Below are 72,089 nucleotides of genomic sequence, written 5' to 3'. Positions count from 1 at the left end.
CTTTTTCGGTTTATGGTGTGTTTAGTTGTCTCTGAGGGAATCTAATTGCTTCATAATTATGCAGTAATTTCCGATAGGCAGAAGCATCTGATATGAGTGAAAGTCATCATTCCATCCTGAGAGTTTACCGCTCACTAATTCTATCTTGATTTGTTTCGCAGCAGTTGCAGCACATCTAAAGAATCTCCTAAGAGTCTATGATTCACCCGCAATCTGATTTTTCTTATAATCTTATGGAGCGAGTAGCCACTTAAATTGCACCATGTCAGTTTAAATTTGCAGTAATGCCACCATGGCTGTGGTTTGGCCCTGTGAGATGGAAATGAAGTGAATGCTTCAGCTGCTGGTTTCCTGACCTTACTGAGCAACTGTATGTCTCATTAAGCACTGAAGCATAGCTGACGGCTGATGGTTCCCATTCTACATTTTTTTTTTTTTTACTAGGCTTTGTTCAAGGGCTTTAGACTCAATGTTGGAGCTCTCTGAAACAATAGACCACTTGTAGCTGTTCGCTAAATAACTTTTTTCTTTCTTATTCACCAAGCAGGACTATATTATACAATCATGAAATATAACATGTCTTCATAAATGACATACACCGTCGCATGGACTGGTTTGGTTAGATCCAGATGGTGGCGGACCTCTGTTGAGTGTAATGGTAAATAGATCAAAGTTAGCCTTAAACACAAGAACAGGACGCCGTGATTAAACTCGATAGCCACAAAGCCATAAAGAGTGAGAGGTCATTATTGTTAATGAATGTTTCAGACATACTATTCACTGTATTCCCACATCATCCATATTGGTAATGACATCATGCCTGGAATGCCAGAGTCGGAGAATATGGAAAGAAAATGTCGACCTTTGGTATATAGTGATATATTTAAAAAACACTGCCATGAATCTAAGTTGGTCCGAACCTGATCCTGAGTTACTGTCTATGTCACCACCACATGTTCACCATGTGGGTTTTCTCTGGGTGCCCCAGTTTTCTTACAGCTCCCCAGACAAAAAATGTCAGCAGGTAGACCAACTACTGTAACTCAACCGCCTATAGGTGTGTGTTCTCAGCACTCACTAAGTATTACTGAGATTGGCCCCAGATCTAAAACATCCCTGGCCAGAATAATAAAGATAAATGAATAAAAATACCCAGCAGTAATTAGACAAAGAGCACAATAAATGAGATGTAGTAACTGGGTGGAATGTTACCTGTACAGTACATTATGATGTTCAATGTAAGAACTTGCACACTTAAAGTTTTTATGCAGTTAGTTAGATTCAGTCCTAAAGATAATCCTTATACTGCGGTTTATAACATAGCTGAAGCTTTCCACATCAGAGTTAATTTGGCTTGTAGTGTCAAAGTAGCAACAAAATGGTTTACCCCACGTAGATATGTTAAGCTACCAATTTAATGAGCCTACTGCGCATTTTTCTAAAACATCAAGATCAAATGTACAAGCATGTATACTTACTAAAATTTACTAACAGATTTTAAAAATGACTTTTTTACATGAGTTTAATATAGCAAAAGGTGTCAGTTTTAAGCATTAGTCCTACTGTACTAAACAACTTTACCTACACATGGCACGCCTGAGTTACCAGTAACCCTGACCTGTTCTGCTCTCTGGACCTGCCTGATCTATCTTGAAGAGCTTCTTTATAAAGTATTTATCACTTGGAGGCCCCATATGGTCAGCTTATGAATACGCTGCCTGGCCAAAAAAAAAAAACATCTAATTTTGATTGCAACACACATGTGGTGGCCAGTTCATGTGTGAAAACCTTTTGCTTCCAGAAACACTCAACAATTTCAGGGAATAAATCAGGGAATAAAAAACTACATTGATGGTGCCCTTGTCATTCAGGTCATTGCCACATAATGTTGCCCAGCCTAGACCTGACCCACTGAAGAACCCCCAGATCAAATACTTCCTCCAGAGGCCTGTACAGACTTTTTTGGACAGAACAACATGTGACAGCAGAGGATAATTCCACTTGATGCAAAAGCATGATGATGACTTTGGACTGCACTGATACAAACCATTGGAATACAAACTGCTGGCTACTTCACAATGGCTTTTGACTGCATCTGCTCCAATGGTTTTAGGACATCATCTGCCAAGAACAGTTTCGTGACCAAGGTAACATCAACACTGTGGATTTTGTGCTAACTAAAACACATTTTCTTTTATACAGTTTTATAAGTAGGACATTTGTGTGCCATATGGTCAAATGTGCAATTGTATAAAAGGAAATGTGTTTGATGTTACCTTGCTTACTGTACATATCTGTTATAGAATGGATTTATTTGTGATTGCACTATCTGCTGTTGCACCCAAATAATCACCGGAATGTTTTCCTTTTTGATTTTGGTTCCTCTCAAGGTAACTTCCTCATGCGATCTTAGCTTAGAGTTTTAGCTTGTCACCATTACATCATACTCCAGGATTCCTGAAGGACTTTTATGACTTCAATTTTTGCCAAGTTTCTTGCTATCATTTTCAGCCTAGTTCCTGTATCTTTGTAGATATTTTTTCTTGTTTCCACACAATGCCACACTGCTGATGCTGAATGCTGAGTGGTTGGAAAAGACAAGAGGGGAAATGAGGTTGCTGCTGAGGTTGTTACATAAACAACCAATTTTTTTTATTGTATTTTTAGGCACTTTACAGGCTGATTTAGTAAAATAATAGTTTCCATTTCATTAATTCAACCTTTATTACTAAATTTAATTTAGTGTAAAGGAATAAAGGTTGGCTCAAGACTTTTACACAATGCTGTATATTGGACAGACTCTGACCTTGAAATCTGCACAGTCACTTGCACAGTCACAGTAGATTCGGTTTTGAGCACTACAGTGTGTCATTTAAATTTTTTTTATTTTATTTTTAGTTTATTAAAAATATGACTGAGTTTCTTAAAACAATGACTTAATCCCTGCAGCAATGTTTGTTTCGCATTAAATATTTACAGAGAACATTGAAACGGAGCTGCAATTAAGTCACTAAAATAACACACACTCATTACACACTTTGTTTGTGTTGTATTTCGAAAGCATGTTTTTAAAGCATCTCACAACCCTTAATTTCTATGTGTCAAGCTCAGTTCAGTTTACCCTGAGACCCTCTGATTATCTTTGAGATTAGAATTTACAAACTATTAAGGGGAATTAGCACATGCACAGATAAATCCCATTTACATAAAGACATTAACAATTGTTTCTTTACCCTTAACACACCCACTGATAATGCACAATTTAGTTTTCCTAAATCATATTTCTGGTTGTAACATCACAAACAAAATGTGTTCAAGAGTTCTGAGTCAAATCCAGTGTTCTCCCAGACTCAGACACACCACATAGATATTTTTGTTCTGACATATGTGTTGCTTTGTCATTCTTACAACCCCTTTAGGTACCTGACTATGTAGAAAAGTGATTATACAGGACAGGTGGGAATTTATGCTAGTTAATAAGCCACATAACATCCATCTGTACAAGTGATGGGGCTCTAGCGTGATATAATAGCCAGATAACTCAAATCGCTAGAGTTGTGTACACTAGGTTCCTCTAAACCATTTTGCCATATGTACCTCTTTCTCATCTGTATTCATCATCACGCTAATGCCTATATACTGTACATAAACACACTTTACTGATTATTTTTTTATAAAGCATGCTAGAAGCACTTTATCAAACTAATACATGAACCAATATATACTGTATAATCTTGATTCATTCTGTAATTGTTATATATTGTTTTATAATACCTTATTAAAACAAAGGGTTTCCATGATGGTTCTTATATAAAGGATTCTATTTTAATGTCTACTAAGAAGATTCCTTCAAAGGGATCAAGACAATTTTCCTCTCAAAAACAGTTTTTGGTTATCTGAACGTCTCCTAAATTCCGTAAATCTTTGGAGAATATGGTGCAACAAGATTATACAGGTAAATTTATTTTAAAAAGTAGTTTACTATGGTATATTATTTTCATATAATGGTTTATACTATTATACAGTATACTACATGGCAGACCTCAGTCCAGAGCACCACTGTAAGGTAACAAGGGTTGTTAGAGCAAACGTAAAATACCTGAACGGAGAGCCTGGTATGATATAGCAACCAGAGTCCTTTTACAATCATTTACAGCTCAGCCATGTGCAAATGAGGATTCACAAAAAAGAAGAATTAATTTGTGAAAATAGTTTTTTGCATTCCATTTCCAAATACAAGGAAATATACATGTGAACCAACGATCAAAGTGTTCTCGTGTTTAATGTCGTTACTAAAAATTCCCAATAAATATTATTGAAATGCTATTTTAAATTTGTATTGCTTATTTATATAGACTTAGAATTACTGCATACAGATATGAATTCTAACACAAACATGAAATTCGGATCTCAGTTTGAAGAACATTTTATTGACCAGACCCTCAAAAATACATTTTAATTCAGTACCTCTGATTTACACAATATCCAAATACTCTTTACTACTACTCTTACTAACAAGGTGTGACATTTTTTTTACAACTTAATATACTGTACCCCTACCTGTTCAGACATTAGTTCATTTCATTATAATAAGGACTTTTTGAAAACCAAAACACCACATACTGTATATACACCACAATAAGGTCTTCTGTCAAAAAAATAAACAACCACTGCTTTTCATTCATTCATTTATCTTCTGCAATCACTCCATCCAGATCAAAATCAGAGTGGAACTGTAGTCTGTCTGAGGAGCACTAGGCATTAAGTAAGAGTATATCGGTCCATCCAAAAGTACCATGTATACAGTACATACACAGTCACAAGGAAGAAATTTAGTATAGCCAATCCACCAATGTGCTTTTTTTAGGAAACTGAAACACCCAAGGGAAAGCCACACAGACAGTGTAAGAAAATGAAAACTGACATGCATACAGTAGCCCAAGGTCAGACTCAAGCCTGGGACCTTGAAGCTGGAAGGTTGTAAAGTTACATACTGTGCCATCATGCCAGCAGCATTATCTCTCCGTCAGCAAAAAACACAATATGTGTAATTATAGTACACACACAATATGGAATCTATTGATGATAAAGGTATTTTTTTCATGTTCTTTCTCAGTTGCATTGGTTTCTGGTGTCTAGGTTCGGGTTTATTTTGAAGAGGCGCTTTCTAAATAAAATATATTATTATTAGTAGCAGTACTGTAGTAGTCGTAGTCATAGTAGTAGTATTGAATACATTTTGGTTGGTTTTTAGTCATATTAGTTTTATCTCAGATTTAAAAATAAAACTGCAAACAAAAAGTACAACATAACAAAGGGAAAAAAACTTGATCATTACAGTAAATAGAAGTGTATTAATAATATAATAACTTACCACAATAATGTACTATTGTCATGTCAGTGCCATATTCAGTGCTGAATTCTGCTTCCCAGGACACCTAGCAGCCTGCAAACATGCCTGCCACTCAACCTAACGCACACACACTGAGTCACCTGAATTCTAATACACACCTGCTTTCAATCATCCCCACACTCACATTATATAAATAGACAATGGGCATTCAGCCTGAAGTGTATTCTTTCCTGATTTACCTCTCTTGTTTACCTTGCTATTCTGGTGTTAAATTTGTTTTGCTACCTTGATTCATAATTTCTGGTTTTGTTTATTGTGTGTGGTTTGCTAATTCCCTGAATATTTCTCTCTTTCTGACGTTGGGTTTACTTCATTTAATTGTTTTCCAGTTTTAAATAAATTTCACTTGCACATTTGCACACTTCAGCTGTCTTCCAATTACATTTTGTCCCAGATTCTTTCTTTTAGGCTCAAACCTTCTGTCTTCTGTTATCTATTTTACATTCAGATTCATATATATTTAATTTGAATGTGAATCCATTTTAAAACTTAGCTTGTAGAGTATGCTGTTGAAATGTTAAGGCAGTAAGTTTTGCAGCAGAAGACGAGGCGCCTCTGAGAAGTAGTGGTTAGCACTGTAGCCTCGTACCTCCAGGGCTGAGGGTTTGAGTCCTGTCTTCAGATCTGTATACATGGGGTTTGCATTTTTATCTCCATGCTCTGGATACTCAGGTTTCCTTGATGTTTCCAAGTCTCGAGTTCTTTGATGGATTGGTACCCTGTCTTTTTTTATAACACTTTGTGCCCCAAGATAAGATGTTGGATTATGGAATGGAAGGTCCCAGGTTCAAGCCCAACCCGTGCCAAGTTGCCCCTGCTGGACCCTTGAGCAAGGCCCTTAACTCCCAACTCCTCAGATGTATAATGACATAAAATGTAAGTTATTCTGGATAAGGGTGTTGGCTAAATGCCATAAATATAGTGTTTTTAATGTGTAAAAAGCAGCCTTTGCGAGGAATTGTTGAAACAAGTGCCTGCAAAGTAAGTAATTAAATATATTTAAGAACGAAGCAGGCTCCTACGATCTTCTCTAAATGCTTTGGACTGTTAACAGTTTAATGTTCTCAATTGTATTTTTCCCCGTTGTGTGATTCTGTACAGTACTGTATAAGACCTTAAATGTTCCCCAAAAGAAAAGAATACTGTATATTAAAGCAAGGTGAGCAGACTGAAACATGGCTAAACATTTTATAAGAGACCTTATAGCTTGACACTGGAAAAAAAAAAAAAGCTTAATGTCATACTGTATGTATTAACGACTAAATTTGGACAAACCAACAAAACAATTTAACCTGCCAAAACTTCACGAAGTTCAGTTTCCCGTCTCCTTCTGGTCCAGTTCAGGTTAATGGCACCATATTCTAAGCTTAAGTCTAATTATATACGACAGATTGCAAACACTTATGTGCCACTCTGCTCCCACTTTCTAATGACCTGTCACTTCATGAAGTCATATTCCAGCATGGTCCAAGGTCTGCTAATGTGCACAGCTATTTTCGTTTCAGTGATTCAGTGAGGGAGGCAGAAAGTCTTTATGCAAGCGGCTGACAGTTTCAGTTCTGTGGTCACATACATGCAATGATAGAAGTTCAAAATTATCCCACATGGACTCTTCATGACAACTGGAATTTTCTGCCAAATGGTTCAAGACTTGGTATGTGGTCTGAGGTCATCATGGTAAAACTACAAAGAGTAACATTTGGCAGCAAGCAAGCACTTAAAAATGGGCATGAAGTTACTCCATTGTTAAGTAACCAGTCCCCCCCCCACAAAGTTTTATTAAAGATACAGTAAGTGCAAAGAACTATAGAAAAGCATTCTATTAAAAAGAGGGTTCTAAGGAGCTTTGTATAATCAAGGGTACTGCAGGTACTAAACAAGTTTCTCATTGTAATATCTCCAGAAATAGTAAGTGCATAAAGTTAGATAAGTTTAGAAAAGTGTCTTAGTGGTATCACTATTAGATTACACCTCCAGGGTTGGGGGTTCGATTATTTCCTCTGCTTGGAGTGCATGAAGTTTGCATGTTCTTTAGGTGCTTTCGTGTTTCCTCTGAATGTTTTGGTTTCCTCCGTACCAAATACTGTACATGGCGTGTACTGAAGGATGACTTGTGTCTCCAAATTACCTGTAGTGTCTAAATAGGTGTGTGTTTGCTCATGCCCTTAAATAGGTTGGCACCTCTTTTAGGGTGTTCCCCACCTTGTACTGTTTTTTTCCCTGGTATTGCCTCCAGGTCTCCTGTAACTCCACACAGGATATTATACATGATGGGGGTTCAGATCCCTCAAAATATACAGTAAAAATATATTTACTGAATTACATAAATAAATAATGAAAAAATTTGGAAGCATTATGTTTGAGCAATACTATTAAAGCATTGCAAGTCTAGAGGGATGTGTATAGTCTGCATCTATTTTGTCCTTCAAGCCTAATTTAATTTATGTTGATGGATAAACTGCTCTATTAAAGATAGCAACAGGGTTTGGGCTGGACTCCAGTCCAGGATATTCCAAGCCATTTCAAGTAATTGACTATTATGTCCTCTCTCTATATTGACCATTACTGTTCTGTTGAAATCCAAACCACTTTCCTGCACTCAAAATCCTTGTTCAAGGTTAAAAACAAATGAATATGTTCTGCTTACAGAATCAATCTGTGTGTGTGCAGAAAATTTAATTGCATAAACCGAAGCATTCTTTAAATTTAGTTTTAATCTTAAAAGATTGTTTGTTGTTTATTGTATTGTGTTTGTTGTCAGAACTGTATTTGCATCAGTCTCATGAATTAAAAAATAAAGTAAAACATCAGCAGGGGTCACACTTTAAAATTTTTATACAAAAATAACACTAAGGCTGGTTCAGCTTGCTTGCCGTTGTATCATAGTTGGTTATTGTATCATTCTGCCAACTACCATTTGGCAGTCATCGCTTTAATCTTTTTAGGATGGCACTCATTTGGAAAGGCAGCCCTGTTATTAACTCCATAGTGCTGAAAAAGCCAATTTTTAATATGCTTTGTCAGCAGAACATTAAGCATAGCTGCTGATTGCAATCCTTTCATGTCATTAATATACACTTCCACGGCCAAGTTTCTGTTCTCCTCTGGCACACTGCGGGCTTTTCTTAATAAGAATTCCTAATAAGAAATATTAAGAGATGGCTGAGTCATTTTAATCTGTAAACCAAGGTAAGGACATAGGTCACTGCTTGCTTTAATCAGTCCTCATCAGAGGAATGTTCGGAAAAGGTGTGATCGATTTCTTTACCATGTTCTCCAGCTGCTTTTTGGACAACCACTCTGCAGGTCACCAATAGAGATTTCAGCATTCATGTGTGTGTGTGTGTGTGTGTGTCAGTGTGTATGTACGTGCATGTTGGACATTCTTTTAACCCCTCAGGGTCGAGAAAAAACTCCCTTAAGTTGAGAGCTTGATATTTGTGTGTGCACTGATGCATGAGTGAACGCAAACACACCTGGATTCACTGTCAGACGTGCACACACTCACACATAATGCACATGCGCACATTGACCATGCATATAAAAATGACAACGCATAAGACAGATCCTGTATGGCGTTATTTAATTCATTAGAACTGCAGGGTATTAGGGACGGATATGGTGCACATAGAAATAAGACAAAGAACAGGAATCATGCATTAACAGAAAGTATGATAACACAAAAGACAGCTTATGGCTCTAGGAAGTGTCAGGTTTAGTCTAACATTCTGGAAGTGGAAGAACATATTAAATCATGTTGAGATGTTAGGACTTGAATGCTACAGTAATTGCAAGAACATAGACGTATAAATGTTAAACACAGGAGCAAATGACATGATCCTTGAGGCACCCATTACATAATTCCCATTCAGTAGGCAATAATGACCTTTTAATTTTGTTTGTGGGCTTTTTCACTGTAATTAAATGGAATATTACAGTAAAAAGTTAATAAGAGGTCTCTGGAACGCTCAACTCAATGCTTAAACTCCCTTTTAGTGTCGAATCTTTTATAGTAAAAAGGAGGCGTTTTTCAAATTGATGATTTTACAAATTGATCAACAGCACTCATAAAATGTGCTCCCAGGCATAAAATCATTTAAAGAGAGGTAACACAACAAAAACAATCAGACTTTCTGAATAACCCGTCCATCCTGTCACAACATGTGGTTTCGTTCAGGTTATCAGCAGACATTGTAAAAGATAGCATGTGTTTGAAATATGAGAAGGCGGAAACAAAAGATGATTGATTGTAAGTGTTTTAAATTAGACATTTATCAGATACTCAGCACATCTGGCTTAAAGTATATAACAGATCCGAACTTAAAGGCAATATTAGTAGACTCATTCAGAGATACAGGCTGACGGATACACCATGCACTCATGCTCACAATGAGATCTGGATCATTGTGTTACAGAAAAAGGTGCTTAGAAGAAGAAAAGAAGTACTAGGAGAACAACATGTTGATGTACTAGGTGCCAGGTGTGGCTGGTAAAAAAAATGGCAAGACTATGCTCTCTTATGTTTCAAAAATAAAAAAAGACAGTAATGCAAAGTTTCGGTTCTTTTTTATGCATTGACAACAGGTAATTCCCTCTTAACAAATGCCTTAAGGTGTAAGGATCAGGTTGACTTCTTTCCAAAACTTGACTGGAAACTTACATTTCTTTTTGGTGTTTAATGAACTTTTTACCCTTAAAAATGCCCTAAAGGCAGATTTACTATGGTCACATTAAAATTACGCAAATAGTCCAAATGGAAAACTTTTGACATTTCATGGCATAACGGCATGAAGACAGTAGGGCATGATGAATCACAAACCCCGATTGCAGATCGCTACCTGTTTTTACATGTTATATTTTGCACATCATTCTTATAATGCTATCGAAGAAACCTTGCGAATTTAACCATTACTCAATCTTAATGCCTTCTTTGAGGATCTTTGCCCTACACTAATCATCAGAACTCACTATCATTTTCTGAAGACATTTAAAGCTCTTCTCTGTTCTATAAATCATGCCTGTAGGACTAAATAAAACACTTTCTAAAGATCTGCTCTATCCTTCATCTATAGCTCAGCAATCGTATACCACCAGTTCCTCGGCTTGGCCAAGAAATACACATATCTCAGTTACGGTAAGTCAATGTTTTTGCATGGGGCTGTGATGTGATGGTTATCTCAGCAGCCATATGGACCACTTATCACACATTTTAGCAACAGTATCTCATTGATTAAAAAGTGTTGAGGTTTAGACTCAAGAGTTTGAGCCTGATCAATGGCATTTAAATGGAAATCGGCTCCGCAAAGCAGCCTGGAGCAGCTAACAATCTCTTCATTCAAATCATCTGGGCATATGAGAGTCGCCTCGGTCAAATAGGATTTAGTTGAAACCATTGCTCTTGTTAATCTCTCTTCCTCTTCTGCCGTCCTACTGAATGAGGCTTTGTTTCTAACACAGGGTGGAAAGTTGCACTCAATTTTGACTGAAGTGTAGTCTGGAGGCAGTGCACAGGAGGCCCTTAAATCGCTCTGCCTGGTCAGACTTGGCATGAAAATGGATGGTACAATGAATCAGCCCTGATAATTAACTTCACCAATGTTTAACGTGAACTGCTACAGTAACATGAGTGCTACATGTAATTATTATGTTGAATTTAATTTAGATTTGTTAATATTGATGACCATTCTCATTACTGGACCCACTCGTCCACCCCCCTCAGGCGTAAACATGTCCACCTCACATGCTGGACCTGAACAAGCCAAACAAACAGCTAACATCTGTACAACTCAATAAACACTGCCTGTGTGGTGGGTATGTGCACACTATGAACAGGGCCATATGACAGACAGCTGAGTAAACTGGAGGTGTGCGCCGTACTGAGCGGGCAGAAAGCCGAGAAGCAGTCCATCAGAGAATGAACAGTGCTTTTGTTGAGAGTGCAGGGCTGGAGACATCACAGCAGAGCCCCCCTCTCACTTCAGCCATCTCCACTCCCCGAGACCTCATCATGAATTGTGCGTTTCTCTCAGCCAGCTTCCTCTTCCTAATGCTGTGGTCTGGGCTTCTCAGGCTACCAAGGATGTTTTCATAGCATTAACATGAAAGAAAATATTTTCACTACTATACAGGAGCTTGAAAGGACCCGCACTAGACAAAGCAAATTTATACAAATCAGAGATATTAACACTGAATTTTATATATATATATATATATATATATATATATATATATATATATATATATTTTATCCAGACCAACATGTGCATGGATGATAAATTGGGACTGTCTGTCCTGAATGTCTAAGGAAAGTTGAAGGACAGAGAGAAAAAGACATTCTGAAATGATTGATGGGTAATGAAAGACTATATAGTGACAGGGCACAGACCTGGTGTTGGCATTACACTGGGACATTTTACAATTCATGTATTACATATTTTTTGTAAAAATGAACAATTTGAACTGTGAACTGTTTTATTTAACACATGTAAATCTTGAAATCTGGCCACCATCAATAAATCTCACCCACACTGACTGACAGGTTACAGTCAAGATTGGATTATTCTGTACAGTTGTTCACTTGTTTAAACAAACAAACAAACAAACAAATAAATAAATACAATACAGTAGGATGAGAAGGATATTAGTTATTAAAGACCCCAGATGCCAATACTTTAGAGTAAGTACAATGATTAAGCACTGTGCGAAAGTCTCAACCACCCCTCATTTTTTTATATTTCGCTTCCTTGGTTCTAAAAAGTCAGACATTCTTGTATTTTTGTAATGCAATCTTAAGGAATAGTTCTCCTGGGTTTCTGAAGGACATTTTTGGATCTAATTTTTGCCAAGTTTTTGGCTCTTGTTCTGTTGACCAGAATGTTTTTTGTTTGTTAAGCCTCACAGTGAATCATTCAATGCTTTGAATCGTTCAAGCATAAAACCATCTAACTTTGGGCATGAGAAACAGATACAGATGATAAGAGACGATCAGGCCTGTGATTCGTATAGTAGTGATGCTAAATGCGGAGTGGTTGGAACAGACAAGAGGGGAAATGAGGTTGCTGCTAAGGTTGTCGCATAAACAAGAATTTTTTTTTATTTTATTGTATACGTATGTAGGCGATTTTCAGCCTGAAAAATAAAAAGAATTGTTACTATTTATTTAATTTGGTCTCACACACCCGCTTATTCTCTATAGCACTTATCCTATGCAGGGTCACTAAAGGCCTGGGTACACACTGGACAGTGTGCCAATCTGTTGTTGGGCACAAGCATGCACACACTCACTGTGGGTAATTTTGATGTGCCAGTAGTCTAACCACACACACAGGCCTGAGGAGGAATCAAACCCACAACCCTGGAGCTGAAAGGGCACATTGCTAACCCCTATTCCACCATGCTGCCTTAACATAATCTGCATAATTTTATTTAATTTAATTTAAAGAAACTAGAGGTGGCTTCAGACTTTTGCACAGTACTGTACAACATGCAAAATTTCAACTTCAATTGGAAAAGCCTCTTTAATATTCTAAATATAGTTATAGGTGCTGTAAAAAGTAAATGTTATATTCTTATGCGGAAAATACTGTCACGTGCACATATAATTAAAAAAGCACAAGCAAAATGGTCCGTGTAAACTTTTTGTCTGAAAAAAAAGTCATAATGTTGAAGTAGTTTTAAAAAACTTTTGTATAAGGTTTAATTAAAAAAAATATCTTTTATATATATATATATATATATATATATATATATATATATATATATATATATATATATATATATATATATGTAAAATTCCCATAATCCCACCATCACATACATATATATGTGGGATTATGGGAATTTTTTACATCTTTTCAACTGAAGCAAAAAACTACCAAAAATAAGAAACCACAGACTGCTTGCTTAAATATGAAAGAAGCGAATCCTGCACTTTAATGCCAAATAAGATAAAAGAAAGGGAATCTTAACAAAAACAGACACTTAGTCCAAAATGATTGGACGTCTAATCTTCAGGAATGGAAACCACGCTGGTTCCATTCTCTTTCACATGTAAGGTATGTTTTTAATCAGTACAATATAACAGATGCATGAAATTACATTGAACTTCAAAGCATGTTGATTTAAAATTTATTCTTGAAATTATATACAACTCAAACTCAAAGTCTCATGTGGCTAAAACAAATACTTTGTCCATTTTGCAGCTTCTACACATTACAGAGGCTGGATCGAATGGTGACATGTCTGATTGGTAAAAGCCGAAACAGAAATGCGCTCATGTTTTCCTTAGCTCTTGCACACCTTTTCATCTCATCTGTGTCTCGCTCGCTGTGTGTCGATCTTCCAGCTGTAGATTGTAGGGTGCCTGTGCGTAGGATCACTGTTATTAGTGGAGAGGGGTAATGAAGGGTTAGGGGAGCAGACATCCTGCAGATGGGGATTAGATTGCATTTGGCCTATTGAAGTAGTTTAAACACAGATATAACAGCCATTAAACCATCAAAATAATTTTTTTTAAAGATATATAGAACATCCACATGCATGCTGGGGAGACTTTATAAGTTATGCTGATCTTGTTCCAATTATGCCAAATGTACCTAATATCAGCTCAGAAAATAAAAACTTTTTTTTTTACCAGAATTAAATTTTTTTTGTTGTATCCTTAACAAAGTGTTCAAAATCTGGTTGTAAGACAAGCAAATAATCTAAATTATGTTTATTTGATAAATGGTGTATGAAGGTTTAATATAATAAAATAGTAGCAAAACGTTTAGACCCGGTAGCTGTGTCTTCATTCATAACTATTAACTATGAAGTTAATCAGCCCTATAGCATTACAATGCAAAACATTGTGCCAAATGTTGTGTAGGTGTCCTGGGCTGATCTGATCTCTTGGGGCAAGACTCCACAAGAGCTCTGAGGGTGATCTGTGGTGTTTGGCACGAGGACATTGTGAATGGATCCTTTGGGTGCTGTTGGGGGGGATGTGGTGTTTTCATGGATTGGACTTGTTTGTGCAGCGCATCCTATGGGTACTCGATTGGATGGGGTTGGAAATATTTAGCTCTTTGCCCACCAGACCCTGTTCATGACAGACTGGGTGTTTTCTATCTGATGCTTTTCTGTCCTCTCCAGCATTCATTATTTTTAATATTTTTATTTATTTATTCATTTTTGGTGTTTTGTGCTGTTTGGCCCTGGGCTGGCCTTCGCTCCTCACGGGCATGGGTAAGATTTGAGTGCCCATTTTCCTGGTGCATAGTTATCAATGTTAATGTGTTAATGTTATGTGGTGTTAAAGTTTGGCTGATCAGTGCGTGATCAAAAGTTACAAGCGTATATGCTTTTTGAACATCCTGTTCCAGATTAAGATCCCCTATGCTGTTCTCCAGTCTACTGGAAAGGCTTTACACCAGATTATGTAGTGTGGCAGTGGAGATTGTTGTATTTGTTCAGCCATAAGAGCATTAATGTGGTAAGACAGTGATGTTGGATGGGAAGACCTGGTGCATAATCAGCCTCCAAATTCATCCTGATGGCGGTCAGTAGGAGGGTTCTGTGCAGACGACTCGAGTTCTTTGCTTTAACCTTAGCAATCCATGTACAGCCAGTTACTGTACACTATTCTTGGATTATTGTTTGTTTGTTTATTTGCACAAACATTAATCACCCTAGCAAGGTGAGTTAAACTATTACCAGAATTATACCCAGCATGTAAAATTTTTATATTTATAATATTTATTTCTAAATATTTTTTTCTAAATTAGAGGTGTCCCTTGGCATTACCTCCACTTGATGTAAGAGAGAGAAAGAGTTGTATGTAGGTTACACAAAGCTGTGGAGGATTACAGGTGTAGAAAATGAGTGATCGTTTTGCTTTTCCGCGGAGGACAGATGCAGGGGTCTGGATCCTTTTGTCCTTCAGTCTAGTATAAACATTCTTTGGACTGATGGGATCTTTTACCTACAGAGGCAGGTTACAGAGACGATTGGTTATGTGTCTCTGAATGTTTATACATGTTTGAGAGCATGTCTGGGGTTTACAGACCACAGACATACTGTATAACCAGTAGTGCATTTATGAGGAGCAGAGAAAAGCCACATACAGTATACAGTATATTCAATATACCCCATACAGGATATATTTTTTACATTTTCAATTTAAAAGCAAGTTAATAAACCATTATTTTGAGTTATTAATTTTCTGGGGAAGAATGAAGTCTGGACCAACTGGAAAATCTTGGAACACAATTTTAAGGATATTTAAAGGGCATGAGACATGACATCAGTTCCACAGGCAAAGCACATCAGCCAGGTTACTAACTGAATTACCTCAAGACCATATCAGACAATCTCAATAACAATCCAATGTCATCACTTAACAACTGGCGCAGTAGTGTTCTGTCACCATGGCTCACTGAAAAATGTAACAATTGAAGGAAGGCGGAGAGGAGAAGTGGAGAAGAGAGGGAAGAAGGGGAGAAGGGGGGAGGAGATGACAAGAGAATTGTGTGTGTATATATATATATATAAAGTACAAACTTATTATACTTACTAATATGACTAGTTTACTCCAAACACAAAAAAGATGTGAAATTATAATCCAGTAAAGTAAGACTAAACAAGACAAAATGAAACGGGACACGTTAAGAAAAGATGGTCTTAAAAATATAAATACTGTATAGTCAAAGAGAAATAATATGAATCATACAATATCCAGAACAAATATAAACCTATTAAAAAGATTTTCACTTAATATAATTTTTTTGTGAGCTGGTATTCCCAAGATACTGTCTGTGTGTTTTCATGTGTGTGTGTGTGTGTGTGTGTGTGTGTGTGTGGATGTGTGTGTGTGTGTGTGTGTGTGTGTTAGTAGATTGATATTAAATCCAAGCTGACCTTCTGTCCTGTATTTCTGCAGTAGATGAGTATCACTGCAATACTGCCAGAAAGAACCAGGTATTCACGATAATAAAATTAATCTAAAAGTAGTTTAGAGGAAAGAAGAGAAGAGAGGAGAAACTACTCAGTCTAATGAATATGGCATTGAGTAGCATAACAACAAGCACAGTGCCAGATGGAAGAGATGACTCTTTATGTGACCTCAGTCCACCAGGGAACAGAAACCCTACAGTGCTGAAAGTTTGTTTGGGAAGGATCGGCCCTTGAGCAGCAACACATTACTTTTAAGTGTTAGTGCCCTGATGGAGCATCAAGTGAAAGAGCGTTTTAGCAGTTCCACAATGGAATCCAGGTTCACACAAAGGCTATGGTGTTAAAGATGTTCTTTTCTTTGATTGGGTAGCAAAAGATGACATGCTTTCTTTCTCTCTGTACTGTTCAGAAAAATACCAGGGAACTGGGTGGCAATGCTTGACTTTCTAGAAGTGGGTACAGAGTGGAAAGTATTAGCACTGTAGAACAGAAAGCATGGCAAGGAAAATTACACATAAGAGGAACAGGTGACACATGAAGTATGGGTGAGGAGAGAAAAACGGCAGCTTAGAGAGCCTGACGGAATAGAGAGACAGAGCAAGAAAGGTGGAGGAGGGAGTGAGGGAAGAGAGAAAAAGAGAGAGAGAGAAAGAGAGAGAGAGAGAGAGAGAGAGAGAGAGGGCTTGGCTAGAGTCCATGTTAGCAGCAGGGGAGTGGAGCAGTCAGTAGGGGAGGATCACTGAGTGGCACGTGGAGAGGCAGTATTTCACCGAGCTGGAATAGATAGAGAGCTGCGGAGGAGGAGAGAGAGAGAGAGATAGAGAGAGAGAGAAGGTGGAGGCAAAAGACAAGCCTTCTTCTTCTTCTTAGTAAAACAAGAGCGCAGTACACCTCGAGCACTCCAAAACCAGCACAGCCCTTGACTGACACACACTCGTGCGTGCACACCCACACCCAGCACGTTTGAGGTTGTGGAATGCGCCTGCTGTGGTGGAGACTGACAGGGCAGGCAGCCAGCGTTGAGTCACAGCACTGCGCTTTCTATAGAAGAATACCGGCTGCGCCCTGGAAACACATGCAGAAAGCTTTGCACATTGAAAACAAACCCTGAATGCTACGGATGAAACACAGATACTTCCACACCCGAGGATTAATAAGTGATGCACCAGTGACTGCATGCAAACAGAAGCCCGGGCTATCATCTCTGCACTGGATGATGATGCTCCTTGTCCTGGATCCTAGGCACTGAGGGACATTTTAACTGGATTGTGTGTACGGCGTGAGTGTCAGGATGGCGGCAGGATGGATCTGGACACTGGTATTGTGTGTGGCACTGTGGAGAGAGACTTCTGTACATGGAGCAAAGAACAACTATCCGAGATTACGTCTGTCCCATAAAGGTAAGAAGGCAACAGGTGCATGAAGGAATATATAATTGTGAATAGATATATTCTAATAAATATGAACTTACATTAACTTCAACTGTTAATTTCTAGATAGATCTAATGATTTGAGTGAGTGAGTTGGTTTCAATGCACAGATTTAGCTCTTCTTTAGGCTGAGCAGATTAACAAGGTGCATAATTGACATGGCTTTTCTAACATCCTGTCATTCCACATTACTCAGATAATCCCTCATTCAATTAGAGTGAACTATGCCTGAGAACTGAACGAGCTCTATTAATTAAAAGGTTAACCACAATTTAGATAGTAATACTTTGTGGTTCTCCAGATCTCTTGTACGTCATTGCTTACAGTATATAGTATTTGTGCTTTGTTGCATCGCCTTAAACTTGCTTGATATTTTTAGGAGTTTCATATAGGCCAAAATATAGTGCATGCCATTGATATAAGATATATAGTATGGAGACTGATTTGTCTGACTTGACCCTTATGAAATATGATGGTTTACTTGTTCATTTTAAATCTAATAATACGATTAAAAGCTATGCTAATAACCACAGGAACTTTTTCAACTTCTTAGATACCTTAACAGTTTGTTTTACATTCCTTAGGTCTTTAATGCCCAGTATACAATAAGTTTTACTTTATTAAATCAAAAGGAAATAATACCTATAATAGTGGTGGTAAAATGTCTACAATAAATGTTTATTAATCATATGCACATCCTGTTGATTATGTAACTGTAAACACTGTGGTCTCGAACCTCCAGGCCACTTTTGGTCTGTGTGCGGGAAGTTTCCTTCCACAGTCCAAAGATTAGGCTAATTAGTTTTTCCAAATTGCCCATAGCATGTGAATAAGGCTGTTCCCTGTGATGGATTGGTAGATGTACCCCGCCTCGTGCCCTCGAGTCCCCTAGGATAGGCACCAGGCCTCACCAGACTCTGTGCAAGACAAGCAGTATAAAGAATACATGAGTGAGGATACAGTAATGTATGTACAGTACATGAAAGTCAAAATGTGCCATAAACAGGTATCAGGGTGTACTATGGCCTTAATATTACTCCTAACTTCCATTTTACAAAACCTAACCCAATGAATATTTCATACATGATAATACTTTGCTCTTTGGGGAATATTTCTTAATTAAATGGTCACTTTCTTTGACTCCTCTTTGACTCCCTCTAAAAAAGTTAAGTTCTGTCCTTTGTTTGTTTTTGTCCTTGTTTTTGCTTTTTGCCATGGTGGTTAAGTTTCTACAATGTGGCGTTCCTTAAACTCTGGAGGTTCAGTGACAGAGCATCAGCCACTCACTTTGCCATGCTGGTGTCTATCTTCTGTGTTTATGGTAGAAGATGAGGGCACTCTTTGTAGATACAGGTAGCTTCATAACCTATCATTAGGGAATCCTCTGTGTGTATGTACTGTACTGTATGTAACTCCCACACTTTGATCGCTTAGCTGGAAAAGGAATGCTGTATGTATTAAAATATATGCTGCCAAAATATGTGTTTGGACTATTGATACTTAATGAATTTTGTTGCTTTGCCCTTCAACCATTTGTGCACTGGAAATTGGAAGCCTTTTCGTGGTCTGATCTGCTTTTTCACAGCCTAGTGGGTTTTAACATGATGTAGAAGCAGAATGAAAGACCTATGATTCACAGCTAGATGATTGGCATGCTCCGAAGAAAGCTTTTTCGCCTACACCAAAGATATTATTCTCTTTATATCTCTTACCTCCATTTGACTCCCTTTTATCAGCCGTCAACACCAACACTCTTTTTCTCTATGCAAAACAGTCTATCTTTTACTGTTTACTTCACACTCCATTTCTCACCCGTTCCGTCGCTCTGCTCTCTGCATGCCTGAACTGATAAATCGTGCTTCGCCAAAGCAGGGAAGAGTGTTCAGCGAGCATCCTATCATTACAGAATGAAAAACATTCGGCTTTTAAAGAGGTTGTCAATCTGTTGCCAGTGGGAGCAGCCAAAATTCTTCGGCATGCGCTAAGGGATTCACAGACCTTGGAGGCAGTGATGGGAGGGGGCCTTGTGGGTAGATTTCATGGGTTTCACTCTTGTGATATTAATATGTCTTAAATTATAGTCTGATTGAAAACAGGGAGGTAATTTCAGTCAGTTTTGCTATAATCTGTCAGTAGCTGCAAAGTGCAAATTTAAAACTAAGTGCTTGCTGTAAAAGACCCGACAAGAACCTGTGGCAACGTGCCTTAGGGTCTGATTTAGATTAATTAGGTGTCCTTACGGTGTCTCAATTTTTTGTGCTGATTTACTGTTTCCATGTCTGATCTTCGATTGTAGGTCTGTTTGCCATCTGATTGCTGTTTTTATGTTAAAAGTAATTGTATAGCACCTTTAAGTGTACAGGTTGCTGTATATCACGCCAACAGATAATATATATATAGGGATCACAAAATTTCATCCTACTATGTTGAGGATAAAATGAGTGATAGTTGGTTTCATCAGAATAATGCTGCAGACCATCTCTATTTCAGTTCTTGGGCCACAAAAAAAGGGAAATATTTATGAATTTTAAACATCTAATGGCTTTGGATTTGGCGAGGCTCTCAACAATCAAATGAATTAATGCTAGGATTTCGTTGTTCAATCACACTGATTAGATCGAAGCATGAACATATGGTGGAATGGCTGTTACTCTGTGGAGTCTGTTAACAGAGCATAAAAAAAAAACAATATATATTTTTTTACAAGGAAATAATTTCAAGTCCATATGGATTCACAGTTTATCATATAAATAGCTACAGGCAAAGGTTAGAATGAAGTGCTGGGTTAGTGGTAGGGTAACCAAACATGGGATTTAATTCACGTTTCCAAAAGTTTCCTACATTATACTTTCTCTTGTTTGTTCCATTTTTTGGTAAATAGAAATGTAACGGTAATTAGTACGGCAGTAGCAGACCAAAAACAAGATTAATCAGGCACAAAGTGTTGATCAATTCCTGTGAAATTTCAACATCTTAAAATTAAGTATTTACGAGCAGAAAAGTGTTGTGTTAGGGTGAGGATGTCTGGGTGGATCACCACATTAGGAGCTCAGTAATAAACTATTTTAGCTTATATTGGCACAAACATAACTCTGAGGTTGGAAATAACCGCAGAACTTGAGGAAGCTTTGTAGAGTTTTGGGTTAACACATGGTTTCTTCAAAAATGTAAAAGTTCCACTTGAAGGAAAAACATCCAATTTGAGGCATGGAAATCCTTTGGCCTGAATCCTTCAAAGCATTTTAATGCTACATTTCTGGATGGACAGTCAGCTTGAATCTATACTGTGGTATTTTCTAGAGTATCATATCATGTGGTTGGATTCCTTTCAGACTACTGAATTCATTCTTCTCCCAGAGCTGTACATTTATTCCTAAGCGAAATTAGTTTAAATCTTTTCCAAACATCATTTCAAAACACTTCCACCTGGTCGTGCAGAGTGGGACTCTGTTTTAAGTGATGTCACGCTGTTATGACAGAGTTAGAGTTTCTTGCATTACCTTGTGTAAATAAATCTCTCTGGGTGTACCCTGGTGTCGTTGAACATTTACCTTTCACAAAATTTAAACACTCCGCTGCCAAAGCTCTCGAGAGCTTTCAGTATATGTTTAAGCTACTTAAGAGGAACCAGTCCCTTAACATGTATAATAGCTATAACAGAGTCATCCTGCCGTGCAAGGACGTGTTATCAATCACCATTTAATGTCACGCAGTTTTATAGTTTTGCAAATTCAAATTAAATTTTGGATAAAAAGCAACATTTTCTAAAAGTTGCTGCTATTTAAATAAAGCTTTTTAATACATGGCTTATCATCTAAATTAAAGATTGCAAAAGATTATCAGTGTTACAGGTCAGGGTTATACCAACTGCTGCCACCACACCAGTGCCTTTGGTGTTATTTTACAGAACTTTTGGTAATGGTACAGATGGTAGCTGGTAGCACTAACGTCTGAGCTTTGTTTTAAACCTGATAGCTTTAAACTGATAGTATAACAACCCAAAAGTCAGCTCAGGTTGCATGTAGGTTGAAGCCATAATTGCTAGCGTACCACCCTTCTGTGTGGTGTAATTTTAAACCAAGCTTTAAGTCACATAAAAGCCTATGTATGTTACTGATGGCTTTAAAATGATTTTTGCTCAGTCATTTATATGGGAAGGCAGCAGATCAAGGAGTCTTAGTTTAACAAAGGCTATGTGTTGATGATATATCGCTGAAAGAGTATGCTCTTATCTCTATCAGGAGCTGTTCAGTGTTCCAAACGTAGATAACTTTATTAGGATTTATAGCTAAAGTGAATAGGGTCTAAAATGAATGAGGTTTTATTGATTGATTTGATTAAATAATTGATTGATTGATTGATTAATTGATTGATTGATTGATTGATTGATTAATGGCTCTGACACTTACTTAACCTTAGCTAAATCACGCGAGGTCAGAACTGGTCCACAACTAAAGATATGTGAAGCACTCATTTGTAGAGCTATTTTTGTACCTTACTTTCCCAGAATATTTTCAAACTAAACTATTTCCTAAAATATAAATTGTTTTTTTTTTTTTAAACCATGACATACCACACTAAATACTGCTGTACATGTGGTGGGTTTACAATGCCTTTATTATTATTATTATTATTATTATTATTATTATTATTTATTTATTTATTTATTTATTATTATTATTATTATTATTATTATTATATGGTCATTAAATCTTTACATTCATGCATATTTGCACACTCCCCAGACATTTCTATTTAAATTTCACATACATTTCCACACCAGTTTCCATATTTTCCATATTTGTGCAGCCAAAATTATTGTCTATATTTTGTACAGCTACGTTTTTTTTTATATTTTATATATTGTTTTTCTATTTTTGTGCAACTAAGTTTTTAAAAAATATATATTTTATTCATATTCTATTCCATAATTTTCTTCTTATTGATAATCTTGATCACGAGCAGTTGCATAAGCATTTCACTGCATATCGTACTGTGTATGTGACAAAATGTGAATTTGAATCTAAATTTGATTTCATTAAATTTTTTTAAAGACCTACTGTTTTGGAATTTTCATGCACAACTGTTTACAAAAAATGGTGCAAATAGGTAGAGTGTTCGAGTCTTGCCTCAGATCTGCGTGTGTGCGGTTTGCATGTTCTCCCCTTGCTGGGTTTCCTCCCACAGCCTAAAGACATGCAGAATAGGCTAATAGGTATTTCCAAATTGCTCAAATTGAATGCGTGTGTGAGCATGTGTGTGTATGTGTGCTGTATGTGCATGTGTGTGTGCATATGTGCCCTGCAGTGGACAAGCACACTGTCCAGGGTGTACCCTTTCTTATTCCTTAAGTCTCCTGGGATAGGCTCCAGGTTTTTCATGCCCTTTTAAAGAAGGAGCTTTACAGAACATGAATGAAATCAATAAACCAGTGAACAACAATTAACAATAAAATATAGCTGTAATTCTGATTTAATCAATAAAACAGTTTGACAATGGTTAATCCCAATTTTCTCTTGCTGTAATTAAATGAAAAGGGACAATAAATCTCTTTTGCTTCCTGCCAATGCAGCAGGTAATTAATTAAAGTACTTAGAATAGTGATGAGCTCTTTCCGGCTTTAGCTCTGACCTCACACACTGGCAATGGCGCAAGGACACATCCAGTAGATCTATCTGTTTCTATCTCTGCTATTACACCGCCCCCACTTCTTTTCTTGGCATTTCTCCTGAGAGCTAAAAGAGGTCTATTTACCCAATAAACCCATCACTTCCTTTCAAACATAGGAGCTAAGCAGTCGTCATGGAGACAAAACTTCATGGCTAGAAAAAAAGGAGTAAGACACATAGACATGGAGGGAGATAGAGATCAAGAGTTTGCCATAAACATCACAGGCAGTGCTATCAGTAGAACATAAAGTGAAATCATACATATGGATTTAGGGATGACTTTCTGTCTGATGCACAAGTGTGTCTTAAATTAAATGTCTAGAACAGTGAGAGCAGTACAAGCTTAGATCAGCATTTAGTGGTGTTTTTCAACTATAAACTCATCCAGGATCTCATAGTGATTATGGTCATGTGCATGCAGGTAATTCCACCTCTTCCTCTTGTACCTTTTCTCCTCCAGTTCACCCATAGGGTCCCTCGCCTTCAGTTTCCCATCGTCTTTTCAGCCCACACATTATCTCCATTCTTGTTCATGTGGCATTCATTTTGGGTCACGACATTTCATTCAAACACTTCACAAAAGGCTGTAATGAAAACAAAGTAATCGTCTTTGACACTGATGAGACTTCCATCTGCCTATTCTCCCACAGCAAAGACGAGTGATAGGGAATATTCAGGCTGTTTTTCCCTCTTTTCAGAAGAGACATTCATTCAATCCAATAGAATACACAATTTTAAGAGTCCATGTTTCTCTCCCAGTCTCCTGCTGTCTCATTAGCAACGGTGGAAAGAGTACTGACTCGAGGAAAAATACTGCTACTTTCATAATAATTCAATAAAAAAAAAAGTTTAAGTAGTGATCAAGTAAACATATATAACGTCAAGTTGTCTGGTGAAAAACTTTTTACCAACTTTTAAAGGAAACTGGGACTGGGATGAAATTTCTTGTGAATGAAGGAACCAATTGCTGGTGCCAGTGATGAGACTCTAAGCCCCAGTAAAACATTTAAATGGTGCAAACGTATTAAAGAAGGCCATGCATCTGTGAATAATGAACTCAGCCAAGATGGCCCAGAGCCCACTGCAGTCGTTCCTGTCACCATTCAATGATCCTTGAAAATGGACAGATAACTTGTTGCCAATTTGCAGAAGAGAAACATTTGTCTGTAGGACCTCTACACACAATCATTCACAAACATTACATGAACAGTACAATGCCTGTCCTGGCTCCAAGTGGTTTTCACATGTTTGGGTCCCTAAAGGAATTCCTGGGAGGCCATCTTTTCAGGCATGAAGCAAGCAGTCAGATCATGGCGCTGGTGCATTGAGAAAAGTTTTTACTATGACGGTATCCAAGCACTTTTAAAATGCATTAGTGTAACAGTGGATTATATAGAGAAAGGAACTGAGTCCCCCCCCCCCCCCCCCATTGTATATTCAAAATCTAAAGTAAAAGTACTGATTTAATTATATCCAAACATTTCTTCACCACAATGGTTAGTGTTTTAGAGACATTTCCCAGGGGAATGGATTTAAATAAAGACCAATTGTTTTTATGACTTGATGAATTGCCATGTACCATCAATCACCAGGTTACTTTCACTGTAATCCTCTTTAAGACAATTCCAATTCTCTTTACAACAAGTAAAGATTTTCAAGATTCTATAAGCATACTAAAATCAATAACTAATTTTATTTAAAAGCTTAGCCATATTATTCTATATACGGTACACTCCTTCATCCTTTTCCACTCGGCCAGTGTGTTCCAGTCCTAAATCTTTCCAATCACAGTCACTGGTTGTTTTAATTCTTAATTTGATATTTTATGAGTTTAATACTCTTTTCTCATCTTTCAACACCTAAACCTCACATGTTGAAAGTTCCCTTTCCTTCTTTCTGTTTTCATTTAAAGTGTGATTGGAGTAGACTTTGGAGCTTCCAAGACCAATTTCCTTTAGGCTTCCTGAGAGCTGAGGGGGAACGTTTTTAACCCAGGTGGAGAAAATAACAGGGAATTAAAAAGGGGGAAATTCCTGCAGTAAATCTTCAAAAGCATTCCATGGTACACATGCATAGGCAGTGCGTATGATTTGAAGTGGAAATGCTCGTTCGATCATATAATCACAGGTCTTAATGTATAAGAGTGGCTTCTATGAGATCATTGAATTTGGTCGAACGTGCCGGGTCTCAGAGAAATTTGTAACATATATTGTTCCCACAACTGTATTGTAAATCATGGTTAAATGGAAAAAAAAAAAAAAAAAACTCTAGGCACTGTGTAGACATATTGAAACAATTTTTTTGTGGTTTGAACTATTGAGTAGTTGATATTAACAAAAATTTTATTCTCCCTCGTTTTCCCTGAATGACTCCTTGTCTGACTTTTTATAGCTACACTTGATAAAATAAACCGTAACATGCTTTAAAATAAACTTTAAAAAACTTCACAAAAAAATTCACTTGTCTTCAAGAAAGTTTGATATCAATTTATGCTTTATAGTTGCTTAGGACCTTTTTTCCTCCAGTTTGTCTTACATCAATTTCCAGCATGTTTCCCATCTAACTTCCAATGCTAAGAATTTGATTGGCGCATGCCTCCTGTTTCTGTAGAAGAAGCACAGGCAATGTGTGTGTTTGTACATCTGTCAGTCACTTCAGCTAGCTGCGTATCGGAGCAGCAGGGAATCACAGTTTATCTTGTAGCAATTGGGAAACAGCAGCTGAGTGTTATTTTTACTTGTGATGGAGTGTGAAGGAGAAATATCTCTCCGGACCTCCATCATCTTTAGAATGAACAACAAGCCAGAATAGGTGAGCAGGGTGAAAGGTCAAAATGGTTTGTTCACAAATAAACCGAATGACAAAATTCTCTCCCAGGATGATGGAGTGAAGATGAAGTTGATTGTAGAGATTCTATGTAAGAAATGTGAATTGGTATTCATGCAAGCCAGAAACGCTTCTTAATAAATAAAAGGACTAAAGTACAAAAATGAAACTGTAAGGGGTTATTTAAGGTCCCATAAAACTTGTAGCTCTTCTACAACAAAAACACTGCAGACTCTCAAGTAATTTGGGCTTTGATTGCACAACGGGTGCTTAGACTATTTATTACATGATTTTTTTTCCTCTTTAAAAGGGAAAAATGTATCTATCCATCCGTTGTCTATACCGTTTATTCTGTGTATGGTTGCAGAAGACCTGTAGCCTATCCCCGGGGCCAAAAAGCAGTACACCCTATTTGGAGTGCCAACCTTTTGCAAGGCACAAGCAAACACACTCACACACTATGGGCAGTTTGAAAAATGGCAATCAATTTAAATGTCTTTGTACTGTAGGAGGGCACTAGATTTTCTACCTGTTTCGAAGGAAACTTACTGTATGTAAAGTATACGTGCAGGTAGAAATAATTCTATGACCTTGAATGTACAGTACTGCATATCTGACATCATATACTTTTATCTCTTTATTATTCCATCATCACTCTTCATCACCATCATCTTCTTCTCATAACAGTGGGTTATCAGTGTGTGGAGTCTCTTCTGTCTCTCACTGTGTCACAACAGCCTTTAAAGAGACCATAAGTGCTTTAATCTCACTCTCTATCATGCAGGACTACTAAACCAAACCAAAACACACGTCAATGTGCAATGCTGGATCTTTCACAATGATAGTGAACACAGATTATGCCAGGTATTCCTTTAACATGTTTAAGACAGGATGGTTTCTTCTTGAAAAATTGAGATTAAACTTAGTTTGAGTTTAAAACTGAACAATAGTTGAATGTTTATGTGAAATGTCACATCATACAGTATTAACTAGTTAGTTAAGGGTTTTAGAGGATTCTGAATTAATATGTTAATATGTCTCAGATATTAAAGTTCCCCCAATTAGAATATTACTATAAAATACTAAGTTTATAATAAATACTTCAATAATAAATAGTCTTTATCTAAGAGTGACTGATTCTTTATCCACCATCATAGCACTGAACTCATTAGACCACATAACCTTTTTCACTGTTGAAAAGTCCAATCTTTATTCTCCCTAGTATATTAAATCCTTGTGGTTTTCTAATAGGCACACATCCTGTTTAGTCCCAATCCTTTAAGTTTTCATCATATGGAAATATTCTTACTATCACTAAGGAACAGAGCTATGTTGTTTTACAGTTGATATTTGCTTTAAGTGATTTCCATTTATTATTTTTTTTTCCCAACCAAATTTCTTCCAAAAAGTTGACGGTTCAGCACTATACTTCAAAGTTTTGATAATATTTGAAGGGTTTTTGACATACTTCTAGCAAATCTAATTCAGAAACCCATAATCCCCCTAAGATAAACATCAAACAATTAATGTTTTAAAACCTAAGTTGATTTAATTACTTGACGCAGCCGAATGACTTGGCCTTTCCCAAATGGTGACTTTTTTTTTTGACCAGGCAGCATGTAACAAACGTGATAAAATAACCTTATGAGTCTCACTGATGTTGCGCAACATTAATCATAATTAGAGACAATTCCTAGAGTAGTCATGAAGTATTTTTTGAGCAATAAATTTGATGAAACTTCTCATTTTCTGATCGAGGGAGTGAGCTAGAAGCCACAGGAGCAAAAGGGGTTTGGCAGGGGTCCCAAAAGAATCCTCGTTACTCTAAAACAGTGCCTTTTCTGCCAAGCTTTACTGCATTCCAGAGCGCTTGCAAGACCCCATTGAATATTATCATACAAGCTTCATTGGGGTGTGGATATACAGCCCCCTAGTCTTAAATGGGAAAAAAAAAATGAAATTTGGGAAAACTATAAGTAAGGATTGGTGTAACCGTATTATTATTATTATTATTATTATTATTATTATTATTATTATTATTATTATTATTTTTATATACATATAATTTCTTTTGTCATTTGCATTCCTATAAAGAGTAAATCTAACCAAAGATATTTGTTAATGTACTAAATGTCAGAAAAAATTCAATATAAACAGATTTTTGAGAAATTCTTTTAAAACTTTTATGTAATGTTAAATATTCTGTGTTAAATCAACAGCTGCATTTTGAATTGCGTGTTGTATAGTAAAATATTTCTGTGTGTAAACATTTAGCTATTTATTCACATTGTTTATTGACAGATTTCCATCGCCCGTAGGCTTTCATTATTTGTACCAGAAAAATAACAAGATGTTTTTCTTCTCTTTTTTTTCCACTACAGGAATTTTTTTCTTGTTATCTTACATCAGCTACAGATTCAGTGGATTTGACTGTAAAAACAATGACACACATCACTGTTTTATAAGGATTTAAATAAGAGATTTAAATATCTCTTATATCTCTAATATCTCTATAACAGATTTAAAAAGAATGCTTAAATAGAGGCCTATAAGTCTGTTCACCTGATAAGCGTTTGACAAATCTAGTATATTCACTTGCCTTTAAGACTGGGGTATTAACGCACGTGTTTGCAATCCTAGTTTTGTGGGGAATTTCCACTGACTTGTGTGTTACTGTAGTTAAAAAATTGTCTTGTCCTCCTGAAGAAGTAATTGCCAAGAGGAAGAGAGACTCGGCTGGTAAATTTCCTCTGGATTGGGAGTCATGACAAACCTAATTTGGCACAGGCAGACAGTACAAATAACACCAGTAACTGTGGATAATACCAGCCATACGCAAGGTTGCGAAGGGTCTGCTGGTACTGCAGAGCGCCCCAAAGGTATCGTCTCTACAAGGCCATCTGGTTTGCAGAGCAGAGAGATCCCTCAGGAAATGCACTCCTCTGGGTTTCTGTTCAGAGCAAAGAGCCTTCACCTTCCAAACCCTGCAGAGACACTGACTCAGAGACTGTTTATCATGCTGTTCAGTGTGATTACAGGAAAAATACTTCAGGTGTGTCTATGGACCAAATGTTTGTCGAGTGTCCTTCTCTTTTCTGGTGTGAAGGCATAAATATTAATGAAATATAGCCAGGGGTTAACATTGAAAATTCAGGTCACACTGTTTGTCAACAACAAAACCAATTTCAGCTCACAGTAAGCAGGGTATATTCCGTGTGTATGTGTAAGCTCATTTTTATCATATGCAGGGTGATTATACAGTACTGTATGTCAGGACACATGATTATACAACTGGTTAAGCAGTATTTATTGCTAAGAAAGGAATAAAACATGAGAGAATTTGCTCTTATGAAAAAAATACTCAGTGCCGGGGTAACTGTGAAGTGGAGGACTATTACCGCTCCAAATCTGATTATCTTTAGCAGATTCTGAAATCATTTATATTTCCTTATTTCGCAGCAATTTTCTGAATGTCCAGGTCATCCTTGTTTCTTTTTCTTTAAGGTAATAAGACAAAATTATGAGAATATTGCTGTCAGGTATAAATGTACCTTTTCATAATGACTAAATAAATTTCCCCTTACAGAAAGCTTCATATGAATTTTTTTTCTTTTTTTCTTTAATGGCTTATTATATAACCCTTTCAGTTTTAGGTTAAGACTATATGCAGAGTCCAGAATGCAAGTCCTTCAGTATTTGTTGTAATTATACTGTATTAGAACAATTGCTGATAATTATTACTTCTAATTATTAATACATATTACTACTACTACTACTACTACAACTGCAAATAATAATAATAATAATAATAATAATAATAATAATAATAATAATAATAATAATAATAATAATAATAATAAAAGTGCAAAGTGTCCCATAGCATTTTCTTTTCTTTTGAGGTCAAACAACCAAACCCATCTTTTAAATTATTTTTCTGTATTGCTTAGTTCATCATATTGCCCAGGCTGTGCTGAAAATTCTGTGCATTCTAAAAGGCTGTGCATTCTATTCTGCACAATCCTGAGCCCTATGTATGTTTATTAAAAATACAATACAATATAAAAAAAACCCTGCAAAACAAAAAAAAAAAAATCTTTTTTATGAGTTTTAAGGCTACATTTTACCTGAAAGGGTCTGTAAAGGTCATGGTCTATCAGTAATCTACAATTAATGAATGGAAGGGAAATCACGCAATTTACATTTAGTAAATTAAGTTATTTTTGGATAAAGAAAAAAAAAAGAGTATAATGTATCATATTTATGGAGTCTTTTGGCAATTACTTTCCTTCACAAATGCAGTTGATAGGCTTTCTTGGAGAGGCATCTCCAATCTCTCAAAATATTACATTAAATGTCCATTTAAAGAAGTTATTTATGGTGTGCAGGTAAACGAATATGTTTATTGATTTCTGAGATTTTTACAGCAAATATGTTGGGTGACCTTGAGCATTTTATTTGTCCCTTATCAGCAGCACAGCAGGATAGTTAGTGCACGTTCTGGTCATTGCTGTAGCCCAGACAGTCAGTCTGTGAAGGTGAATAGAGAGGTCAAGTTTCCAAATGGAGCACCAGCTTTGTGATAATTACTGAGGTTTGTGTGTTAACACAGTCAGTATGGTAGCATGAGGATTCTGTGCTCTACTAACTGCTGCCTGGATTCCCAAGTAACCTCCATTTATCCATCCATTTTTTTTTTATTAAGTATAGAGTGTTTCCTTTGTTTAACTTTAATTTATCTTTATAGATGACTTTTGATTTATGAAGCCTTAGACTATATCATCTGAGATCAAACAGCAAGGGGAAAAGGTCACTTAATGCAGGATTTACTGTATGAAGCTTCCTCTTAGATGGGAAGATTAAAATAAACTCAGAGTGACAGATGAAAGTTTTCCTTTTTGGGATGAAAGCACTTCCCTATCTGTGATAGCTGATAGCCCCAAGAGAGAGAGAGAGAGAGAGAGAGAGAGAGCGAGAGAGAGAGAGAGAGAGATGACTGGGTAGCAGATGTGGATAAGGATTTAAGTGAAGGACTGATTCCAGTCAATTTCCATTTTAATCTATATTCCATTTCATATGGATTTAATGTATTAAACTGCTATCCAGTCCTTTTTTTCTCTTGTTCTTTTTTTTTATGCCTTAGTGATATATGCAATATTTTTTCTGAATAAAGTAATGCATTGCTCTAATGCTGCTAATAAATAAATAAATAGAATAATATATACTTTTAATACTATCATTAGTACAATACATGGGAAATTCAAAAGTTGAGAAAAAAATAAACCTATTTTATTTTCCTTCGTGTAGTGCCTCAAGGATAAATCCAAAGTCTTGGTCTAATATTGCTGAATAAATATATGCAGTAAATTTAATAAAAAGTAAGATGAAAACCTTAAAGGATCTGAAATGAATTAGAGAAACAGTACATTAAACTTGAAGTTGTTTAAATTGTTCTTAAAAGCCACTTGTAACTGCTACCTTAAGATGCACATTTTCTTGATACATTTTTTTTTGCAGTACACAAAGTTTCCATTTAATTCACTGTCATTTAAAGATCGGAGATAGGAAAGTTAGTAATACAGTAATGGTATATAGTATATGTCTGGGGATTTTATCATAATCATGGATCATAATTTTATCAAAAGGTAAATTCTTTTTTTTTAAAGTTATTTTTTTTTAGTTTTTCATTTGAATATACGCAATCTGGAATAAAAGCCCAGATCAGCCAGATAATTGTGGCCTTGATGCTGATTTTAATAAAGGGTGTTGAATTTCTTTTTTTGCTCGACCCCTCCCCTTAAGACCCTAATGGTATGACCCCTGTCTAGGCCTAAATCTCTCTGTCAATTTCTATTATGGTGAGATTTAAACAATCATTGCCTTAGGGGGAGTTCGAGGTTTGCTTCTGGCTTGTGGTGAGACATTTGTAACATGCTGTTTGTTCTAGCTGTACTTCCCCTTCATAAACAGTAACGAGCCGCATGCCTCTTCATCACTACTAGAACTGATTAATGGAACACAGCAGGTCGTATTGAGGTGGACGACCCTTTTAATGCATCTGATGCATGGCCTAGAGTGGAGTCTGTCTAATTTATCTGGCTTAAATTACCTTACCCGGTTGTTTTTAAAACCACACGGATGAGGTCAAAAAAATAGACAAGTAAGATGCTTGTAACGAAATTAAACAGACGACGGTCCCCTGGGTTGTGCTCTGCTCTATATATTATGTCCTCATCTTACATGAACCAAAAGGCAAATCAAATGAGCATCAATAGGACACTTGAGTCAGAGTGAAGTATTAGTGGATTAGTCAGAATAAATGAAAAGCAATTATCACCAATGTCTTTTGCCTGTTTGTGCTGTAGCTTTCTCCTTAAGGTATGTGACACTATTAGCCTCAATTTCATGGCTATCTTTTTTCGTCTCCGGTCAATAGAGAGATCGCCTGCTGCAGGGCATGGGTGGAGATGGTTTAAGGGTTAAGCCTTAAAACAGTGGGGTGACTGTAATTTATAACAGCTTGGAGCTAACTCACAATGCAATTGAATTACAATGAACATGCACACTGAAGGACTGAAACAAGAATGAAAATGCTCTTTGTATGACGTTTTAAAAGGAAAAAACAGCGAATACTTTGGAGATCGATCTGTGATATTTAAACTATATGGGCAAAAGTATGTGGACACCTGACCCTCACATGCATATGTGGTGACCATCTCAATCCAGATTTAGTCCCACTATTGCTGATATAATAGCCTCCTTTTGCGAAGGCTTTCCACTAGATTTTAGCACAGCTGTGGGGATCTGTGAGGCTCAGTCAACCACAAGAGTATTAGCGAGGTCAGGCAGTGATGTCGGATGAGGAGGCCTGGGGGGGGGATGGAAGTGCGCTTTGGGATGGAGTCAACAATCTAATTCATCCCAAAATTGTTCATTGGAGTTCAAGTCAGGGCTCGGTGGAGGAAACTCAATTTCTTCCTTGGGAAACCATGTATTTACTGTATGGAGTACAGTAACAAGTTCTGGGCCTCTGAGTTCCAATAAAAGCAAATATTAAAGTTAATGCATGGAAAGACATTCCATATCATCATAATCATCTAATGTTAACAGCTTTGGTAAACTTATGGTAACGGCTATGGTCAACTTTATGGTAACAGTTCAAAATAGACCATGTATGGTTGTGAGGGTCAGGTGTCCACAAACTTTTGGGCACAGGGTGTATTTATTTAATTTCCTTTCACGTCACAGTCATCTTTACCTGACCGTCTGTTACACTTTATTTGTCTACTGGCAATGGGTGAGGCTCTAAATAACCATCTCAGTAGGGAACAGCCTTTGGCTATGCCTTTATATGTGTGTGTGTGTGTGTGTGTGTGTGTGTGTGTGTGTGTGTGTGTGTGTGTGCTGCCCAGTAAGGTATTGGCCTGGTATTTATCCAGGCTAAATCAGCCACAGATTTCATAGTAGCAAAGTGCATGGCACACACACACACACACACACACACGCGCGCGCGCACACACACACACAGAGGAAATTTAGCCAAAATGACATAAGTTGTTGACACCATACACCTTGTTTATCAGTTCTTTCGATCTCTCTCACACAGAGATGCGCATCCGAGAAGCACTGTGGTTAACTGTGTTTAATTATGGCTTGCCTAATCCTTTAGCTTCTTCATCTGTATGGACCCTCACAGTCCAGTCCATGAAGGAGATATTATAAGCTCTGAAGTGAACAGTGTACTCATGTCTCTCACAAAAACTGTCATGTCTCTCACACGTGATCGCATTTGCCTCCCCAAATACCATTATCTGTCTGTGACTGAGTGATGTCATGTATAATGTTCATTCTCGGGGTGTGTGTGTGTGTGTGTATGCAGAGCTCTGGGAGTTGAACAGGACATGGGTGTTCCAGGCAGCAGAAGGCAGATTGCAGCACTACAGTATGCTGCTGGATGAGACTCAGGAGAGGCTGATTGTTGGAGGGAAGAACGCACTGTACTCTCTTAACCTGGACAGAGTCAGTGAGCCTCATAAAGAGGTAGGTATAAAGTGCAGTGTCAAAGTATTAATGGAAGTTTTTATAAATCCCCAAGAAATAAGTCTTTGTTTAGTGGACTTTTGTGAAAGGGGTCCCTGGCTACAAAATATTCAATGACATCATGTCATGCCAGAGTTGCACAAGCAGCTTCTCGTGTGTATATATATATATATATATATATATATATATATATATATACACACACACAATATACAATTTAAAAACACCATATAGACCATGCAAACTTTATGCACACAGACCGAGGCAGGAATTGAATCCTCGACCCTGGAGGTGCAGGGCCACAGAGATAAACACCATGCTGACCATATAAACATGGATTACTTAGCAAATTATGAATGAAGAATGCTGTAAAGTTCAGTATTATTCACACACACATAGCTATATTAGATTATAATGATATCTACTAACAAAATATCACATAATATATAAACAAATGTGGCCATTGGCGGCTTAGTAATAGGTTTCTTTCCTGTCCAATGGAAGGCCTGGATACTATTCCCACCCACTGGATTCAGTGTCGGTCCCAAGCCCGGTTTAAATGGGAGGAGAGGATCGGGAGGGGAATCCGGTGTAAAACCTGTGCCAAGTTGTATGTGGATTGAATGTTCCGCTATGGCGACCCCTCGATGGGAGCAGCCGAAAGACAACAACATAAAAAATGTGTTTTACTTTCTGGCAACATACAGTGTTATTTTTTATGCTGCAGTATTTAATGGGCTGATGATTTTTATTCATAAAGATTAAGAGGGAAACAAGGTGGCTCTGTATACAGGAAGAAAGAGTCTTAAGTATGCTTTCAGCTCACATATAAACATATGAAGGCTAATTAGGAAGTTTTCCTATAAAATGTAGACATAGGTTTCAATATTCATAGTGTTACCCATGGCTGTTTAGTTTCGGTCAGAAGAACACAGACAGTGCTACTGTGTGTGGACCTGCCCCCTAACCCCTATACAGCTAAGTTTCTGCCTCTGTGTTTAATTTTATTTAATTCAATAAAGAACAGGGGATTGGAATGATGCTTTCCAGAAGTGCTCTCCATGATGCCATCATGTAGCAGACTAACCTGGAAATGATCCGTGTTCTTCAGTGACCTTGGTTTTCTGTCTCTGTCTGTCTTTGTTTAGATTCACTGGGCTAGTTCCGATGAGCAGGTGGATGACTGTCTCATGCAGGGCAGGGAGAAGGTACATTGATGTCAAATGTGGAAAATGATAAATATCACTTTTTTTTTTTTCTTTGAGGTGACATGTTGTAAAGTATAACTATTTGCCATTTCCCTCCAGCCGGAATGTGCTAACTACATCAAGCTGATCCAGCCGTATAACAGCACTCATCTGCTAGCATGCGGGACTGGAGCCTTCAGCCCGATGTGTGCCTACATCAGAGTCGGCCATGGAGCAGAGGTACTGCAGCTTCTCTATCAAGCTATAGTGACCTTTTTCTTGTTACATGTGCAAGTAAAATAAGACTTTATTCTCTTTGTATTTTTTATGGTATTTTTGTAATATTTGATAGATTGTAACAACTACTGTAGCTATTAGCATTAATGTAACTAGTACTTATTGTTAGAGTTTTTATCATACTAAATAAAAAACGTTTTTAAAAGAAAAACTAATAATATAGTTGTACAGGGGTATCTCGGCATAATAAATTATCCTGTTTCGGAGGTGAGTTAAATTTTGTATTGCAAAGCACATTGTCCCATAGAAAATAATGTAAATGCAGATAATCCGTTCTAGCCACCCAGAAATATTACCAATATTACCACTATAATCATATATAACACTATAATCATATTTTTGCATATAAAAGCAATTTAAACCATTTAGAAAAGACAAGTAAATATAAAATAAATAGACATTAAACCTTACCTTACACCGGCTGCTTTTAAAACGAATCTGAAAACGACTCTGTTTTTTCTAGCTAGCATCCTTGCTAGCTTTCTTGAGACCCACTAAATTTATACCTTACTAAATCTTGCACAAACTGGCAATAAATAAATAAATAAATATGTAAATTTACGTGTATAATTTGTATGAAACGTGAATGTGTATCAAAATGATAAGATTGTCTCTGATGAGCAAGCCAAGGAAGACGGCAACAGTGGCAAGGAAAAACTCCATGAGATGGCAATAGGAAGAAACTTTGGAAGCAACCAGGTTAATCAGGGAACCCATCCTCATTTGGGTAATAATGGATAACAGGGATTACACCCCACATGACGGTGTATGGGATATACAGGTTGTATGGCATGTACAGTATATCCTATGTAAGATCACATATGAAAGCAGGCAGCTCTAAAAAAGATCTGTGTATCAGATCTGTGTATCATTGGAGTAAAAAAAAACTGAATTAAGACACTTTAGGCTGGTAATGTGAATGTACGTAGCCTCACACTTGAGAGTAATTTTAAAAGTTCACACTTACAGAAGGAAATAGGATAGAGGTGTGCACACTTGAATACTCGAGAGAATTAAAACATGTCCTCAGTTGAAGATGACAGAAAGTTCATGCGTGGGTCTTTGAAATAATATTACTGAAACACTGCAAAGGACAGTTTATGCTCCTGGTCAGAGAAACATGAGGAAAATATAGTCTGAGGGCTGTGTTAAAATGATTAAAGCAAGGCTTTAAGGCTGAAGTTCAGTCCACAAGAGAAACCAGACTGTTTTCAGAATAGTTCTAGAGTATGCATGCCTGAGGCAGATGGGTGTAGTCAGAAGCAGCACGATGGTCAGTCAAATGCTTTAGTCCTCTCTGGTGATCATTAACAAACACATGTCTTGGAATGGATATGTTTTCCTCTGCTGGAGAATTTGTCATAGTGACTCATGAGAGCCTGCTTAATTCCTCACACCAGAAAAGAAACATGCTGGGAATTTCTCATTCAACCACAATGTCACTCTCAAGTGTGAAGTCATTGGTTGCGACCACCATATAGATTTTGATTATGTCTATGAGCTTTAGTAATTACAGAAGGTTGATTAGATGTAAGCCCAAGGCTGCGACTGATCTAAAAGTGATGCTGTTGACAGTCATGGCTTTATTGTCAACCACTTAAAAAAGAGTCTGTTTAGGCCTCAGTGATGGGCCCTTTTATCATTCTCACTCTGTCCAAATCTATGACTAAACATTCAGGCGACCAAAAACAAACAGTCTCATCCTCTCTGGAGAGCGCCAGCTAAATTACAGAGTGGCTAATCACAGGGAATGGAGGTTTATTTGAAGCCAAACGCAATGTTTGGAAGAAACATAAAAGACTGAGGGGTAAAAAGCTTTTTTTCCATATGTTCAAAACCTCTGGCTGGCCTGAACCACTTTTACACAATCATTGTATTGTGTTGTGACTCTCCTCCCACTTCTGTTTAGGCTCGTGTGTGTCATATATAGGGGATGTAACGTACATATGTTTACAATTATTAAGAACTACAGATTAAATTGGTGCTGTAATTTGGGCCCAATGTCTTGACTCAGTCCTAATTATTGTGTAATTCATCATTTACCTGTATCAAAAAAAAATATTTTATTCAAGTCATGTGCATCCATATGATTGGTTGATCCTAATAAATAAATAAAACTCTTTAAGAAGGGTGTACTGTATACAGTATGTTTTAACGACGATCCTGGCCAAGGTGGCTCGGAGTCCACTGCAGTCGTTCCCCTGAACGTTCAGCAAGTGGAATGCCTAATTTTTAAAAATCGATGGATAACTTGTCGCCAACTTGTGGAGGAGACACATCTGTCAGTGGGTATTGTACATTACTGCCACATCTCCCTTACAGTTCTGACCACTTCCGTATGATTTGCCGATTAAAGTAGTTCCTGGGAGGCCAGCTTTTCAGATGTGAAAGTTTAAAGTTATTTTTTACATTCTAGAACACTGGATTTTTCAAAACTAGTAAATAACACATACCGTATGGCATTAAGTAATTAGGGAACAACAAAAGTCAGTGGTAATTATAAGGTCAGCTGTTCTGGAATAGTTCCTGCAAGAACAGTATTGGAAATTAGTGATGGGAAGTTTGAATCATTTTAGTGACTCGGTTCTTTGAATATCGTTCATTTTGTTTTTTTGATCAGAAATAAATTTTAATGTTTTCAATAAAAAGACCCACAATACGTATACATACACACACAAATTTTGGCTATAGTTCCAGTTATAAAAATATAACAATGCAATTAAGGACATATTACAATAAACAGAATGAGCAGCTCACCATCATATCTTGCAGTCGGAGTCGTTCGTTCTTTTGAATCTATTGCACTGTATAGCGTCTATGGGAGTCACGTGACAAAAGAACGAGCGACTCAAGACTGAAAAGACTCAAAGGTAACTACTCATTTCTGTTTCCTTTTTATAACATACAGAGGGTTTGCGATGCTTTGCGCATCCCAATAGAAAATGAACGAATCAATCTCCGAGACTACTCATTCATCTGCGTCATGTTAAAGATTCGTTCAAAAAGAACAAATTGTTCATGAACGACCCATCACTATTGGAAATTCAATTTTGCAAAACTCTTTAAGCATCATGATGAAACTGGCTTAAGGATAAGAAAAGCAAAATCAAAACTTACCACTGCTGCCGAAAAGAATCACCAGTTAACACACAGCACCTCAAATTAGAGGAGTATACTGTAAATAGCAGACACATCTTAACATGAACTGTTCATAGGGGATTATTTCATATTTTGGATGCCTTCAGCATCGTTTTACAATGTAGAAAGAAATAAAAGTCAGGAAAGGTATTGGCTTTAAATCATTTTAAGGACATTCAAGGATTTTGGATTAATCGTAAGTCTTCATGTGTTTCTGAATTTTGACAGTCCTGATACATAAATACATACATACAATCATATGGATAATTCAGATAATGACAGTAACACAAACACATACATCATTATGCTTTTAGTAATTTACAAATACTATCATAAAAACCATAATGTGTTATTTTTTTCCTTAAATAGACTTAACCTTAGTTTAAACTGAATACTTTATCTTTGTCTTTTTCTTTGTCCTTAATATTCAGGGTGAGGTTCTCATGCCCATTTCCTTAGTTTGCCTTTGGCTTGTAGTAAGAGGCAGGAGATCAGAGCAAGGGTAATTAGAGGAGGCAGGTTTGAGCAGGTCACCTGATAACCCCAGGGCTCAGCTGCAGGCGAAAGGGTAAAGCACTCAGGCTAGGAGGAAGGCTCGGAGGCTCAAAGAATGACAAAGGTTACTGCTAGAGCATACTGCTCTCCACCCAATCCAGAAAACAGATGGATATAAACACAGACACACAAAATATAACTGTTGATACACTAACACAGGCTGACACTTGCACACAGTCACCGTAAGGTGAGGGCAAGCGTGGTGATGGCATGCAGATGTGAATGCAATGACAAGTGGGACTGATCCAAGAGCAGACAGAGAACAGAGCTGAAGTGAGAAGTCACAATGTCACAATGGATAGAATCTACTCTCACACACACACACACACACACACACACACACACACACACACACACTAACACCTACTGGCCCTGGTTGCATCTCAAACCTTAAAATACAGGGTAATGTTGCAGCCTTCTGTTCACTTTCACACCAAATGTAGCACATCATACACGTCTACACTCTTGAGAACGGGCCAGTGCACATCCACATTTTATCAGAACGACTAATTAAGACTAGGAGTGGTCCACCGCACTAGGATCATGGGTGTTTTCCCTTGGTCATTGTGGTATGAGGGAGAGAGAGAGAGAGAATGTTTTCTGGTTTAGACCACAGCCACTTAAATATCCTAAGCACACTTATAAACTGTACCAATTTGAAAATTCCAATATTAAACAATATTAAATATAAAATATATATTTTGATATTTGATATACATGTGCATGTTCATTATTATTATTATTATTATTATTATTATTATTATTATTATTATTTACTCAAAATTCTCTCTCTTGCTCTCTCTCTCTCTCGCTCTCTCTCTCTCTCACACACACACACACACACACACACACACTATATTAACAAAATACAGACCCCTGCAAATGTGAACCATGTGTGTGTGTGTGTGTGGGAGAGAGAGAGAGAGAGAAAGAGAAGGAGAGAGAGAGAGAGAGTCACTCCTGGTTTACTTATTCCATGTCCCAGGGGTGCACTGATGGTTGTGATGCATATAAAGCATATTATTTCCATAACACTGCTTCCTTGTGTATAACTGCTGTAGTTATCTCCTCAGTGGTCAACATACTTGTTAGTTAACATATGAATGAATGAATAAATGAATGAATGAATGATCACATACTATACAGTATATTCATTTAGTTAGATTTGGGATAGCTATTTAAGAATTTATTACACAGAGGTATGGAGACAGTGGAAGAAAAATAAATGCAGCCCTGACCTACTAAGCTAATTGCATATTTCATTCATAAAAGTCTACCATTGTTTTATTTTTGCATTATAATCCCATATAGCCTCATGTCAAATCCTGTGTTTATGTAGCCATTTTTAAAACAATAATTAAAGGACTGAAAGGAAAGAAGTAATGATTACAAAAACAAAGCAAAAACAATTATATATATATATATATATATATATATATATATATATATATATACAGTGGTGTGAAAAACTATTTGCCCCCTTCCTGATTTCTTATTCTTTTGCATGTTTGTCACACTTAAATGTTTCTGCTCATCAAAAACCGTTAACTATTAGTCAAAGATAACATAATTAAACACAAAATGCAGTTTTTAAATGAAGATTATGTTATTAAGGGAGAAAAAAAACTCCAAATCTACATGGCCCTGTGTGAAAAAGTAATTGCCCCCCTTGTTAAAAAATAACTTAACTGTGGTTTATCACAGTTAAAAGTTCAATTTCTGTAGTCACCCCCAGGCCTGATTACTGCCACACCTGTTTCAATCAAAAAATCACTTAAATAGGAGCTACCTGACACAGAGAAGTAGACCAAAAGCACCTCAAAAGCTAGACATTATGCCAAGATCCAAAGAAATTCAGAAAAAAATGAGAACAAAAGTAATTGAGATCTATCAGGCTGGTAAAGGTTATAAAGCCATTTCCAAAGCCTTGGGACTCCAGCGAACCACAGTGAGAGCCATCATCCACAAATGGCAAAAACATGGAACAGTGGTGAACCTTCCCAGGAGTGGCCAGCCGACCAAAATTACCCCAAGAGCGCAGAGACAACTCATCCGAGAAGACACAAAAGACCCCAGGACAACAACTAAAGAACTGCAGGCCTCACTTGCCTCAATTAAGGTCAGTGTTCACGACTCCACCAAAAGAAAGAGACTGGGCAAAAACGGCCTGCATGGCAGATTTCCAAGGCGCAAACCACTTAAGCAAAAAGAACATCAAGGCTCGTCTCAATTTTGCTAAAAAACATCTCAATGATTGCCAAGACTTTTGGGAAAATACCTTGTGGACCGACGAGACAAAAGTTTAACTTTTTGGAAGGTGCGTGTCCCGTTACATCTGGCGTAAAAGTAACACAGCATTTCAGAAAAAGAACACCATACCAACAGTAAAATATGGGGGTGGTAGTGTGATGGTCTGGGGTTGTTTTGCTGCTTCAGGACCTGGAAGGCTTGCTGTGATAGATGGAACCATGAATTCTACTGTCTACCAAAAAATCCTGAAGGAGAATGTCCGGCCATCTGTTCGTCAACTCAAGCTGAAGCGATCTTGGGTGCTGCAGCAGGACAATGACCCAAAACACACCAGCAAATCCACCTCTGAATGGCTGAAGAAAAACAAAATGAAGACTTTGGAGTGGCCTAGTCAAAGTCCTGACCTGAATCCTATTGAGATATTGTGGCATGACCTTAAAAAGGCGGTTCATGCTAGAAAACCCTCAAATAAAGCTGAATTACAACAATTCTGCAAAGATGAGTGGGCCAAAATTCCTCCAGAGCGCTGTAAAAGACTTGTTGCAAGTTATCGCAAATGCTTGATTGCAGTTATTGCTGCTAAGGGTGGCCCAACCAGTTATTAGGTTCAGGGGGCAATTACTTTTTCACACAGGGCCATGTAGGTTTGGATTTTTTTCTCCCTAAATAATAAAAACCATCATTTAAAAACTGCATTTTGTGTTTACTTGTGTTATCTTTGACTAATAGTTAAATGTGTTTGATGATCAGAAAAATTTTTGTGTGACAAATAGGCAAAAGAATAAGAAATCAAGAAGGGGGCAAATAGTTTTTCACACCACTGTATATATATATATATATATATATAAAATAACTTTTTTTTTTTTAATAAGGCAATATATTTAGGCCGTAGCATTGCTGTGTACAGGACAAGCTGTAAAGGTGTACAGTACACTGTACTGTAAGTGATGTGTGTATTATTGTACAGCGCCTTATACTCTTCCAAAATTCCCATTTCCCTGCCACATTATTCACGTGGACGACGTAATATTTCCTCTGGGATTACTGAAAATGGAGTGTCTAAGTGTGAAATGGAGGTGTGTGTGTGTGTGTGTGTGTGTGTGATGGATAGGTTGTGTAATACATCCTGATAGTGACAGTGTGAATAGATTAGGGTGTGTGATAGGCTGCATTATATGCTGACAGGCTGATTGATGCCTCCGTCTCTGTGATCTTCTGCCCGTTCAGTTCCAGATCTGTGTTTATGGGAATGGCTTGAAACCATTTTCTACACACCAGAACAGGCCAAATCCAATCAGATAAGACACAGAGATCACAGACACGCTGAATTTGTAGACACGTTCTGCGGGTTTAAAAAGGTTGCAATGCTTCTTTTAGACAAGTGAGATTTTAAAATATATATTAAAAAAGTTACTGAGTAAATTAAGATTATATATAAATGTGTGTGTGTGTGTGTATATACATTTATATTATATAAATAAAATAAAAATTCGTTGCACTTGGCTAAATCAGCATTGACCAGACTTTTAACATGAGTTGAGCTAGTCAGCTAGCTTATTAGTTTGCCATGTTTGCTATCAACATGATTAAAATCTGACACCATCAAGCTAACTAAACACATGAAGTAACTACTGTAATGTACTAAATTAATTCATATAACTAGTTACAATAATTAGGTTGTTAATTTTAGTAACATCATCACTCCAATAGCTACAGTATGTGACTTAACTAGCTTACTAATAATAGCAGTAAGTGCTAACTACTGTAGTAATAGCAGTAAGTGCTAGCAAAAAGCAACAGTTTATAAAGTAATGCTCCTAATACTATAACCTAAAATAAATATATACAAAAACAAGCAAATTACAAAATTGACAGGAATGACCAAAATTGAACACAAAATACTAGTCAAATAATAAGGTAGCTGGAAAGCAATGTACCACTGGCAAAGTATTGTTAAAGGATTTTAAACAGAGAATCGTCATATTGCTACCAAGCTAGCCCATGTGAGGAAAAATATTGCTATATCATGCAATCAAAGGAATTTTAAGGAAGCTAACTACTCACACACTCACCACTTTATCCTGTATTCAGGGTCGCAGGGACCTGGAGCCCATTCCAGGCGAATTAGGGCACGAGACAGGGTACACCCTAGATGAGGTGCCAATCCATCGCAGACCACACACACACACACTTACACACACTCACAAACTCATTCACACACTACGGGAAATTTGGTAATGCTTTCACCTCTATACCGCTTTATCCTGTATTCAGGGTCGCAGGGACCTGGAGCCTATCCCAGGAGGCTTAGGGTACGAGACAGAGTACACCCTGAACAGGGTGCCAATCCATCGCAGGGCACACACATGCATACACACACTCACACACTCATACACACACTACAAGAATTTCTTTTGGGGGGGGATGCTAACTAGCTTAACCTACATGTCTTTGGACTGTGCGCTGAAACTGAAGTAAATAGAGAAAACCCACCAATCGTGGAGAGAACATTTAAACTCCATGCACACAGACCTGGTGCAGGATTCGAATCCGCATGCTGGAGGTGCCACGTGACAGTGCTAACCATTAAGCCACCATTAGCTGACCCTGCATGCCTTAGGTTCTGTACATTTTTATCAGAATTAATGAGAAACAACAGATGCATGTGACTGTTGGTACAACTGACATTTAAAATATTCACCCAAACAAACAAAAAAATTAAATAGGGCCCACCTTACCCACCAGCCAAACCACCTACAGTACATTCTCTTCAGCAGCTTGTCTTTGCTTGCAATACACTTATGAACTGAGGTCATGCTGGATCAATGATTTGACTTCTAAATGAAAGGCGTTTATAGCTTAGAGCTTAATGATTTTTCTTGTTGTTTTGAATATTTGAAAATTGGAAAATTGTTTTGAATATAAAAGCGTAAGAAATTGGATGTGTGGCGTGAGATCATGTGAAGAAGAATGATTGTGTGAGTCTTGATCTTAACGCATGTTAGTTGGCAGCTTTGGGTTATCTATTGTAAATTAGTAGACAAGAAACTTTTTATTTTAATGTGCTGTTTATGTGTGTGTTTTATCAGGACGCAGCGTTTCAGCTGGAGACCGAGCACATTGAGAGCGGCAGAGGGAGATCCCCATTTCACCCCAACAGCCCCACAACATCCACAGTGTCCAGTAAGCACTCAATAACACTGTTAAACAGCTTTTCCTTGTCTTTGCTTTCTCTCTCATAAACACCCCTCCTCCATATCTATCTATCTCGTCTTAAAGTGTGTGAGCTCCACAATGAGAGCTGTGTGTGTTTCAAGCCTCTAGCAGTCAGTAGGAAGGCTTTCCAGCTATTCAAGCTTTCTACCTCCCCTGAATTTTCATATAAGAGCTTCTAGTCAAATCCATCATCTCTCTCAGCCAGGGTCAACAGATTAAGAGACTTCATACGACGGGGAAAAACTGGGAAATATAGGTTGGTAATAATGAGTTCAGTCATTTTATGCTAATGGAATGGTCAAAAAGCTCTTTACAGGATTGCTAATTCCCTATTTAGCATATGAACATACCTTTAGACAAATATTATTCCGGAATGCATATTAAGATGATAAATTGGTACAGTCGTTTTGTTGGCATGGTTATGTCTCAAGTTTGCTACTGTTCTTTTCTTTAGCTGCCACCTTGTGGCTGATTAAATAATGACAACTAAAGTGGGCTCAATCTTTTAAAATTTGCTAAAGATTTGTAAAGATCTTGTAAATCAATATTATATCTAAAATATTGGATAAATAATAAAAATAATAATAATAATAATTATTATTATTATTATTATTATACATTGTGATGTAGTGGTTAAAACTGTGGCCTCCCACCTCCATTGTTGAGGGTTTGAGTCCTACAGTATGTGAGTCAGTGTACAGAGTTTGCATTAAAGACAAGTAAAGTAAGCAAACTGCCATTTCCAAAATGCTCAAATAGTATGTGAGTGAGTGCGTGTGCCCTACAGTGGATTGGCACCCTGTCTCAGAATAAAAGCTTAAAAACCCCTCTTCTGTTCTGAAATGTTTGTCATTCAATATTAAATATATAAATAGGTATGTTCAGTGACTTTGACTATCTTTCATTTTTGTGGATCAACAGGAGATCAGTTGTTTGTGGGTTTATACACTGATTACTGGGAGAACGATGCAGCGCTGTATCGCCTCGGCAGCCACAGCTACACCAGGACAGAAGTAGGAGACAGACAGCAATTAGATGGTGAGAGGATTTAAACTATTAATTGACTTTTACTGCCTTACCCATTTACCTGGAAATTTACACAAGCATTTTCTCATACATTCACATGACCCTTTAATTCAGTTCAATTCAATTCAATGTTTTATACGACTTTTAACAGACAGAAATTAGGTAGGAAGTAAAAAAAAAAAAGTTTTCCCTATCAGTATTGCTTATCCTGTTAATAATAGAGCAAGCTTTTGATATTTGAAAACATCTGAAGCTCTAAAAAAAATGTTTTATATTAACCTCCATGATTTGTGTCAGTCTCTTTAATATCACATGCACCAGTGAAATAAAATCTGACACTATTTTTAAATTTAAAAAAATACACCAGTCCTGTGTTTCAGGCCAACATCTGCCCTGAAACCAGTATCCTTTATGAGGGAAAGAAAACCCTATAATAATAATTTATTATTTTATTAGCAGTAACTGCTTTGTCCTGCTCAAGGCAAGGTGAATCCAGAGCCTATCCCAAGAACACTGGTTGTGAGGCGATATACCCTTAATGGGACACCAGTCCATCACACAGCATTACGCACACACATGTTCACGCACTCATTCACATTCAGGGCAATTTAGCATAAGTTTAAAAGGTGAAAGGAAACAAGAGAATCTGGAAGAAACTCACACGGTCACAAGGTGAACATGGACAGAAATTCTTCACAGACCCGTAACCAAGCTCAGAATCGAGCAATGGACCCTGGAGCTGTAAAGCAGCCAATTGTCCTTAAGATCATGCATAAACCTTAGCTTTTATCATAATAGGGTCCTTGGGAATTCCTTTGCTCTGATAGGATCCTTGGCTGCAAAAAGTGTGAGAACCTCTGCTCTCAGACATCATGATTTGAGAAAGAGCTTGAATTGAACATGCAAATTGGTTCAAGATGAAGCAGCAGAGGCACACACTGAGACACTGACAAATTGTATGTTGGACAATATCAAGGCTTTTGTGAGGTTTTTTTGGTAGAAGAGGAAAAATACTCTTGGTGTGTTGGCTCTAATCTGTCCCACCTGTTCCATCATCTTGAATATTGTAGTTAGACAATTATAGCTGGTAAAAAATAGTAAAGGTTTTTTAAAATTACATGGCTTACATCCATGATCAAAAAAGGCAGATTGCGTAATTTAATGATCATTTGGATCATGTATATAAACTAAAAAAAAAAACAAGGAGATTTTACAAACTAGGAGCGCACCAGGATTTGAAATGCATTATGCATTAAACAAAAATTAGCACTCTGTCTGAAACCAAAATTGCGTAGAGATGTGAATTAAATGAAATTAAACGACGCATGGAACTTATCACGAATGAACTGGTCTGGAAATTGCATTGATGCTATGCTGTGAGCTTGTTTATTATTTGTCTCATGTCCACACACTATGCTTCAAAGACTCAGAGCTTTAGTAATGCACACTGAAGATGTAATAAAGCTATCTTCCCCGCTTTTGTATTTTATGCATATTTAAATAATTTTATACTGTTTCTTTCTTGTGCATGTGTGTGTGGTGTGTGTTTTATTGTATTTCTGATGCACACCACAGAGGGGCATTGTGTGTCTGAGAATAAAGGAGTGTAGTACTCACCTGTAGGGGGGCTCTTGTATTTCGAGCCCCCCCATAGTGTGTGCCATTAATCATACAGAAAAGCAAAAAGGCATGCATGACAGACGCCATCTATCTCTGCCCACTCTGTCTCAGACAGACCCATCAGACCTGCTGAAAAATGCTAAAACACAGTCACAACTAGTCCCAGTGAGCCATCTGCCTCTGTCATACAAACAGTCCAAAACTGAGATTTCACAGCACCGTGGAAACCTCTCCAGTGCATGAGTGTGTGCGTGTTCGTGTGCATAATCACATCATCATCATCATCATCACGCACATGTGAAATTTACTCATGGGTTTTAGATGCTTCACATGCTATGTTTTTTTTTTTTTCACATGTGGATCTTTTATATACAGTATGCTGCATGTGTTTTTCATTTCTGTGTTGTTTTTACAGAGATGATTTTTAAGCACTTTCATATGATTTCTGTTTTTTTATTTGTTTATTTTCACATTACATTTTTTATCATTAGATGTGATTTTATGTTTTTTTTATTTTATGTGATTTTAACATATAGTATGACCTTCATCTGATTCATTTCTGAATAATGTTCATAAAATTATTCATTTATTTTTTCATTCATTTTCAAATGTAGGGCATTTTAATAGATTTTATGCATTATTAATTTAAAGTGCAATTAAAAAATGTTTTAATTTTTTTAATGTTTATAATTTTTTTCACATTATCCATGTGGATTGTTGCAGGTGAGTCATACTGTAGGTGCAGAGGTTAAGACTTTATTCTTTATTAAAAGACTTAAGACTTTTAACATATAACAAAATAACAAAAGCAGCATGAGAACAGTTACCAACACAGGTTACCACTGAACAGAACAGCTGAACAGTTTCCAACACAAATGAACTAATCAGAACAACACAGATTCAAGACAAGGGAATAAACCAAGACAAATCTATTTATAAGGAAACCTTTGGAACAAATTTGGAACAGGTCAGTGTCCCATCACCTGAGCAGAAGTGCACTCTGGGACCTAAAGTCCAAAACAAAAGTGTCTCTGAGCACAAGGCGCCCTCTAGGGGTTATCCCTGATATTATCACATTACTGACATGATCACATGTGGGTTAAAAAATTAATTTTTCATGAAAGGAACTCAGCTAAACTGGGCTAAAGGTCTACAAAATCAATATTACTTTAAGAAAACAGCTGGCAGTAAGGTGTATTTATTCTGAAATGAAAATAATCAGACTTTTACTTAACTTAAGTAGTGCGCCGTTCAAGACTGATCACTCACCAAGTTATCACTCACCAAGCATTCATTTTAAATATATACAGTACAGCAGATTCCATATTGTTGATTGAGTGTACATTGTACAATTGTTTAGGTCTTGTTTGACAGGCATTGGTCAGATCTTTGGCTGATCTAACATATTCCCTATTTTTTCTTTTTGTCAGAGCCGAAGTTTGTTGGTTCAGTAGTGATTCCAGATAATGACGACCCCGCCGATGACAAAGTTTACTTCTTCTTCACTGAGAAAGTATCTACCACAGAGGCAGCAAATAAGGCTGTCTACAGCAGGGTGGCTCGTGTATGTGCTGTAAGTGTCGACAATGTTAAGGAAAAAGACCAAGGATGGCAAAATCCACTTTAAATAGACGAGAAAAAAGGCAGTGTTAAGAGAAACAGTGCTAAGTAACATGTCGTGTTGTCTTTTAGAATGATCAGGGTGGTCAGAGGATGTTGGTGAACAAGTGGAGCTCTTTCCTCAAGGCTCGTTTGATATGCTCAGTGGCAGGAGCCAATGGCATCGACACCCACTTTGACGAGCTGGGTAAGAAACATTATTAGTAAATCTTATGGTTTTACAGAAGAGTGAAAAAGTTTAAAGTAACACGGCAAAGTTCTTTGTAAGACATTTGTTATAAAAACAGGGCCACACACAGATTTACCATCAACTGAATTCCAATGGTTATATTAATGTTTACATGGAAAAGTTCCTCATATTCAGAATCAAGTTACGTGAAGTACCTGTGTGCAGTTTGTGCTTCAATGGTTGCCAGATTTGTGCTGATTAGAAGCATCCCAAGCACAAGTTTTATTAACATAGTCTAAATCATGACTTAAAACCCACTTGTATTTGAACTAGAAAATAAATTTAAAAAGAGCGAAAGAAAAAAAGTTGTTAGGTTTCGCTGAGTTTGCTGGAGAATTTCTTCTGGTAACTTTGTCACACTCGCTCCTTTAAATTTTTAGGCAAATAGCAGGACATTAGGTTTTTTGTTTCCATCTGAAAACTGGTCTGACTTGTACAATATTATTTTTTTTTCCAGCCATGCATATATTCTCCTGTAGTGTTATTTATTTACTAATTTTTAAGTTATATATGAAAATACTAAATAATTTTGTACATAATTAGGCAGACATAATAAACATATATAACAAAATTTGTACAGCATATAATATGGTACGTAAGACTTTTGCACAGTACTGTATATATAATAAATTAATTTATTTTTGAATTATTTGTTAGGTTGTAAAACAGCACTTCACCCACATTCAGCACATTCCCTTATTTTATGATTGTATTTAATTATTTTTAGATTGTGCATCATCTGTTAATTATTGCCATTTTTAAAAAGCCAAATAATGTTTTATTATTATTATTATTATTATTATTATTATTATATGTATTGTTGTTGTTGGCGGTGGTTGTGGTGGTGTTGTTGGTGTTAAAAAATGATAATAAAGGTTATTAAATCTTTTATTTAATATTTAACACTAAATATTATAGTATATATAATACTTATATCAGAAAACAAAAAATGTGGAATTTTCGGAAGCAGCACTTAATAATCCATTAATTAATTAAGCCATATTGGCTTTAAATGGCATGCCATAGTATAACACAGCCAAAAAATATAAATAACATCAAACTGTGAGACAATGGTGCCTAACAGTATAGTACTGTCTATAACATTATGTGAAACACTGCGATCCTGGAGAAATTATACTTTGTACTAATGTATAAAAGTTCTTTTGATAAACGGCAAACTTTAGATCACTTACAGTCTTTTTTCCAGACTGATATGTCTGTCTCAGTGATTCAGGTGAGGTTATCTGAAAGTTGAATTATGTCAATCTGCCGTCTTTTTTTGTCAGTTTGAAACGTTTTATTACTCATCCAAGTAGCTTCTTCAGTCTGAGGGAAGAATATTTGTATCTTCCAGTGTCGATGATCCCTCCCTCTCTAAAATTAAGTAAACAATGGAGAAGAAGAGTAGGAGAGAGAGTCATTGGATGACACTCCTTCTCTCTTAGTTGACATGTCAGAACTTCCAGATTCCGAGACTGATGGTTGAGACTTGATTTTGTCTTTTATCTTTTGTCTCTGCGAGGTTGCACTACAGTCAGTAGGAGTGATTTATTCAGAAGTTTGAAAATAGCATGCGCATCTTATTGTCTGTGGTCGATATATCACTGTGCATCATCGCTTGATTCATTCCATGATGAGACAGTCTGTACATGACCTTACTCGCACATTTTGAGACAGTAATAATGGTCTGAAAGAGTTAGACTGATTTTACACGATATCCCACACAGTCGATGTCTGATGTCACAGCCTTTAAAATGACATTTTGTGAGTTTCATCATACGTTTATATCTCTAAGGCAAAGTTTAAGGCACTAATATTAGCTGGCATTTAGAGAAAATCATATTTTATGTTGAAGGTCGAGTCCATATGGAAAGCCGAACTATAACCAGAGGGAATGTTTTGGTTACATAATTGCTTTGATAAAATGGCAGTAATCAGTATGCACAGAGTGAACCAATGAAAGGAAGTGCTCTTATGGAGGGGCAAACTCCTTCCGTGTGCAGAAGCTGATGCAGTATAGCATACTCCTCACATACAGGGATTTTTCAAGTTATATTGGGTAAGCTAGCGCAAGGGGGTCGGGTGTTGTATCAGTCGAGTTGCACACTCTGTAGCTAAATATATTACCTCCGTAGCTGGGTGTTCTTTAAACATGTAAGATTCTGAGAACAGTTTGTAGAGTTTGGGGTTATTCCTGTATTTTCATTTAAAGCGGCTTGAGTATGAGTTATCCTCAGAATTCTAAAACATTTGTTGTTTTTACAGGGTTGAAATGCTTCTGCTCTTCTGTAAGTCAGTCAGATGATGAGTAAAACAAGTTTCAGCTCTCCCTCTGTCTCTTTCTTCCCACTGTGGTTAGCACTGTCGCCTTGCACTTCCAGGTCCTGGGTTCAATTCCCACATCGGGTGTGTGTGCCTGGAGTTTTCAGGCAGTGTGCCTTTGGGTTTTCTGATTACCTCCCACAGTCCAAAGACATGCTGGCGTGTTAATGTTGATCGAAGATCCTACCATGGTCATACAAATCGGGAATAAATACAAAGGTCACCACTGGCCTCTACGGTACCCAGTCGGTTCCTAGATGGATGGATAGATACATATACTGTAAACGACTTCTAAGGGCAATTGGCTTCACTGGATTTGTGTTAGGCATATCAGAGTAAAACTGAATACAAATGCACAACACACTTTTCAGATTTTTAGTTGTAGATTTTTTTTTTTTTAATGATTGAAGCTCATTTTCCTTCCACTTGACAATTATGTGCCACTTTGTGTTGGCCTATCACAAAAAATACATTGTGGTTGTAATGTGACAAAATGTGAAAAAGCTTAAGGGGTATGAATACTTTTGGAAGACCCTGCATCAACAAAGAAAGCTTAGAAGGCTCAGTAGTTAAAACACAAATTAAATAATTAACTGGTGTGAAAACTAATTGTTTTTTCACATCTTATGTGCTAGACTTCCTGTCTTTGCAGAAGCACAAAGCAAGCAAGATCGTGTACCATGTACAGTATTTATACTTATCAAAGGCACCAATGATGTCTGCAAGCTTCCATCTAAACTTCTTCCTTCTAAAAATTTAATCAGTTATTGCATGACAGGATAACCATGAAACCATGGTTATGGGTAAATTGGAAGTTCTTTAGATCAAGAAGATAATAATTTGATCCAGCTTTTTTGGATTGCTTGCTTGATGCATCAGACCTAATCTGCATAAAACTAAAAAAAAAAAAGAAAAAGAAAATTCTCAGTTGTCACATAGTCAAGTCATTGTTTGTGCCATGTGCAAATAAAAAGAAAAAAAAAATGGACACCTGCATATTTGGCACTTCCTAGTGTGAATGTAGGACAACACCCAGCTGACTGACTCACACTGTTCAGTGTCAGGACCAGTTGAACAAAGATCTCATCACATACAATGCTGTATACTGCAGTATTCTGTTGTTGACTACCTGAGTAAAGTGACTAGGCGAAATAAAAAAAATAAATAAAAAAATACAATCCTGGCAGTGAACACAGCTTGGCAATAGAGACCAAAAGGAATTATAAATCATGGCTCTGGCTTGAGGACGGAGCTGTGTTATTTGGTCTCTTTTGTGAAAGAGCTTCACTAGAAAAGAATTCTGGCCTTGTACTGTATAGCTTTTGCACATTAATATAATGTCTCTAGTTTTTAAACCTTTTTTGAGTTCATATTTAGAAATTCTAGCCTTAATTTTCATATGTTGATACATGAATAATTTTGCTCGGTGTGACTGAGTGAAACAAAAAAGAAATTTCAGAATGCACACAACCACAGTTCATACACAAATACTGTAATCATCAACACAACTAAATACAAGAACTAAATAACATGAACAATCTGCTAGGCAGTTCATAAATGCTGTTTCATACATAAAACAATGCCTTCTACAAATACTGAGGTTTAACATTATATTAGTAATAACATAATTTTTCTACGCTGTTTAGATTTTAAGAAGTGGATAACACAGTGCTTGTTGGTACAGGCAGTTTATTGTTATATATATATATATATATATATATATATATATATATATATATATATATATATATATATATATATATATATTGCATATTATTAGCACACACACACACACACGACTCTCATAAATTTAAGATTCTTTAGGTTTAAAGTGAATTTTCCAGTGATATTTCTAGCCTTTAATTTCTATGATTATCGAAATCAAAAATCCAGTATCTCAAAATATTAGAATATTTTCTAAGATTAAGCCATAAAAAAGTTTCTACAATACAGACGTATTGAAAAACTATGGCATGAAGGTGCTTAGCCTGTAGTACTGCTGAGACTTTATCGAAGACTAGGTTGCTTTGATAGTATCTGTATTGTTGGGTCAGGTGATTCTCAATTTCCTCTTGACAACAGCCCATATATTTTCTTTGGGGTTCGGGTCAGGCAAGTAGGCTGGGGAGTCAAGCACAGTATTAGCAAACCAGTCAGCAAACCAGTTATAGTATGTTTAGTCCTACTAGCAAGGGAAATTTGGCATCTTCAAGCCAATGTAAGCAGTTATAAGCCTGTAAGCTGTGTTGATAAAGTGGACCAACATGAGTAGACATTTACTCAAACTCGAAATTAAATATTCTAATATTATGAGATTTTTTTTTTCATTTTTTAAAGCCATAATCAGTGTTTTTCTTTCTTAAACCTTATACTGTATAATACATCCAAAATATATAGGAGTTAAAAAAAAAATACAAAATTCAAATATTCCACGTTGCAGTGTATGTATAATTATATATGATTATGATTATATGTGTTTATGGATAGAGGATATCTTTGTGCTGAAGCGGAAGGAGGAAAAGAATCCTGAGATCTTTGGTCTATTCAGCACATCCAGGTAAGTCTAAATACTATAAAACATCCATGTCTCTGTACTGTATATATTCTGGTAATTAAAATGACTTATTTATTAGTTCTTATTAGTTAATTAGTTCCCTATTACTAGTTATTAGTTATAGGTAATAACTTCACTAGCATGCATGCTCTGTAATTTCATGCAACGTTCAGTTTCACATCTTAAAAAAACACTGCTTTTTGCTTTTTCAGTGCCGTGTTTAAAGGTTATGCAGTTTGTGAGTATAACATGGAGGAGATCCGAGCTGCATTTAATGGTCCGTTTGCGCATCGAGAGCACTCTGACCACCACTGGGGTGTGTATGAAGGGAAGGTTCCATACCCTCGCCCTGGATCTGTGAGTCACAACACCTAATAATCCATAAACTGCATTCCTTTTCATAACAGTTTGCCGCAGAAAGTTATAAGGGCTTTATATTTGTATCTTTTCCCCGGTGAGGTGCAGAATGATGGGTTTATTTTCTGGGTTTTCTGATAAATCAAATTTGGAAGTTTATTACATAATTTCAAAGGCTTTTAATGCCTAAAACTGATAACAGAGCAAAACACAGAGGGGCTGAAATAGGAATTTTTTTTAGAGCACATGCAATTAGGGCTTATGATTGTGCGTGAAAAAGCCGACCTTTTAGATGCCGATGTAAGACTTTTATCATGGTTTTGTTCTGAAAGGTTATATAAAAGGCAAGGGCGTGTAAAATGCTTTTCTGAACAAATAGCTCCAGGAATAATACCATAGCAACAAACCATGTCATCCATAATTATTGGCACCCATAGAAATGAGCAATAAATTACACTATTTACGGGCTTATTCAGGGAAAAATAGGAGCCACAGTACATGAAAGAGCTGAAGCATTCACTGTAGCATCCCAAAGTTAATTACTTTCCAACAGCGGCACATCCTGACATGAAACATTATACTTTTTATTTGTTTATAGTTTTACAATGTCAGTGAAATACAGTACATTTTTGTGGGTATCAAAGTTGCTAGCTTAAAATCAGCATAAAACCAGAATTATTCTGGTCACATTTTTATTTAAGCAAAACACTATCTAGCCTACAGTTTTTCAGGAAACGCATGTTCTCTCTCTCTCTCTCTCTCTCTCTCTCTCTCTCTCTCTTTATTTTCTCCTCTTTTTAGTGTGCCAGTAAGGTTAATGGTGGTCAGTTCTCCAGTTCTAAAGGCTATCCGGATGAGGTTCTGCGTTTCGTGCGTTCTCATCCGCTCATGTTCCAGCCAGTGCACCCGGTCCACAGGAGACCAATCCTCCTGGACACAGACGGTGGACGCAGGCTCACCGAGATCGCTGTGGACAGAGTGGAGGCTAAGGATGGACATTATAATGTTCTGTTCATTGGAACAGGTGATGTGACATTTATGTGCCACCTATTAAACTAGATGATTATGCATTTCTATCAAACAGATGTTTATTACAGCAATAATATTACACCCAGCAATTAAGCATTTATTTATTTATTTATTTATTCTTGCACAGATGATTCAGCAGTGTTAAAATTGATTACCATTTTCAACAAAGAGGCCAACACGATCGAAGAAGTGCTTCTGGAGGAGCTACAAGTGTTTAAGGTAAATGAACAGTAGTGAAGATGAGGTGTTACTGGTTGTATCTGGTTTTTAATATGTACTACTGCTTATGCTGATGTTTTTAATCCTTTTATAATAGGTTCCAGTGCCCATTACAGAAATTATCATCTCAAATAAAAGGGTAAGACACTTTCAGTTATTTTAATATTATTTTTAAAGGTAGTCATGGCCCTGAGTTGCTGACTGGGGGGGTCAGGGTTCGAGCCTTCACCACTGCTGGGTTTCCACTGTTGGGCCTTAGCTCTATGCCCAAATACTGTACAATACCCAGCACCTGGAGATCCTTAATGCCAGTCCCAAGCTTGGGGAAATGAGTGGGTTGTGGCAAAAAGGGCACCAGGCATAAAACCTGTGCTAATACCAGGTGACCCTGAGAACATGAAAATGCAGCGAAAAAAGGAATATAATTTAGTCCTTGGTCCTGCCACTAGATGGTAATAAGGAGTAAACAGTTACTTTCTAAAACATTGCTCTTAAGATGAAAGTGATATAACAGTAACAGCAAAAAAAAAAAAAAAAAAAAAAAAAATATATATATATATATATATATATATATATATATATATATATATATATAAATGATTATTATCATATAAAGAAGAGATTAATACTTTTATATTTTATTCAATTTCATAAAAAATCTTACACAATTTATATGAAATAGAATTAAATAAAAAGTATAAATCTTTTCTTCATATTATTATTATCTATATCCCACTGTGCTTTTTTATTGTGGTTACCATCATATCCATATATGGAGGTAATTGGGTAATCATACTTAGTTTTTTCTGCCACAGCAACACCTGTACGTTGGCTCGGAGTTGGGAGTGGCACAGGTTCAAGTGCACCAATGTGGCCTGTATGGCTCCGCCTGCGCTGACTGCTGCCTAGCCAGAGATCCGTACTGTGCCTGGGATGGCCATACATGCTCTAGATACATGCCTGCAGGCATTTACACACACAAGAGGTATATATCTATCTATCTGTCTATCTATCTGTCTATCTATCTGTCTGTCTGTCTGTGCACTTGAACTCTGTCCGTTCGTTATACAATAGGAGCTGGATGTGACATAAACCTGACCAAATGTAGGGCAGTTATTAGTGGAAAACAGAATGACATCTTGATTATTTCTCCTATGCCACACTAACAGATGTTGAGGTGGTTTAAAAAATGTAATTAACATACCTTCACATTTCATTAAAGGATGGTTACACACACACACCCACACACACACACACACACACACAGATAGACTGAAGCATTCCGATCACACCTTGCGATCCCACACTCACGTGTACAGGCTCGGAAATCTTCCTGCTCCAGATGCTCCAGTGCTGCGGCACACAGAGAAACGCACACGGGGTTTTAATTGCGGCCATTAAAGAGGCTAAGATGGAGACGTGCTCCTGGTGAGGGAGCGTGAAGTGTGAAGACTCAGCACACCTCCTGCTGTCTCATGTCTCCTACTCATCACCTACTGCCTCGCTATTTCACAATGTACGCGTGTGCATGTGTGTGTGCAGTCCTGCCAGTTTCTAGCCTTCCATCTGATCCGACATTAATGTGTCAGTTTATAGAATCTGTGCTGCTTAAAGAGTTGTGCGTTGTGTGCGTGTTCATCAGAGCAGAGTAAAGGGTTCACGTGGACGTTTCCCTGATCCGATGTTGCCAGTTATTTTACAGCCATCAGGTTGATCCCGTTAGCACTTTATGCTAACACCTCCTACACATGCTAATGCTTATCAAACGCTCATTCTGCACGTACAAACGGAGACGGAAATCACGAGTAATCAGTGCTGAGTACCCGTCAGAGCGGTCACAGGCAGGATGTTGACGGAAAAGATAAGCTGTCCTCAGTTGATTTCTTTCTGAGATGAACCATCAGCAGGGGAGTGACAGTCTCTCTCTCTCTCTCTCTCTCTCTCTCTCTCTCTCTCTCTCGCTCTGTTTCTCTGCCTTCTTCATTTTCCCCCTGCATTCTTGTTCTTTTCTGTGGTTCTTTTATTCTGCACTTGACAAACGAATGTCAAAAAGAATGCTTAGATTGTGGCTGAAAGAGTTCAATGCTTCTCCTCGCTTTTCTCTCTCTCTCTCTCTCCAGGCGATTCAGAAGGCAGGATGTCCGTCATGGCAATGCAGTGCAGCAGTGTAATGGGCTTCAGCTGAATGGTGCGTGAAGAGATTGCTTGATCTTTAAAAACAGCTAAGGCCAGAAAAATGGCTTCAGACTCCATTAACAAAGATCGTAATGACTAGTAATGTTTATGAGCAAAACGTTCAGGGTTAGGGTTAACTCTGACTTTAATTCTAGCAACTATGTTTTAAAGTGTTAAGAATGCCTGTCTTTTTCTTTTTTTTCTTTATTTTGCATCTCAGTCAAAGTCAATTAAATTAAATGTCGGTGTGTGTTTCAGAGGCTCAGAGTGTGTCAGAGAAATTAGTGTATGGGGTGGAAAAGAACAGCACTCTGTTAGAGTGTAGAGCCCGATCCTTGCAGGCTTTACTTACATGGTACATGATAAAGGGATCAGACCTGGAAGAGGTATACACACACGCACATATACACACACACACACACACACACACACACACACACACACACACACACATACTTCTATACAAAAAAATCTAAAACTTTTTTTTTATTTTTTTAAATATATAATAATAATAATAATAATAATAATAATAATAGGCCTTTTATTCATGGCTGTCTAAACCAGTTCGAGTTTTCAGACTCACAGAGTCAGCAAAAAAAGAAAAACAAACTTCTACATTTATTGCTGTACATTAGGATAATATTATTAATATTCTAATTATACGACATACATCATACAATTTTTCTTTAGATAGACCTATAGGTCTATAGCATGGTGGTGGTAGCACAATGGCCTCACACCTACAGGCTCAAGGGTTTGATTCCCACCTCGGTTCTGCGTTCACGTAGTTTCTCCCTGTGCTTGCTGGGTTTTCTCTGGGTACTCTGGTTTCCTCCCACAGTCCAAAGTCATGCAGATTAGAGTAATTGGCATTTAAAATTGCCCATAGTGGATGTACAGTACTTGTGCCCTGATGATGGATTGGTACCCCATACAGGGTGTACATCACCTCAAGCCCTGAGTCCCCAGGGATAGACTCCAGGCATCCAGTGACCCTGTACAGGATAACGGGCATAGCAAGTGAGAGTTAGTGTGTCAAACTTTAATGCCCTTTTACCCTTTAATATCAATTACACCATGCAGCCTGTCTACACCATCTAAATGAAGTGATTGAGTGTTAACTAAGTAAAAATATAGCTATTATATTATTGTTGTTGTTGTTGATGATGATCTGATCCGCACACAACTTGGCGTAGGTTTAATGCCAGATGCGTTTCCAGATGTAAAGACTGGCACTACATAGTACTTTTAAATATATATATATATTTTTTTTTAGTAGCTTACCCAAATAGGGCAGTGATGGCTTAGATGGTTGAGGCCCTGGGTTGCTAATCAGCGGGGGTGACTGTTGGGTCCTTTAACCTATGTGGCAACCCCCCAAAAAAAGCATGTCCAAATAAGTTTCACAGCAATTTGTGAATTATTATTATTATTATTATTATTATTATTATTATCACAAATACTTTCTATCATATTTTTTTTATAATTTGCGTAATTAACACACATAAAGCTACTAAAACATATAAATGAATCATATCAAAATTCACATTTTGTAAAAGTAACTCCTATCCCTTTCCTCAGATTAAAGACACTGATAACGTTATTCAGACGCCTCATGGCTTGTTATTTCTGGCAACCAAGAAGTCTGACACCGGCGTGTACCTGTGCCAGTCTGTGGAGCATGGCTTCGTCCAGACCATATCAAGAGTGACTTTGGAGGTGCTGGAAGAGGACAGACTGGAGAGTCTGTTCCACAGAAGAGACAATGATGAGAGCGAGGCCCAACTGCGTTCTTCCCCCTGCCCTTTCCCAAGCCTCCCATCTGCCCCTTCCTCCAGAAAGCTCTGGTATAAAGAATTCATGCAGCTGATCGGTTACAGCAACTTCCAGCGGGTGGAGCAGTACTGCGAGAGGGTGTGGTGTGCATCTGACAGGAAGAGGAAGAAGCTCAAAGGTGCACCGTCCAAATGGAGCTATTCCCATGGGGGTGAACGGCGTGGCAAGGCTCGAGCGCCCAGACAAACACAGGACTAGTGAAGAGCCCACTATACTCTGAACTGAACAGACAGACCAATGGGTTGCGTTTACATTCAGACTTATTTTGCCCATTATTGTGTAAACGTACAGTAAAAAAATAAAGAAACCAAATTATGTTTGAGTTTAGTAGTATCATCTAGGAATGCATCTCCAGATACAATTAGATGCTATTTTTATGCTATCCATTGTCATTTTTGCCAACTAAAAAAAAAAAAAAATCTTAATGTTTATGATGATGCCTGATGATCTGAATTCCATTGTTTGGTTTGGAATGTACTAAATAGTAGAAGGTGTAGAATTAATGTATACTGTATATATATAAAACTGTGCTTGGTGGTAAAGCTCATTTTGACAATGACAGTCATAAGCTGATGGTGAATACACAGATCCTGGAATGTGTTTGGGTAATAACAGAGACTCCTAAAATGAAATGCAGTGACCCCACTGTTCCCTGTCACACACTGACAAACGCGGGCATGGAGTGCTTCCATTTACAACAGCGTGTGCTCTCATGTGAGAAGCGAGAGAATAACTTTTCCTTGGTTGACAGCCAAAAATTTGGATTCAACACCGATTACTTCCTTGTGAATAGGATGACTCATTATTCTCAATATAGCTAACACTGTTTATTCTCAGATTCCCTGCGCACAAAGACAGGCAACGTTTTCTGCACATACTTTACGTATTTATCACTTGTATTTTATATTAAATTATTGTAGTTGGTGTTTGGTAGTGGTTTAGATGTCCTTATTAGTTTGAACTGGAGATATGTAACTGCCTGTGTTTCGTGATTATACTGTAGGTTTTTAGATCGCTGATGTGTAATTACCATTTATAAAGACTCATTTACATAACATTAAGAACACACGGTTTCTTAATAAACCCAATGAAATCAAAGACTGTTTTCAGCATTGTAAGTCATGTTCGGAGTCTTTACCGTGCTTATTAACTACTCTCAGGTTTGGAATAAAACATGGACAGCCCATGGTAATGCCAAGCTACTCTACACTACCAACCAAAACACACTAATGCTAATTTCATGGTATTTTCTTTTTTTTTTCTTTCTATAGTACATCATAATAATATGATCATTTTGAGATTTTGAGATATGTCTGCTTTAGAGCATATGATCTGTGAAGGCTTCATAACAGCTCTAATCTGAGATGCTGTTAACTCTAAATGAACTTGCAGCAGAGGTAAGCTTTGGTCTTGCTCTCCTGGGAAGGTCTTCATGAGAGTTAGTTTCATCATGGTGCCTGATGGGTTTTGCAAATGCACTTGACAATACTGTTCTTGCAAGAATTGTTCCAGAACATCTGACCTTCATGTTTTAAAATAACCACTGACTTAATTACCTTATGCCATATGTTATTTCATTGTTTTGAAATCTCCAGTATTGTTCTAGAATGCAGAAAAATAAATCCAAACCTATGTCCAAACTTTGATTTCTGTCTGATCTGAATCTTTATTTGGAGTTGGTGATTTAAGGTGGTTTACACAGCATTCAGATTACACCCCTGAGGTGCCAAAGACTGTGTGTGTCTGTACTTTCAACAATGCAGAAAGTTCAGGGGCTGATAGTGATGCAGGACCTAAAATAATAATAATAATAATAATAATAATAATAATAATAATAATAATAATAATAATAATTGCATAGTGAACATTTTCTGTATGCTGCTGAAAGTCTAGAACCCCCCTGTATATAACACTTTAACACAAACACCTAAACTTTTGGTACCCCAAACATGGGGGAAAATATGTTCAGAAAGCAGATTTTTAACTTCGCAGTCATCTAATGAAACAATAAAGCAAGAGGTACGGTGGCCTCTAAGGACAAAAAGTGAAAGAACAGACATTAAAGAAACATGCTGAAACACCAAAAACATATTAAAAAAAGGTAAAAGATCATCATTAAAAACTAAGGTGAATTTAATTGCTACTAAGATTTACTATGGAACTTTTTTCTGTTTGTCTAATAATACACCACACAATTATTCTAATAACTAAACAAGCTGTTAATTTTGTTCATTTACCGCTTGGAAACACTCATTGATGTCTTATTAATTTTTACTTCCTGGTCTGCTTAGCCGCAAGATCAAATCAAGCTTATCACCTCAAACTATCCCAGAGCCCTTCCAGGATAACAACTCTCTCTTTTTTTTTCTTTGCCCATGCTATGATTTTGTTTGTGTTTTTGTTTATATGCAGCATTTTATTTTTTGCATGTACAATATTTTGACTTTTGTATGTTTTCTGATTTGCAGTGTTTTTTAGTAATATATATATATGCCTTTTCTGTATTTCCAGCACATTACCTTAATTCCTTAATGTTTGTGCCTTCACAAATGTGTATGGATGTGTACTGTAGATTGGAATCACTAACAGACTAATTTACTGCCAAATACTGTACAATATTTTTACACAAAATCAAATTTATGACAAATTTATTATATTAATTATATTTATCAAATGAATCAATCCTATATATATATTTTTTTTTACCAGTATGTCACCCTCCCTTCTGACTTAGTGAATTATAAAAATCGTATTATTTCACTTTTATGTGACAGTTAATTGTCCACACAACTTAATAAAGTCATGAATGCATCATGTGTTTGGCGGGGTTTTTATAATAATTTTAATTTTTTTATTTTTTCATAAAATATTTTCAATCCTGAAATTAATAATATAATTCCTATGTTGGTTAATTGAATGCACTCTCAAATAAATAAAACATGTCCATGGTTTAAGGGGTAAGCTAACTCATCTGGTACTCATCAAGTACTGTATGCATCTGCTATTCATACAGTTTGTGTTGAATTTATTAATAATGGATTTATTAAAATGGCTTTTGTCATAGGAAATATGTTATATTATAAGTAGTAATTATTGGCCTTAAATCTGATTCCATAGTTGTTGTTTTTTACTTTTTATTATTATTTTTTTTAATTCTAAGTATAATCCAAAACATTTGAATGTCTCATTGTGTCTACACCAAACTGTCAGACAGTAAATAATGCACTTATTTAGAAAAAAAAAATTACATTTTGCAATACAATTTAGGAAAGAACTTCTTTGCTAAGCTTGTACAGTATAATTCAATTCAAATTATTACTTTATTGGTTGCCTAGCTTGAAATTTGTGTTTGCAACTTTAAAACCATTCTGTGTACTGACAGATGTACCTTAATTTCTAAACGACTTGTTAATGCCTGTATACTGTAGGTTAACACATATACAAGTGTGAAAGGTTGTCCATTCTGTGGTTATCTGAGCTTGAAATCTACTAAATATCCAGAATAATCACTTGACATTTTTCCAGATATCTTTGCCACACATTCTAGTTTCATGCATAGGAGAATGCTTAATAATAGAAAATGTATCTATTAGAGATTTCTGAAAAATTCTTTTTGCAAAGGTGCAGGAACTGAGGATAACATATCTCAAAGGCATGTAAATTTAACAGATATTCCCAATAGACTTTTAAGTAACTTGAGTTGAGTAGTACTACCTTGTGAACACAACATGCATTCTAGGCAGAAATAAAGTTTTATTTTATAAGTGAATTGGATTTCCAATAATCAGGGAAATTAAATAGTCCCCCTGGCTTTTGCACACTAATAAAAAGAACAGGCAAAGACTGGAACAAGGAACAGCAACACCATTCAGCAGAAATATATTCACAACCTGTAACTGCATCAGAAGCCAGAAATACAAATGTTAATAAAAACTAGTCTTAATAATAAAATACAAAAGGCATAGTTTATTATGTTTAATACATTATTATTGTAATATTTAAATATGTGAAAATGTATCGGAGTATCTTCTGAAATAGTCCATGCTATGCATGTAGGTAATATAGGTATATTTTAGTAATCAGCATATGCTGTAACTACAGTATATTGCCAAGTATTTTCTTGTCTGTCTTCACATGCATATGAACTTGAGTAACATCCCATTCTTAATCAATAGGGTTTAATATGATGTTGGACCCTTCGCAGCTATAACAGCTTCAACGCTTTTAAAAAGGCTTTCCACAAGGTTTAGGAGTGTGTTTATGGGAATTTTTGACCATTCTTCCCAAAGCGCATTTGTGATGTTGGACGAAAAAGCCTGGCTTGCAGTCTCTGCTTTAAATTTATCCCAAAGGTGTTAAGGGTCAGGTTGAGGTCAGGACTCTATGAGGCAATCACATTCTTCCACACCAAACTCATCCATTTCTTTATGGACCTATATTTGTGCACTGGTGCGCAAACAACTTCAGTGACTGACCTCACTAGCGTGTGGATGTTACTGAAGTTCTTATGCATGTGAAGGCAGGCGAGAGATACTTTTGGCAAAATACTGTATGGGTTCCACCACTTTCGTGGTTGATTTCAATCATTCTCGATGCTACAGTATAAAACTGGCAACAATAGTGCTTGATTATTTTAATTCAGTGTAAGAAAATAAACTTGTCTCTTCTTTAAATTTTAGCTCACATCTAGACATCCCCATACCCATTCCTGTATAGTTCCTTGCAATATTCCTTTCAACATTTTAGTTTTTTGACAGATTCAACTTATCAGGTATCATTTTAACTGAATATATACCCTTTAGTGATTTTTTTCTCTAAATTTGAAGAACGAAATGTCTACAGTATGTCTGTATGTAGCAGTTGCATTGATCAGCCACAACACTAACACTAGGCCAGGTGACCTGAGTAATACTGATTATTAATTCAATACCAGTATTACCAGTAATACCAGTAAACTGGTGACAGGATCATGTGCTCATCTATGACTCATCTATGCCTGTCCGATCCAATCCCACAGAAAAGCCAATATATCACAAATTGTTAAAAGTTAGCCATAAGATAAAAGTATGAGAACACCTGGTACATACAGTATGGGGCTTTAAAGGCAAATGGTTCAAGGTTATTGATCCAGCCACCAAATTCTGCAGATCCCAATCAAAATAAGCATCCATGGAATGTGCTGAACAAACTAAATGTAATCCATACAGCCCCATCCTGCAACCCACAGCACCCAGGATCCCAATGCCAGACACAACAGGACAACCCAATGGGACAGATCTGCTCTATTGGCACATGGGGAACCTACACAATATTCGTAGAGCTTAAAGATTTGGCATGTAATGTAACAGCTATTACTGTATGGGGTACACAAAAGATTACTTCTAACAAATTAGACCATTAATTTGTAAAAGATTTGGTCTTTTTTTAAAAATAATTGTTTTACCTTTGCTGAAATTATAATTCTGCAGTGGAGCAGCAAGGGGGAGATAAAAATGCTGCTTGTCACATGCAATATCACAAAATAATTCACCTGAGTTCATAACAATTTACTAACAGTATTTCAAGCTAGGAAATGAGCCGACTCAGATTTTAAATAGACTGTGGCTTGGGTTAGAGTGAAAGTGGGAGAGAAATGATACACTGATCAGCAAAAAGTCTAGGGTTAGGGTTAGGGTTAGGATTAGGGTTTAGGGTTAGGGTTAGGGTTAGCCCTAACCCTAGGGTTTACTGTCCACCCATCCATCTAGGACCTTCTGTAGTACAACTAGGGACAATTGTGAACACCATTGTATAGTAAAACAACTTTGAAACTTGCTTTGCGACAAGGCTGGACCTGGATATTGACTATAAACATGTGGACCTACATATGATAGCAGAAGATGATGTGTGGTTCCAACTCTGTCTAATATGAGTACTCTGTATTCATGTATGGAAATGCTGTGAAAATTTGTCGTTGTGTACCCTGACAACATTGAGATCTATTTACAAGATCTGGCAATACACATGTAAAATGGCCATGTCAAAATGGTCCTGTGCCATTTCATGGAGAAACTATTGCATGTTAAGGGAGATAAAATTGAATTCCAAATAACTAGGGTATTTCTTGTGTACTGTACATACGCACAGAGAGAGTGCTGGTGGGAACTGGCCTACTCTCACCACCATCAAGGAGTTACAATGTTTCTGGGGTTAGCCAACCCCTGCCAGCACTTTATCAGGGGCTTTAGCATGATCGCTTCCCCACTCACTAACCTACTGAAAAACAGGGATAAACATCTTATGTGGAATTCAGCTGTCATCCAGGCATTCACTGGGATAAGAATTTTGAAAAGACAGTCGCAGACTCCGAACTGCCTTTTGGGCTGCTGAGCTCATTTTCCAACATGTAAGTCCTTTGACATTCTGAGAAATTCAGTTCAATTAACTCACTCACTCACTTATTGTCTATACTGCTTTATCCTGTGTACAGGGTCATGGGGGGCCCAGGAGACTTATCCCAGGAGACTTAGGGCACGTAGCGGGGTTCACCCTGCACAGGGTGACAATCCATAATTTCAAGTCAATTTTATTTGCAAAGAGCCTTTAACAATGGTCATTTTCGCAAAGCAGCTTTACATAATCAAAAGAAAATTATAGCTGAATGTGTATAAAATGTGTAAGAAAATATGTATAAATTAAATTGATCAGATAGTCCCCGATGAGCAAGCCGAGGGCAATGGTGGCAAGGAAAAACTCCCTGAAATTGCAATATGAAGAAACATTGAGAGGAACCAGATTTTACAGGGAACCCATCCTCAATATGGTGATAACAGATAACAGGAATTGTTTTGCAGTCATACTTAGTTAGGTATGTTGTGAATATTGTGAGTAACGGCAAGTATCAGTTTATGTCTACTGTCTATACTGCAGAGACTTTATGGAGAAGCTGAGGGTGTTATTGAGTTTGATGCCCATACCACAAACTGAGCAAATGATTAAAGGTGAAGTCATTTCTGAGGACCTACTGTACTGTGCAAAGAATCAGAAAGACTCGTCCCAAGTCCTCACCAAGGAGCAATATGCACAGAACTCATTACAAAACTTGTTACAAAACAAAAAGACTGAGACTGGAAGAACATGAATTTTGATTGGCTGGCTCCGGCTGGCAAGTAAACAGCCAATCAGAATTAGCCATCCTCCAGCATTTTGCCTTCAGGTAAGAGATATTAGGAAAAAGCCAGGATTTGATTAAGCAATAAATACAATTTGAGCACAAGAAGGACCAAAAATAGAAATTGCACCCCTGCAATGTTTTTTGCTTAGTAATAATACAAAATATAAGGTCAGGGCTTGTGAGACACACACACACACACACACACACACAGTAGCTAATATTAAAGCATTTAACATATCCTACTTTTAGAAACGGGATGAGTTAGGTGAATCATGACACTGAGTCTCCACTCATGTTCCTTTTCTGTGACCAAGCCATTTTCTAGTGTCAATCACATCTACACAACAGCAAAAATACTCAAACTTTAGCTTCAGGTCAGATTCACAGCTTACAGAAATAGCAGGCAATAAGAATTAATATCATTACAATGTCATCCATGGCATTACGCTGTTATTTATTACTTTATATTCTTTATTTATATTTTCTATATTATTTATATTACAGCACAGTAATTTGTATTAGTTTTTACTATGTGTTCAGGTTCTTTAATTGTTAAAATATGTTAATATGTAATGTATGATTAAATATATAAATTTAAATAATTTCATTAATAAAAACATATTTAAAAAATACAATATATATATATATTTTTACATTAACTGCACAATAACTAACAAATTAACATATGCATTTATATTTCTTCATGGCTGGTTATGGGTGTCCTAAATCCTGGTTATAAAATCAAACACCAAAATAATAAATAAAAAAATGATTAAGCTTAAATAAGTCTTCTCCACAATACAGGATTTAGCTAATTTTGAAAAACTATCTGGATTTTAAAGCAATTAAACACGAGGGTCATTCAAGTGCAATCGTTACTTATGATATAATTTCACATGAATGTCATAAAATTGATTGAAATTTACAGAAGATTTCAAGCACGCTGGTAAAATTCTTAGCTAGAGTAAAACATTTTAATGGTGCAAACGTTTTAAAGAAGGCCATACATCCATGAATGACGATCCTGGGGGAGGTGGCTTGTCAGCAGCTTGCAGATGAGACTTACAGTCTGTGGAATTGTACACAAAATTATTCATTAACACAATGTGTACATTAAAGAAACTCAGCTGGGAGTTATTGCCACATCTCCTGTACAGTCCTAACCTTACTTCAATCCATTTCAGCTTGGTTGGACCATTGAAGGAGTTCCAGGGAGGCCAGACTTTCAAGATATGAAACAAGCTGTCCAATTATGGCTCTGATGTACAGAGAAGTCATTCTACCTTCTAACCTAGCACTAATGAAATGCTGGGAGAAGTGCACTAGTCTAGCAGGGGATTATATAGGGAAATAAAGGTAGTTTTTCCTCTTTTACAGCATTTGGCAGATGCTCTTATGCCGAGCGGCTTACATTTTTATCTCAACACACACTACGCCTGAGTAGTTAAGGGTTAAGGGCCTTGCACCAGGACCCAACAGCAGGAACTTTGAACCTAGGACCTTCTGAAAGGCAATGCAACACCTTAACCAATGAGCTAATCTCATAACTATGTTTTGTTATTCTGCACAACGAACGGTCCCAGTTTGACCCTGGTTCAACAACACCATTATTGTAATTAGGTGCATTCTATACTTTTATTGGACTATTGGTTTTTCAGACCAGTACTACTGTACCTTTGCAGGACTGGTGTTTTTATTAATGTAGAGGGAGGTGTAACCAATCATTAGTATAATGTTTTGCCTGGGGAAATTAATTAACTCTGGGATGAGAATGAACATTTAAAAACTCCTGAATATAAAAAATATTTCCTGGATAGTTTTGAGATTATATATGGCACAAGCATTTATAGAAATTATAAAAGACCAGATAAAATCTAAAAATATACTCAGCAAAAAAAAAAAACATCCCTTTATCAGGACTGTGTGTTTCAACAATAATGTTGTAAAAATCCAAATAACTTTACAGATCTTCATTGTAAAGGGTTTAAACAATGTTTTCCATGCATGTTCAATTACCCATAATCAATTAATTAACATGCACCTGTGGAATGGTCGTTAAGACCTTAACAGCTTACAGAAAGTAGGCATTTAAGGTCACAGTTCTAAAAACGCAGGACACTAAAGAGACTTGTCTACCGACTGTGAAAAACACCCAAAGAAAGATGCCCAGGGTCCCTGCTCATCTGCGTGAACGTGCATTAGGCATGCTGCAGAGAGGCATGAGAACTGCTGATGTGGCTAGGGCAATAAATCGGCATGTCCACACTGTGAGACGCCTAAGACAGCGCTACAGGGAGACAGGAAGGACGGCTGATCATCCTCGCAGTGGAAGACCACGTGTAACAACACCTGCACAGGATCGGTACATCCGAATATCACACCTGCGTGACAGGTACAGGATGGCCACAACAACTGCCCGAGTCTCACCAGGAACACACAATCCCTCCATCAGTGCTCAGACTGTCCGCAATAGGCAGTCCATGAGGAGGAGATGCACTGCAGTACTTCAAGCAGCTGGTGGCCACACCAGATACTGACTGGTACTTTTGATTTTGAGCCTCCCTTCATTCAGGGACACATTGTGAAACATTTTTAGTTTATGTCTTATGGTGTTGACTCTTTTAGTGTTCATACAAATATTTACACATTAAGTTTACTGAAAGTCAAAACAGTTGAAAGTCAGAGGATGTTTCTTTTTTTGCTGAGTATATATGTGATTTTTTTGATGGATTATTTATTCTCCAGAGAGATGGTGTACATGCATACAGTAGCCTATAGATTTGCAATTTGCATTTGTTTCAGAGGCTAATCTTAACTGTACAAGAGTAATGAAAGAGTAATGATTTATATCCCTACTAGCTGATGTCACCCATATAAGGATGGGTTCGTTTTAAATGAGAGTCTTTTCAACATCTATTCCCAGTGTGATCTTAGGATTTTTTGCCGATGGGAAACTGCATTCTCACCCAGACATTGTGCCATATAGCATAAATGATGGATTGATCTTCATGGCTGTTGCCTTTTGTTTGTTATCTATAGCATCATTACTTCTTCTGAAGTTAAGATCAGTTATTCATCAGACTGTCATCTGTGATCTTAAACAGCCCAAAAGGGTGTTACAACAAACTTTTTTTAAGAGAAAAAGTATAAAGTTTTTAAAACAGAATGTGAAAGTTGAGCTTTGATCATTCACAAAAAAGCTTAAATACGCAGGAGCAGGATACAGTATACTCTATAGACCCTTTGAAACAGAGTATACTGATGATTATGTAACTTGACAATATCAGGACCAACTCCTGTGGATTAAAAAAAAAAATGAGGGCGGTGAAGCTAAGTTTCAAAGAATTTATTTTGATCACAAAATAAGGTCCAAGTCATCAACACTGTGTATGGGCTTTCTATAAACAGATCTGTGCTGGCATAAACGTGAATCTTATTGGATGACGCAAAACACAGAACAATCTACTCCTACAACATACTGAGGCACTATTTTAGATAGGGATAAAATAAGACTGAAATGGTGATCAGGAACCAAATAAAATAAAAAAGATTACCTATTTAGTTACTTATGTCCATTTTTAGGAATGAACAATTTTGGATGGATTTTTTTTTTTTTTTTTTTACTGGAGGAAAACTGGGGGACATAAAAAAAAAAGGTCCACATGATAATTAAGTGAAACAGGTAAGTGATCATAAAATCAATAAATACTACTAATAATAAATAACAAAAAAAGTTTTAAGCAACCTTTATATAATACTTTGCAATAGTCCTTTAGAATTTGAAAACACTCATCTGCTTTTTTTTTGTACCACTTAATTCTGCGGGGGGCCTGGTGCCTATCCCAGGAGACTAGGCTGGGTACACCCTAGACAGGATACCAATACATCACATGGCACAAACACACAATTTGGGAACACCAATTAGCCTAATCTGCATGTCGTTGGATTGTGGACAGAAACCGGAGTACCTGGAGGAAACCTACCAAGCATGGGGAGAACATGGAAATTCCATGCACACTGAGGCGGGAATAAAACCTGGCCGGGAATAAAACCTGGATCCTGGAGGTGCGAGGCGACAATGCTAACTACTAAGTCCCCATCCTGCCAATGTGGAGACACAAATTAGCCTAATTTGCATATCTTCATGTGTAAACCCAGAGGAAACCCGCCAAGCATGGGAAGAACATGCCATACACACGGACTACAGACAGGAATCCAATTTCACTTAACTTTGGAAATGTGAAGCCACAGTGTTACCTCCCATGTCTCTCATATTAAGTTATGTAGATTTAATTTAAAAAATGGGGGAAATTTTTTTACTGTGACAGGCTGCAAAGTGTTCAATTTAAAAATTGCTTGACTATGTAACAACCTTGGTAGCAATCTAGTTTCCCTCAATAAAAAGCCAAACACTTGGCAAAAATGAGAGAAATTTAAGGTTCATCAAAATTACTTTTAACAAAATATAATGAAATGAGGGATGGCTCTAGACATTTGCACAGTACTCTATATAAACCAGTTTTAAAATGTTAAAATAAGATGTTACTTTTCCATTGTAAAATGTGAAAAGCATGTCAAACAAATCAATAAAAGGTAAAAAACAAACAAACAAAAAAAACAACAACACTGCTTCAGTGACGATAGAAAAATGTATTTCATTCATTTGAAGTAGTGTGGACTTGGCCTTATTTGATATAATGGCTTTAATTTGTCTATTAAATTAAAGTAATTTAATTAATTAAATTAAAGTAATTTAATAGATTAAAAAAAACACCTAATAGTGCTGCTAACATGTTTATTCTTTTGAAAGAAATCCAAATTATCTAAATAGAAAAATGGACATGCCTGAAGCCCAATAAATGCCAACCTGCTCCACCAGTCAGTGTAGTAACACAATGCAAGCAATACTTCACATGGTCTGAATTTGCAAATTAGACCATAATAGACATTTCTTGAGTTCTAAACACATTTCCTTTTTTGTCTCCTTTCCAATCTCTTA

The 72,089-nt window shown here is 36.9% G+C and overlaps 1 protein-coding gene across 1 annotated transcript; it reads left to right on the top strand.

Annotated features, from left to right (window-relative positions):
* The first annotated feature begins 17,172 nt into the window (after positions 1-17,172).
* On the top strand, positions 17,173-61,581 carry sema3e (sema domain, immunoglobulin domain (Ig), short basic domain, secreted, (semaphorin) 3E). The gene is made up of 17 exons (XM_053500433.1): positions 17,173-17,745; positions 34,147-34,307; positions 35,456-35,515; positions 35,615-35,734; positions 44,824-44,917; positions 45,872-45,988; positions 49,027-49,169; positions 49,289-49,403; positions 54,255-54,324; positions 54,534-54,678; positions 55,480-55,702; positions 55,835-55,926; positions 56,024-56,065; positions 56,742-56,911; positions 58,047-58,114; positions 58,360-58,487; positions 59,683-61,581. The coding sequence occupies exons 1-17, from the start codon at positions 17,637-17,639 to the stop codon at positions 60,133-60,135; spliced, it is 2,310 nt and encodes a 769-aa protein (XP_053356408.1). The 5' UTR covers positions 17,173-17,636; the 3' UTR covers positions 60,136-61,581.
* The last annotated feature ends 10,508 nt before the right edge of the window (positions 61,582-72,089 follow it).

The sequence above is a fragment of the Clarias gariepinus genome, chromosome 7 (assembly GCF_024256425.1).
Source record: "Clarias gariepinus isolate MV-2021 ecotype Netherlands chromosome 7, CGAR_prim_01v2, whole genome shotgun sequence".
Lineage (NCBI taxonomy): Eukaryota > Metazoa > Chordata > Actinopteri > Siluriformes > Clariidae > Clarias > Clarias gariepinus.
This window is presented reverse-complemented; position numbering and strand designations above follow the sequence as displayed.

Coding starts and splice junctions, on each gene's coding strand:
- sema3e (XM_053500433.1), top strand. CDS start 17,637: ATGGCGGCAGGATGGATCTGGACACTGGTATTGTGTGTGGCACTGTGG. Junction 54,325..54,533: donor GGTCTATTCAGCACATCCAG/GTAAGTCTAAAT, acceptor TTGCTTTTTCAG/TGCCGTGTTTAAAGGTTATG. Junction 54,679..55,479: donor CATACCCTCGCCCTGGATCT/GTGAGTCACAAC, acceptor TCCTCTTTTTAG/TGTGCCAGTAAGGTTAATGG.